This window comes from Chanos chanos, chromosome 6 (assembly GCF_902362185.1).
Source record: "Chanos chanos chromosome 6, fChaCha1.1, whole genome shotgun sequence".
Lineage (NCBI taxonomy): Eukaryota > Metazoa > Chordata > Actinopteri > Gonorynchiformes > Chanidae > Chanos > Chanos chanos.
The window spans coordinates 33,052,189-33,119,557 of NC_044500.1; the positions used below are offsets into that span (position 1 = coordinate 33,052,189).

The 67,369-nt window shown below is 38.8% G+C and overlaps 4 protein-coding genes across 5 annotated transcripts; all 4 read right to left on the reverse strand.

The window, feature by feature from the left end:
- Nucleotides 1-5,272: 5,272 nt before the first annotated feature.
- On the reverse strand, nt 5,273-12,429 carry elk4 (ETS transcription factor ELK4). 2 transcript variants are annotated; one of them, XM_030777184.1, is made up of 6 exons: nt 12,316-12,429; nt 10,016-10,230; nt 7,647-8,330; nt 7,053-7,259; nt 6,143-6,259; nt 5,273-5,873 (listed from the first exon to the last, which is right to left on the reverse strand). In XM_030777184.1, exons 2-6 carry the CDS (start codon nt 10,220-10,222, stop codon nt 5,778-5,780), a joined length of 1,311 nt encoding a protein of 436 aa, XP_030633044.1. In that variant the 5' UTR covers nt 10,223-10,230; nt 12,316-12,429; the 3' UTR covers nt 5,273-5,777. The 2 variants fall into 2 exon arrangements, with proteins under 2 accessions (XP_030633044.1, XP_030633045.1); XM_030777185.1 differs by lacking the exon at nt 12,316-12,429 and having other exon boundaries at nt 6,990-7,259; nt 10,016-10,231.
- A 6,475-nt stretch (nt 12,430-18,904) lies between these two features.
- On the reverse strand, nt 18,905-21,465 carry LOC115814621 (Krueppel-like factor 15). The gene is made up of 3 exons (XM_030777520.1): nt 21,369-21,465; nt 19,673-20,705; nt 18,905-19,343 (listed from the first exon to the last, which is right to left on the reverse strand). Exons 2-3 carry the CDS (start codon nt 20,644-20,646, stop codon nt 19,175-19,177), a joined length of 1,143 nt encoding a protein of 380 aa, XP_030633380.1. The 5' UTR covers nt 20,647-20,705; nt 21,369-21,465; the 3' UTR covers nt 18,905-19,174.
- A 2,952-nt stretch (nt 21,466-24,417) lies between these two features.
- Nucleotides 24,418-26,515, reverse strand: slc45a3 (solute carrier family 45 member 3). The gene is made up of 4 exons (XM_030778283.1): nt 26,374-26,515; nt 25,399-26,211; nt 25,008-25,273; nt 24,418-24,840 (listed from the first exon to the last, which is right to left on the reverse strand). Exons 1-4 carry the CDS (start codon nt 26,513-26,515, stop codon nt 24,418-24,420), a joined length of 1,644 nt encoding a protein of 547 aa, XP_030634143.1.
- Nucleotides 26,516-37,291: 10,776 nt separating this feature from the next.
- Nucleotides 37,292-44,991, reverse strand: nucks1a (nuclear casein kinase and cyclin-dependent kinase substrate 1a). The gene is made up of 8 exons (XM_030778508.1): nt 44,844-44,991; nt 40,158-40,207; nt 39,876-39,972; nt 39,608-39,654; nt 39,173-39,319; nt 38,397-38,549; nt 37,889-38,038; nt 37,292-37,566 (listed from the first exon to the last, which is right to left on the reverse strand). Exons 1-8 carry the CDS (start codon nt 44,858-44,860, stop codon nt 37,319-37,321), a joined length of 909 nt encoding a protein of 302 aa, XP_030634368.1. The 5' UTR covers nt 44,861-44,991; the 3' UTR covers nt 37,292-37,318.
- Between the last annotated feature and the right edge of the window lie 22,378 nt (nt 44,992-67,369).

A 67,369-nucleotide genomic window follows, 5' to 3' on the forward strand; every position in this document is an offset into this window, starting at 1 on the left:
GAAGACTTTTATTCAAAATGATTGTCCACTTCATATATCACATAATGCACAAAGGGCCTCAGATCCAAAACAGGGATTCAAACATTCTGTGAGAGGTTTGGACATGAAACCCAACCATGAATTACACCTAGCTGGCGTTGGACCGTGAATGGATTTGAGATTTGATATTTCATTTCGTTTTTATTTCTTGGAATTCCTAGCAGGAAATGGCACCAGTCTTGAGGAGGTGAACCTGACTTGGAAGTACAAAAGACCATTCAATTCAATGAAATTCCACAACCAAGAGTTATTTTATGTAATTATTTAACATATAGTATAAGTTACATTAAATAATAGGTCATCAGATGAATTATAAATATTTACTGCATACAGGAAACATGCTATTCAAAATAGCCAATGCATGTTCAAAGTATGGGCTACATGTTCATTCCCCACAATACGAAATGACACCACATTACAAAAGGAGCATTCCTAAGCCAGTCATGCTGTTTGCCTAAACTGTCAAGTTAATTTTAAATTGAGGCCAAGTAACCAAGTACTTCATGCTTTAGCATTCTTCCTCACTACAGTCTATTGGAGTTAATTATAAACAGTAATCAACTTTATGGTTTTGCTCATGTACTCCAGTCCACGCGGCCTCAATTCACAACAGTGTACAATGTAAAAGGAAAGAAAGGTGTAGTTTAGATTTAGAAGAGTATCTGTGTTATATGTAATTACTGTATTACCTGACAGTTGTTTAGTCCTTGTCAAAATCCTGCAAAAAAAAAAAGGGGCAAATATTCCATGTGAATCATTGACAGAATCTCGGATAGGCGCCTGGCACGGACAGCTGTCTAGATGAGCTTGATTCTGATTTCGATCCTGCAAAGACTTGTCTGAACAGGATCTTTTCAAGGATCTCATTTACTTGTCTATTTTACAGAGCTCTTGAATTTGAATAAGATTCTGAAACCAATATCCTGATTTCAGCTAGGATCTTGGTAATTATAGTGAAATTCTAATTAGCTTGCTAATTACGATGAAAGTTGTTTTTTTTTTAATCAGCGTTGCTCAAAAAGATAAGCCGTCAGCATTATGCGTTTGTTCACCAGTGAATTTCAAATGCAAACTTGGGACAGCTCTTCATGTGCCATTTTTGTGCGGTGCATTTGGTCATAAAATGGGCATTCTGCTGCCTTCCTGAAGAGGCTTCCTCATATTGTTCAGTGTCTCCAGGTGTACTCACCCTTCTAATGCCCATGACCATAAAACAAGGGTGAACAATCCTGATGATGGGAGGTTGCGATGTCAGCGGATTTTCCTTGGCCTCAGTTTTGTATTATTTGGGCTAGTGTCTGGTTTGAATACCATCTTGCCTAGTTATTCCAGATGTTAAACTTGCTAACGTCAACACAACTGTAATTCCTACTTTGTCAGCTTTTCACACACACACACACACACACACACACACACATACACACCTGATGAGATCACAGGAGCCAGAAACCGGTACAGAGATCATTTTTAATGAATCTTCCCTCTGTTCCAACTTCCCACATAAAGATATACCAATCAACATAGTTTTGTAAACATTTGAGTTGCTCGAAACACTACTTGAAATACACTTTAACAAGAAAAATGACAGAGAAAATCTGAAATAGCTGATGGATTTGTATGACAGAAATTTTGCATGGCTGTGTCAAAAAGGAATGGGAGTAAAATGATCCTCTTGGATCTTAAAATAACATGAAGCTGATTTGTCAAACATTTCTTTAGCCGATCGTGAAAAATTCAGTTAACAATCTCCTCTGAGCCTCAGGTGCAAGCAGTATTTACAATCTTGCCAATTTTATCAAAAGTGTAATAAAATACAGATCATTCTTTCAGACCATTTTGGTATGCATACAAACCTAACCTTCAGGAGAAAATAGATATTTGTTATTGGATTGACTTATTAAAGACAAAGGGGTGGGGGATTTCACTATAACTCTGAAAAATGTATCCCCTGGGAAATATAAAATTTCTCTAAAATTGTGCAGTAAAAAGTACACTGTGCATAGATTTCCACATCATTTTGATCTAGTGGGAAAATTATGGTATCCTTTGAGACAATGGTATCCATTATGACTATTTTGTCCTATAGTAAAAATCTTGTCCTGAAATATAGAAAGGGTTAATCTTTAAAATGCCACCTAATTACATGCGGAACCACCCTCTAAGTGCCAACATATTAAACATCACTAGAGTTAACACTGAAAATATAAACAGACTATACAAAGACACACTGTAAAAATTCATTAAGGCTGCAACGGTTCAATAGATCATGTCAGAAGGGATAGTTAAAAAAAAAAAAAAAAAATCAAACTCTGAGTCAAGGGTAAAAAAATAAAAATGAAAGTCATGTGATGAAACATTTCATACCTCTTACATGAGATACACACAAGAAAGTTCTCCCCTATTCCACAATTTACATAAACACACACACACAATGACAAAAAAAACAAGAAGAAACAATATAACATAGCTTTACTTTGTAGTAACAAAATAATAATGATAAAAATAATCTAAGCTACTTTAAGCGCAATCACTTTGATCATTCTGTGGTTAATTACAAAATAAACAAGTAGGGAAAAAACACAAAAGCATTATCACAAAGTATATGTTAAGTGCAATACAAAACAACATTCATAAGGCATTAACAAATTGCACATGTCAACAGTAAGAAGCATTTAGCGTATATCAGACTTTGTTTGGTGAAGTGGAATTACTGATATGCAACACTGAAACCATATTTACTAAAAAATATCAAGGATGTTTTATGAGATGCCATGAGGCCCACGGAGGCAAACATGACGACACGATGTGCCATGCTTCATACAGCTTGCATGTGCAATTTATGAATGCTTTAGGAATGCTTTCTGAAAAATCTCTCATAAATGTGTAAGGAATGCTTTAGGAAAATGCATTTAAGGTACAACAGCATCTCTACTACACAGGTTCAGTGCTTCTATGGGTAGAGAAAGAAATACACATTAGAGAACAAAACAGCTACTAAACTGAAACCACTAAACATCAAATTTTCCCCAAACATGCTACACAACCATTTAAGAAATTAACTATAGCCCACATGCTAATACAGAGACAGACCAGTGGAAAGCATTTACAAATCATACCTTGTTTTTCCTAAATAGAACTTAACCTTCCTATGCTTTTGAAATCATAACCTCTGGCTTTTGGTGTTAGGCCAAAAAAAAAAAAAAAAAAAGAAAAAGATTTTGAAACACAAATGTTATTTGATAAGTATTGACTAGAACTGCTAATTATAATGAACTACTCCTGCAAGCACAGAGACTGAAAACCTGATTGTGAATCGAGTCTTCAGTGAGCATTACAAATGTCTGTCAAGCTCATCCTGAAGGTCACCTGTCCCAGCTGCATGTTAGCTCACGACATCTGATTAGATAGCAGAGCTCAGGTGACCAAGCCTTCAGAGCAGCGAGACATGCCATTTTTACCTTCCTCTCTCTCATCTCGTTTGGCATCAGACACTTCAATTTTAAGGCACCAGCTTCGCATGGCCATGTATATAACATTGAACAAGCAGAGTTTAACTCACAAAGAATTGAACTAGGCTTTTAAAAAATAGAACAGGGAGGTTTTTTGGGTTTAATCCAGTCACCTCTAATTTAAAGAGATCTATCATGATTGTTATGGCTTTATACTGCGTTAGCCTAAACTGTTCTTTATGCTAAGAAAAATACAGATTTATAGGTAAATATTTTAAAAACCTGAGATTCACATTGAGATGCTGAGATTTTTTTTTTTATTATTATTTCTCATTTACCTTTCTAATACCTGGATTTTCAAATAGTTCAGTGTTGAGGGAAAATACAGAAATTTAGACCAGGCGCGTAGTGACACACTCAAAAGCTCTCAGTAAAAATGACTGGAGAGTGAGGAGCAAGAGAGATGAGCAGTGAACTGCTCTCTTCAGTACTGTGTGCCATACCGACATGTCTCTCCTGAGTGGCTATCAAAACTATCTGCCGCTCTGATCATTTAGGCTAACTGTATCTTATAAGTCAGCTTCCAGTTACGCATTCACCTCAAGAGTGCTATCAGCTCCTCAAATGGCTTGGCGGGTTTCTTCGACTTCTTCTTCTTTTTTTTTTTTTCCTTTTCATTTATTTATTTATGTATGTATTTATTTATTTATTTTTGTATGGATGTCAGAGGTAGGGTTCAGACTGTGCAATATTTGGACAAATGTTTTCTGGAGAGGTGATTCGGTTTGAAAGTACTGGAAGTGGCATCTACTGGTTAACTACCTAGACACACTATGGAAAGAAAAGGGAGACCAGAAGGTCATGACTGCAATCGAACTGGCCTAAGCTTCACAGAAAACATTGCTAGATGAGTGTATAAAGGCTGAAGCACTACACACATCAGAATACAGAGCTTTATATTTCACAACATGTAAGTGTAAGGCTTGTCACTTCTTATCGGGTGACACTGTACCTATAGCTTTTTTTTTTTTTTTTCTTTTTTTTTAGAATAAGGTCACAAGTAGGTGAGTTTATTTTCTTCACAACTGTCCCTTTCTGAGCTGCAATGACCAGTCTGTACAATTGACATCCACATTCATTTGATTTTTCTTTGAATGGAATAACCTCCGTGAGGTTCGATTATAGAAACAATACTATGGTCGCAATGAATCAATACGCACAAATCAATGTTAAGTGCTTTTCCAAATTTTCAGATAAAAAAAATATCTGAAAATCATTCAAATGTTAAGAGAAGTCTCTGCGCTATGAGATCCAGAGTAAACACGGGTAAAACTGGGATCTAAAAGCATTCCAAGGAGACCTCTTCAAATCTGTATCAAGACGTTAATGCAGCAAGTCTAAGAAGTACTGTGTGTGAATGGCAGCATGACCCTCAGGCTGGTCTGGGTAAATGTGCTGTGGCTGATATGGCAAAGTGCTTGGTTAAATATGCCGACGAGTGCATACGGAAAAACAGGGTCAGTATTACGATATGGGTCACGTTACTTCAAGTAAGACATTTAGGAGCGCAAGTCTGAAACGGCAGAGATGGACAAAGACTTACAAAGTTTCCTCGTGAAAAGTCGGGATTAAGGTCAAGTGGTTAGTTTTTATATAAGAGAAATCCTCTCCACTACCATGAAAGGTCACGAACCACAGAGAGAAACAAGAGAAAATTACCACAGTCTTTTCTGTTAAGTTCCACAAGATTAAAAAAAACAAAAACAACAACAACAAAAAAAAACCAGACACCATCAAGGTTCTACACTGGCCTTTTCAGTGGTCGTAAGCAATGAGGCTGAACTGCTGCTATTTGAAAAACCATGACACTCTTTTCACTGATACAGATCAACAAGTCAACTGCCATCAGTCACAATGGCAAGTCCCCGAAAGCCAACTGCCATACTTAAAAAAGGCCAGCGCATGTGGAGAGACACAATACTATAACAGGGGGGGAAAACAATAACAATGGTAATCCTCTGTGGAGAGTGACTGGTATCCCACATACCTACAACTAAACGATGGCTTCTTGTCCTTTTGAGAAAATTGCATCCATAGGGAACAGTTGTTTCCTCACTCCAGGTGTGAATGACAGAAGTTAACCATAATCTTATGAGAAATGTCTCCTTATCGATCATTTAGCAGAGGAAGGGTAGATTTGGTCAGGCTGAGGTTGGTTTTTTGTGTTTAAAAATGAAGAAAGGAGGTGAGGATGCAGTTAACCCACCCGGATGAGCAGTCTTTTCTGTTCTATGTCTTCTGAGGGTCTGGGGACAGAGGCCCTGGGGTGTTGGTGCCATCTAGGTTGTGCAGTGAGAACTGAGTGGGGTTCAGGACTGAGGGGAACTGAAACACAGCATGTGAGAGATGAATCACCCTAAGAGTATGAGCGCGGCATTAACACAACGGTAGGGACAACGAATGTTCAAGGGAACACAAGTGGGGATGTGATAAATGAGCAGATAAATGTGGTCTAGAGAGGGAAACAAAAGAGATAAAGGATAAGAGGACAGACGGAAGATGAAAAGTGAGACACAGAGAGGGCGAGCCTTTGGGTCGATGTTCAGAGATAGCAGAGGGTAAAAGAATGGAGAGGCAGGGGATGGAGAACTCACCTGGAACAGCGTGTGTGTTCCTTGTCTGCGGGCGGGGCTGAGGGGGGCGACGGGACTGAGCGTGCTCCAGAAGTGGATGTTGGACAAGAGTGGACTGGGCGTCAGCAGCAAAGGTGTCTAAGAGAAACACCGAATTACTTCAGTCTCAATTCAATGATCTGACACAGCATATGTAATAAGAGAAACGTCGAATTACTTCAGTCTCGATTCAATGGTCTGACAAAGCATATGTAATAAGAGAAACACTAAATTACTTCAGTCTCGATTCAATGATCTGACACAACGTATGTAATAAGCAACTTTTGTCTAAAAGAACAACCAAAGTAACAAAGCTTGAATAAAGACTAACGAGTGAGAGAGCTCTATTTAGATCTTTGAAGAAAACAAATAGGAAACTATGGCACTATGCTCCCAGTTAAAGACTTCCTGTCTCATGACAACATACAATTAAGAATGAGGCCATATTGCCTTAGTGGGAGCTAGGGAAACAGCATCCAAAGAAAAACCCTCTTCTCTGAAGCAAATCTGGAGACGTCTTGACAATGTGGACATTGAGGAGAATAAACATGATTATCCATCAAAGTGTTGTTTATCGTACAATCAGATTCATGTGAGTCATAACCAGTGGGCGCCTCAGGCTTCCCTTGCAGTGTTTCATGCTACAACACTGCCACCTAAAGTCCAATGGCATTTCAATAACAACCAAACCGTATCTCAAAAGCATCTCATTCTGAGCAGTTTGGCTGGGATTGGAAATCAAGACCTAACGACTGTCTTGGTATCTGAAGTAATTGTTTTTGTAATTATGTTTGAACGAAAGGGGGAGAAAAGAGCATGAGAATATGACTAGCGTGAGATTCTTTGATGTCCCGGTTAGGAGCTGATTAATGAGCTGTGAGCTGGCGCTGACCTGCAGAAAGGCTGGGGTGAGGGAGGGCGTGGGCAGAGACGGACTAGACAGACTCATGGGGCTCAGGTCAGAGTTGGTCACTAACAGAGTAGGCATCAACTCCAAGCCTTTGGGCTTCTTCGATTTCCCATTTTGGCTGCGAGCTGGAGAAAGAGAAACCTCGCTCTCAGGACCTGCTGTATTGTGGTCCAAAGAAGAGGTCTGCACCTAATGAGAGAAAGACATTTTAATGTAAGAATCCATTTAGCAAGTGTAGTCATTTTCAGATTTATCAAACAAACGTCAAAGCTGATTCCAGCACAATCTAGACACATCATAAATAAGACAATGAGCTCACTGTGAGTTCATTGTGTGTGTGTGTTGTGAATGAGTTCTCTGTGAGTTCATTGTGTACTGCAAGCATTTCAGTGTAGCCTAGCGGCCACATTTCAATGCCTGTATTATTTTTAAACATCGTGTTAATTATTAAGTGCCTCTACAAAGCCCTCAACTAAGCCTGCACACGAAAACAAGATCAAGCTAAAAAAAATCCACATCTGTATTGCGGATTTCATTGGCGCATTTTAGGCCGATGAAGTATTTCTTATCATTTACCTGCTGCTGCTGCTCAGCTGGATGTGAGGAGCTGGACTCTGTGTCCTGGGCGTTAGGCACTGCGCTGGGGGACGGGGTACGAGGCGGTAAAGGGGAGGAGAGCCCTGAGAAGGGAAGGCTTGGTACTGTATGTTCTGTGGTAGGAGATTCCTCAAACAGACACACGACCTGAGGGACGGCAGACTGTCTGGTAGCTGCCTCACCCGTCTGGAGTGGGGTTTGGATGGGCTGCGCCGAGGATTGAGGCTCTTCAACGGTAGCCTGTGTCAGCTGCCTGTTTGGAGGCGTGATCCCGAATTTAATAACCGATGACGGCTGGGGTACATCTTGCGGGGCTTTCTTCTCGGCCAGTTTCTCTCCAGGATTCTCGATCCTAATGGACTTGAAGAGCTGCGTTCCTGACTGCAGTGAGTTCAGAGTGAATGAAGTGTACAGGCCTGAGTGAATGTAGTCGTTTCGGCTAGAGGGCTTTGGCTGCCCTGAGGAACCACTGCTTCGGTCCGAGACCCCCTTACTCTCCTTGTCCCTTAGGCTGCTGGTCGTCTTATCAGGGTGGGGCAAGGACCCACCTGCGCCTCCTTCTACTGCACCCTCAGCTCTGGCCATGACATCTCCTTTGAGAATTTCAGGGTAGGACACAAAGCGATAAACAAACTTCTGCCCATTCACTTTCTTGATGATGTTCTGTGGATAAGGATGGAGATTACCAAGATCTATTAGAGTCTACTCCAGCATATTTGACATAAAAGAAACATGTAGTGTTTCAGGCCACTGCTTCAGTAGGTTCCAGAGCCATGACTCTGGCAGCGTCTCATTAAAGAGGCTACATCCTTTGAAGACTGCAATTGTCAGCTGTGTGTGCAACAGCTGCTATACCATTTCAAAGGACCTTTGAAATACAACCAAGAAGTATGTCCTTCTTCTGAGAGCATGCAGTGGATGAGCAGTATTCAGTCTGATTCTCCCTTAAAGAGAACATAACCATATTATTGTATGTAACACTAAGATACTGATAACAGTAGTCTTATTAGACTACTTATTACCAAGTAAAATTGGTTTTAAATCCACTTTTGAAGGTTGGTGGTGAAATCATTTTTGAAAGGTTCAACAAAAACTACCCATTTCAAAAAAATACATTTAGAACTACTATTATGTCCACTGAAAAACATTACTTTTTTCACCTCTACTCTCAGTTTGTCTCTCACGTAGACATCCTGTGAGATCAGAAGTGGGGATGTGCGGCAACCGTATGTCCTTTGTAGACTGTGCAATTTCATACTACCTGGTGACAAAACAGGATGCTTTGTAGGATATGACTACCAGGAAGGCACTGTATGTTGCAAAAGTCCGTTAAATGATACGTAGCTAAGACTAAGTTCCTTTTTGACAATGTACACAGTAGGGAAAAAGTGCCACCCAAAAGAGTAAACAAAATAAGTTGGCATTCATCATGCTGCTTTCCACTACGTGTTTATCCTTAGAACATCCAGTCAGGGGAGGCAACCTAGCCTTCCTCATCTCAGCTAAACAAAACGATATACAATTAAGTACTTTTGGGAATTTTAACAAACCACAAAGAATGTGGCACTAGACGCAGATGACATGCTTTGGAGCAAAAATAAAAACATAAGCTTTCCCACTCTTAAGCACACAGTGCCCACACGGATGTGAGCCCTTAAAGAGACACCACAGATCCCACAGTCTTAGCAATGCACAAGAATGAGAGGGACTATGGTTTTCTTAAAAACAATAAACAAGTAGAAAAGATGGATAACCTGTGATAATAACAGTGAAAAATACTAACCAAGACGAATGGTTCCGGCTTTTTAAGAGTTTGTGTCTTGTTTTATTAGTTGTTGCTGTAGGCCTATGTTTTGTACATAACCAGTATTTGTGCATATGTTTATGTTACAAATATAAACAGAAAATTAATTTTGCATTGTAAAATTTGCAAGCAATTAACACTGAGTATATAAAACAATAATGGCTAGACCCTGCTGTGCACAGATGGTTCATCTCACTGAATAATAATAATAATTGGTGCCTGACAGAGCAATTAACTGAGATGTCTTGGATCAAATGAAATGGCAAACTCAGCTACCTTATATAGGCTATTCTCCATCCCTGACAAGAAGAAAGCTGGGTAAAAGACTCTAGGGTAATTTTGTTGCAAAGCTTATAGTCATAGCTCATATGGCTTACATGTACAGGGCCAGGTAACCAGGGTGCAGAACATAGCTGATCAGAGAAATGGGAGAACTGGTTGAATTCCCCTGGCTTTATAGAAAGTAACAGACACACCTTAGTGTGACAGTGAAGGTTGTATGATTGGTGAGATGATTAAAAGCAAAAACAAAAGCATGGCTGACCTTTTCGTAGTAATAGCGCAGGGCTCGGCTGAGTTTGTCATAGTTCATGCTGGGCTTGTTCTTGCGGGCTCCCCATAGCTTGGCCACCTCTTCTGCCTGGAGCAGTTTGAACTCTCCATCATCATTGGTCCAGCATATCAGCTGGTCATTGCTGGGGTCGAGAAGAAGTTGTAGCAGGAACTGCCATAAGGTTACAGAGCTGTCCATATTTTCAACTACAAGAAAAAAAAAGCAAACACAACTGTTCAAATTTAAAAAAAAAAAAAAATCCACACTGAAACTACCATTGTTGGTTCACTACAGAACCGGATGGTACAATAATTATTTTTAGTAAAATGTGGGGGACGCATCTGATGCATTAGCTGATCACAATTATTTTGTTTTCAAATTCTGACAGGAAGCCATCTAAAAGCATGCTCTCGAAAGTCTCAAAATGAGGCCTGGCAGAAGCAATGACAAACAGCTTGAATGTCACGTACAATTACACATAATACGAGCTCAACAGTCAACAACATATCCACTCAAACAGAGATGGGTGCAACAGTAACCAAAATATTCCCCATCACCATCTGTGGCCAGGACACATAGAGATATCTAACTTCTAAATTACTTCCTGTCACCTCTCACAGGTTTTAGAAAAATTACTTTGGTTTATGTCTGGAGAGAGCTTCCAGTGTTATTTCCTGTGAACTTCTTCATGCCAAAAGACTCATTACATTTTTTTATCGCTCTGTGCTTGAGTTATGACTGAATTAAAGCCCTAAGGCATATGCTCTCTGCCAGTGTAGTCTGTTTGGCTGTTTTCACCCACCTCTCACCTGACTGATGATGTTCATCGTTCCCGGAGGCGTCACAATACCCAAACCATTCTAAAAATCTTGTCTTACAGCCTCAATGAGATTGACTTCTGCCAAATCCCTGTGCTATAATTGCAGCTTGTGGATCTACTCCCCCTGTGTTCTTTTTAAGCTGCTTACATAAAAATTAAGCCTAAATGTGCCCTAACTCATCCCATACACAGTTAAGGCAAGGACACAGAAAAAATCTCCTTTGCAAAATCTGATGGAATTTAAGAATATATGAATATGGAAATAAAGAGAGTATATTCGCTACATTTACATATATGTTGTCATATATATGTTCCTGTGCCAACTGTTCGTTTTGAAAACCTGGATAGCGCCGGGAAGTGCAGATATTGCGCACATCGCGGCTATTCCAACTGTCAAGTTGACAAAAATATTCAACTCTATTACATCGTTTTAATTATGAGGAAAAGAACGGAATTGTTGGTTCACCGTGCACGTACCATACAGGGTAAACCTATACCATACAGGCACAAATTGCACATGTAAGCGATGCAAAATTACAAAAATATCAAGCTGCTTGTGGCACCGCCAGTTCATAAAAGTCTGTTGCTGTTGGAACAATTAACCGACAGTTTAACATTCCAAATGCCACGATTGCAGATGTGAACATATACACGCAACTACACCTCTGTAAAACGTTACCTCAAAGATGCGAAGTTAGTTGAGCTAAAATGTTACTGAAATGCACAACATCATCGCTTGGTTATGTTACTTGTGATAAAAAAAAAGGCTACATTAACATTTGCTTAACATGATGTCAAAATGACCGGCAAATAGAAGAAAAAGTATCATTTAACTCTTCATGCATAGAAATGCATAAAATCGTCTGCTAACACAGTGTAGTTAACAGTCGAACCATTTCTGCATTGCCTTGACCTGACTACCTAGCTGGACCTCGAACATGGAACAGCTTTAGCTTTAGCTAGCTGTGCTATCTAGCTTGTTCATAAAAGCGAGTATGCTCGTTAGGTTAACATGAAGTAGATAAAACTCAGAGAGCTAACCTAACGACGGCCAGTTATCACTGAATTTTCCACGTTTAAAACTGAAACTGACATTTACCAAAGTCTCAGAACGTCGTGGATATGGTTTGCTCACCCAAGTGAGTGGTTATTACACCTAAGCTAGCTTGCTATTGCTGTCATTTGTTGCTAGCTAGCTGGTTAGCAAATGTTAAAAGCAACTGACATTTCATACCACAGCTATGCTAGTTTATTTTAGCAATCTAAACTAATTTAGCTACGTAGCATAACAAACTTCTGAAGTATCCTGTCTGGCTGTTCACTAGCCTATCACCAGATATGATAGTTTCATGACAAAACTGACAGACTAGCACTACAGGGAAGTAACGAATCCAGAGGTGCTTTCAACAATACTTAGACTATTTGTTTACTTTACTGGTCAGCTCTAGTAAATAGTCTCCTGTCAACTTACCTCAGGTGGAGACTGTCTTCTGTATAACAGAATCTTGAAAGGTTGGGACGAATTGATTAGGAGAGCTGATGAGATTGTTGGCTACATTTTATACGACTTGATTCCTGGATTGTGTGTAAAATATCTAAATCTATCTACCTTGTCTAACTATATACTTAGCTAGCTGTGTAAGCATCAAACGGCGTTCGCTAAGAAGTTAACATAACTATCCAGCATTAGCTGAGAGGTTTGAAACAGTGCTGAACCTGCATTTATTTTAACTAACCGACGTTACATTAGATGAAATTAGGTTATCCAACTAAAATAGCAGAAAGCTAAACAAAGTCAGGTGGCTACAGTGGCATAGGTAACTGCGCTAGCAAGCTAACTGAATAAAACGTCAGATCAAAGAACAGACAAGCATCTCCTGATCAAAGATTTGGGTGAAAGTTCAGAGCGAAAAGTGTAAGTTTATCAAACTAAAATATTCTCATACCTTAATCGCAGAGCTCACATTTTAATGATTTGCAGCAAAATTCATACATGTTATGAAAACCCAAGACGCAAAAAAGCTAACAGCTAGCTGCATAGTACGCAAGCAGAGGCTAAACCATTTTTAGGACGTCAGCAAGAGTCAACGGGACACGAAATTAGTTTGTGTGCTCGTAGACCTCGCCAAATGCTCGGCTTTCAGGGGAAGTTGGTAATCCTGGTAAAATAATAACGCATAATGAATTGCAGTGGTACACATGCAGGCAATGCATCGTCGAACAGTACTTTAAAATAATGCTCCGTTTCCTCCCAAGTAGTCTTTTCTTCAGTAAATACACTGAATTGAAACAATAGAATGGACAGAAGAATACGTTATGCGAGGTTACTGTATATTTGGGGATCTGGGATGCCCAGATGCCAAATCCTGCCTTGTCCTGGCCATACCTTTCCCCAGGTTAAAAATAAGTCTGAGACAGCAAAGAGAGCAGTGCAGTTTTGGATCCGGACCATATATATACACAATGCAGTTAGTAAAAATAAAAATGAGTAATTCTTAAAGGATACGGGCAAAAGCACCTACAGGCTTTGTTATCTCGGTGTCTTCTTGGTTTGGTTTTTTTTTTTTTTTTTTTGGTAATTTAGTGAATGGAATCCAGTATGTTATACATTCTTGACTCTCTGTGTTTTGAAAACACAATCATAAGTAGGCTTATGAAGAAACTGGACCACTAAACTCAAACTAAATGATACGGGAACTGAAATGAAATGTACAGTTTACAGCAAAAATATGATGCATGCTGATGTCCTCCCAAAAGGTGTTTTTTTTATTAATTGCTCACTTAAGTAAAGGTAGTTACAGAGGATCATTTACAGAAGAACAAATAGTCAAATCAGATTCAATGACAGTATAACTGATTTTCAGAACGAAGGGCACCACTGCTTTCTGAGCCCTCGTCAAAGGTAATCAAGTATAACATGTACAGGTTAAACCTATTGAATGATACACTGGAACAGTTACTCTCTCTGAAAAAGTGGCAGAGTGGCATAGCAAAGTAATTTTTGTTAATACCGTGTGTTTTTAGTCTAAGAGGGAAAAAGCGATGTTAATATATCGCCAGTGATGTCATATATCGCGGAAAGAGCAAACTTGTTTTATTCTCAGCTACCGTTTTCAATAACTGGTGTGGTGTGTCATGTTATTCATTGCATTTACCCAGTCAAGTGATTGCTAGGTAAGTTTCATCCCAGTTTCACTTTCCATTTTCTAAACCTTTCGACATATCCTAGGCCCATTTGGCATGCACCATCTGAACAGGTGTCTCATAAAAAAAAATAAAAAAATTATAGTCCAAACCATATAGCCACCATAAGTCAATCAATCTGTGTAGATCTGACCTTATGGGCATAAACATGCCTAGCCCTTGAATGCATTGTATCATTTTCACCAAAGTTAGTCAAGCTGTTCTCTACATCAGTACAAAGTAGCATGTCAGCTTGGTGCCATGGCATTAGGTGGTGCTATAACAAATATATGAAGAAGTTTAGAGCTGCAAAGACAACTGTCTGATGCCATTATAGAATGCAGAATATTCATGTTACAATGGTACTGAGGATATTAAATTAGGAAAATTGCCTAAGAGATCAAGCATGATTGAAAACTAACCAGTACATGAAAATGAAAGGCAAAAATTCTTAATGCCTTCCTCCTTGGACCCCATAATCACCGCTATATTTTATTTTGCTTTTGCCTTGTTTTCTTTGAGGATTATTTCCATATAATGCTCTGATTCATATGAAACATACTGTCACTGAAAAACATAATGTTTTGAACTCTGAGATGTCTTAAATATTGCATTTCATTTTCAGAATTGAGAAGTTTTTAAGTGCATGGTCTACCTTAATTGTTTAATCCTAGTGAATTCTGATTACCCCTTCCCTTGTCATAAACAGAGTGTATTTTGATTGCTAATTTAATCGGTAGTAGAGTCGGAGATGAGAGACTTCTGTTAAAGATCAGCAGCAAAGAGTATTTCCTCATCCAGCTCCTGCCACGACTTGTAACTCTCACTCATGGATTTTGCCTGCCACTGTTTGGGAGGCACCTTAACACAAAGTAACCTCAGAGCAGGGTAGCTGCAGACTTTGATGCCAGCTCACTCTTCAGTCAGCCACGCCTTACAGGCCTATACCAACCCAGCAAATTGAAACAGTTCCAGGCATTCCAGTCTTACAAGCAGTCTGAGTCAACACTGGCATTAAGATTCCTTCTCTCCTTGGGAGCATTGTACACCTACATTTATTCACTCTCCAAAGGTCATGCAAATTACAGAAATGGTTTAGCATTTGCAATTAGAGAGTCCCTTATTTTGTGTGCATTTCCAAATAAATATATAAACAAGCAAATACATACATAAATACATACAATAAATATCTTTGATAATAAAAACATTGTAAGAAACACAGGCTAGTCTCATGGTTTACAAGCAAACAAACAATGAAACCCTACAAGTTCTTTTTTCCCCTTATATGCCGTCATATAGTATTGAAATCCCTGGAAAAACATTGCTAAATAATCTCCCAGTCAGGAGGCCTAATGAAGGGGGCTGACATGGAGAATCAATAGAGGTTTTAATATCATGAATAAGGTTAGTCATAAGCAGTTAATTCATGAAACCTCTCAGTGTTCCAGGTATACTGTAAAAACTAGACATGCTTGAACCATTGGTATATACAATCTTTTTCAAAAACACACCATCAACAAGAATGAATCAAAAGGACATCAAAATACATAATGTAAATACTGTTACACATATTGAGAAGTGGACAAAATAATTAAAACCCAAACTCTATATGAATATTTAGTAACTAATAAGGAAGCTTCAGAACAGCTTCACTCTTCAAAATACTGCTGTGCAAATTTTAAACAGTGCCTCATGTTATATTGGAAATGTCCTCTGCACTCCAGAACTTCCCACTCCAGATCTGCTGACTTGAAAGGCACAGAGCATGCTATCATTATTATTATTATTATTATTATTATGATGATGTTTAACAGTGTGTATGAGAGTTGTATCATTTTGGAATATGGGAACGTCTTCAGGAAACATTACAACACATAGTGCATCTAGCTGCCTTGAATTGCTCTATATTTGTTTTTCATCATTATACCATGCAAAGCAGTTATCCAAACAAATGGCTCCCACAATATGGCCACACCCTGACAGAATCTACACTGTGTTTAACTGCTGGTGAACGGAAATTTGTATTTGAAGCATCCTTCCATTTTAACCAAACAAAATCCTCCAGTGGTCGCAAGAACACACAGCATCATAAAGATTAATCATTTTTAAAAGTATCGATATATGGGATTTTGGGGATATATGAGAGCTGTCCAGACAGGTGTTGCAGTTTCTTGTCTAATCCAGTTTTTCCTTGTCTAGCATAAGCTGTACTCATTTTTAACAGTACTTCCTTTGCCACATCAAAAATTTCACAATTTTTGAGAGCAATTGCAGGCACTGACTATTTAAAACCTCTCAAATTCTGTCTGATCTGTCAAAACGTTCATAGTAATAACTAGTGTTTGACTTAACGTGATTTATCTGTATAACTTACTTTGAAACAATGATTTAATGATCTCCAGTGATTTCCATTACCAAGCTCTGTATATCAGTAAACATCGCCTTAACTCTCATAGATGCAGAATGTACTCTACTTCAATGATGCAGTCAACACAATTCAATGTAATCAGCCAAAATCAACACTTGTTGATCAATTCAGGTGTTAAATTTATTTCCCTACAGAAAAGTCACAAAAATTCAGACCAGTGATGATAGTGTTTGTAAGATTGATTAATACATTAAGTCTGATCTTTAACCATCCAGCAACACTCAGAATCCTTTGAAATTCTCCTGTGACTTTCTTTCCTAAAATTGCATCAGAAGAGCTTTGCAAAAAAAAAAAAAAGAAAAAAAAAGAAAAAAGAAATTTCAGACTATGAATTACATGTATAAACTAAATATCAAAATATTTTCCATGTGAATAGTTGTATAAAAGAATATAATTGAACCATTTTGAATCATAAAATATAGCTCATCGCCTGTGCTGGGCCTATTTATTTTGTTGGGCCTGTTTTGCTCATTGCGATCATGGACAAGATAGATTTACAGGTATTGTACTGCACATATTTTTGTGTGGGACTGCTTTTTGAATTTAGCTAAGGCATTTCCCAAACAGTCATTCTTATTACGTATGTAGGCCAAGGTAATGTTTTACCAAAAAAAGTTAAAAATTATAGTTACACAAAGCATTGTTTCTTAATCTTTATTCTCATACATAAGAAAATAGCATTTTTCAGTTATTCAAAAATATACCCTACATTTCATCAACTATGCAGTTGAACGGCTATATTAGATGGCTTTGTGAATGAAAAATTGGTTAATTCATTTATAAATTAACATGATGTTTCTGATAAGACAAAAAGACGTTTTGGAAGAATCAGCCCTTGGAAATCGAAATTTCAGATACTTCTGTGCACTGTGATGACATCAGTACATTTCATCATTATCAACGAGAAGAAGAAATGACACACGAATAGCATCTTCATTGGTCTTAAGGGATTGGGGAAAGTGCTCATAAATACTTTGAGTTCTTCTTCCAATCTGTTACAAATGTGATTTCTCATTTCCTATATGATCTGGTTAAAGACTAAAATGTACAGTATATTTAGAATGGAGATGAATTTAAAGCTGTAACTGAAATATCACTGCTCAGAATAGGGTTAGACAGTCCTCCTCATGGCAGGCTACTGGGCATACAGGCTTTCATTTGAACTTGGTATAAACACACAAAATCTTGCAGGTGCACAACCTTCTAAGAAGGGACATAAAGGTCTTCCAGGCTCCACAAAGTCTATCCCTAGTTTAAGCATTTTATATTTCATAACCATTTAAAAAAATGTGATTTACTTTCTACATCAGAGAGAAAAGGTGATATTCAATCTACCTTCCTTTTAAGGTAATTGCACTTTTCAAAAATACACACATACAAAATACAAAACCAAATTAAGACAGACACATTCAAAACACGCACAAATCAATTTCCATGATGAATGGCCATGAATCTTCCCAAAAAGTACATTTTAGCATAGTCAGCTGGTTTACAAAGTAAAAGTCTATTTAACAAGATGATCAGATAGCTTCACATCGAAAAGACGTGATCAGCTGCCCTCTTGAAGGAACAGAGTGTTATGACTGTCCTCAGAAGCCTATTCTATAGTATTAACTATGTGAACACTATATGTAATAATGCACTGATCTAGTGGAATACTATAACAATGCAAACGAAAAAAATGATTAACAGGGGAGAGCCAGAAAAAAAAAGACACCAACAACAGCTTCATAGCTTATATGTCATACAGTACATGAACAGTTCATTCTCAAAAGTAACGAGGTCACCGAGATCCCCACAGACAGGAGGACCCCTGGTTTGGTGCAGCCTCTAAACAGAAACACTTGGAGGGATATGAGGCACAAGGCAAAATGGTAAGGTACTATACTGGACAATATCTTGAGGGGTGTGATTGAATCCATAAATTCCTGTTTGTTTGTTTTTTTGGTGAGCAAAATCTGATATTCCATGATATTCCAACAGAAAAGTAAGAGATTCCAGTCAGGCATTTCAGTAAACATGAAAAACGATGTTTAAAAAAAATTGCTCACACCATATCTTGCCATTCACTTCCTAGCTGTACTCCACAACAGTACACATGTAGCAGGGAAATGTATACTATTCCATGATAGTAAATATATCAGATAGTGCTGTTTATCAAAGCTTTCTTTATGATAGCTATTCTCTTAATCAAACTTAAGGATAAGGTTTTATAGCATATTGGTTTCTGTAATCACAACTAATGTCATGACAACCAAAACTCTCACTTGGTTAGATATACTACACTGAAACATATTCACAAAATATACACAAAACTACTACAAGAACCGTCCAAGCAGACCGCATTTTAATGACCTCTGAATCTCCGGTGTTAATTGACCTATGTTTAGAAGCTGTAACAAGATCTAACTTTTCCAACCCACAACATAATAGTGGGCTGTACTATAGCAAATGATTCCACTGGCGTGTGCCTTGACTTAGCCTGCCAAAGAACCGGAAATCTGCTTTGAGCTGAACAATCACATCCCTGAGGTTCAAATTAGCTGACTGTAGCACCAAGAAAAGCACACATCTGGATAAATTATACCAGCGGGGGGAGGGGAGGGAAGGAAACAAAGGCTGAAGACCGTAGACGGCATGTGAGTCTGATTAGATCCTTTAGCTTTGCCTCTATAAAGAAGAGAAACGGACTCTGTTTTTGGGTGAATATCCCGATGGATCAGAAGTTGGCTCGAACCAGTCTTCCAGCTCGTGGACTCCGATGCACCTTAGTATGTTTGGAGAGGTGGTCACTTCTGGCAAACTTCTTGTCACACATTGTACACTCATAAGGCTTGACTCCCGAGTGGGAACGGCGATGGCGAGATAATTCGTCTGACCGCGAGAACCTGCACAACATATTACACAGAAGAGATTTAACCTCACGGGTGGAAAGGATAATACTTTATGATGAACAAATGACAGGACCAATGAATAATTATTCTTTGATATACAACATATCTTCTCCATTTCTCTCTTTAGACAGGGCATTTACCATATTGCCCAACACACTATTTACATTTCAAAATTGAAAACAGACACATGCAAGTAAAAATATAAATATGCAGACACAAAATTATTCTGGTAAAAATCTACACTACCTAGGGGTAACTGTATTTTGGTAATCTTACAACATATTTTCAGAATATCATATTTTCAAACATTTTCAACATTTTACCTCCAGCCACAGTCCGGCCAGCTACACAGGTACGGCTTTTCACCAGTGTGCCTGCGGAAATGGGCCTTTAGGTGGCTGCTCTTTGTATACATCTTCTCACAGCCTGGATGGGAGCACTTGTGCACTCGTAATGTCTCTGGTGAAGATCTAGGCGGACGTGGGGGAATGGCTTTAACCAGGCCAGAGCCAGCTATACCAACTGTTCTCACAGCAATGGGGAGCGGAGCGATTTTCACATACTTTTGGTCTTGGCTGCCTGCCTCACCCATAACAGGAACAAGTGTTGCTGTGGGTACTTGAGGTGAAAGCAGAGTAATGTTCTGTCCACCCTGTGTGCCCAGCACCAGGTGAGCGACTCGTAACCCATTGGGCATGCCTGTTTGTGGGCCTGATTGAGTAAATGGCTGGGTAAGCTGCAGAGGCTGAAGTTGAAGCACCAAGGGAGCACCAATAAGCACTGGGGCAGAGGCTGCTGAGGTGCTCGTGCTCTGGATCTCAGGGGGTGATGATGTGGAACTGGTCCCTGGATCACTGAGCCCACTGGGAGAAGATGGCTGTGGAGTGACACTCACATCCTCTGCCTTGTCATCAGATTCGAGAAGTCCTTCCCTCACTAGCTCCATTTTTTCCCTCAAGAACTCCTCAATATCTTCAAGGGTAGGAGAGAAGTTACTGGTTAAACTGGATATGAAATCAGGCACTCTAGGAGGTTGGGCAGCATCCAAGAGCTCTTCATGCCCTGGGGTGGAATCAAGACAAAGGCGCGTTGACCCATCCTCCTCCTCTTCCTCCTCCCCGATGCTAAAGCCAAGCTGGACTCCAGCATCCCCCACCTCAGGACTGGAGCAGGAGGTTGAGCTAGCTCCCTCACTGCTCTCAATCTCCCCTATCTCTTCAAAGGGCAAGGAGACCAGAGCACAGTCTCCCAGGGAGTCATTGGCTGTGATCACTGTTTTGTTACTTACAGAGACCATTTGTTGTTGTCCAAAACAAAAGGGGAAAAAGTGCCACCAACAAGGGACACTTTCCACCACTGTAAAATAAAAAAGTAAAAAATGAAAATGAAATATTAACACAACATTACGTGAACATTACGAACGACTGAATTACAAATTAGTCAAGATATAATTTAAGGACACCCTCCATATAATGCAAATGTGCATTAAGCAATAGGTGTGAAATTGCAGCATTTTAATTTATTACCAAGCTAAAGTTACTATATTATAGATAACACACGGTCGAACACATTAACACGGAACGGCATTAACATACATAGCGTGGACGGTTAGAAAATGTTCGGAAGGAACAAGAATTTTACAAGTTAATGTCAACTAATATTAAATTAGCTTGCATCAGACACGCGGTAAGGGCAGCGATGGAACTGGAAATGCGTTTATAGCTAATAGTGCGTCAACATGCTTTGCAGGCCACATAACTGGACGAGGATTGCCTTCGACGTCTATTGAAAACAGAGCTGATTTTCATCACATTTCTAGACACAAACGTCGCTAACACCAAATACATGTGTCGCATGGCATGCCACATGACATGTATGTAACGTATGTGAGAGCTAAAACTACCAGACAAGTTCAGACGAGACTCAAGTTCGAAAAGTACGGTCATCGAAATACTGTCCCACGCTCAAATAGCTGGGTACGGGCTGCTTGTGCAATGAGTAAACATTTGCCCTATTTACCTTAAATTTATATCGATTGTGAAGTCCAACCACTGAAAATACGAGAATTTAACACTCCAGACTTTACTTGTTCGTGTTAGTGTTGCTGAAGACATCGTCCTTGCCACGGTTCCATGTTGGCATACTCTCAGAGGCCCATCACATGACAAGAATTGCAATGCACCCAAAGGCGAGGATCCGATTCCTTTGCTCTGATTGGTCCGTTGAGCGGAGGCTCGCCCTAAAACAAGGCATTTCATTGGTTTAAATGATATGTTATGCTCCGTATATTTTGGGAGAAGCATTCTGGCAGGGCTTCAATGAAATTGACAAAGGATTTAGCTTATGGTTTCCTGTCTGCACATGTACACTGATCCTAATTGTATATTTTCTTAAGAGATCGCCAATGGTAGTTTTAATAAAAATGGAAACTGACCAAAGTTATAAGCTGTACGATGTCCGAAATCTGGACATCAAAACAATATCAACGTGGCTTTGAAATTATGCCGAGCTCTACTGAAGCCCAGTATAGAAATGGGATTTAGTGAAGTCTGAATCTACACCTTCAAGTACATATTTTAAAGACACTTCACAAAACCATACAACTGTCAAACACACTCACTACAACCTAACTTGAAGGTTAGGTTGATGAATCTGCTATCGCTGTATTTTGAGACTGAAGAAAACACATGCAGTGAGATAACTAAAAACGATTCCTTTCGAACCTGGCTTGCACGCTTTGCTGCCCAAACATACTCAGCAGTTTAAGTCTAAACTCTATACTATATAAGTCTAAACGTCTATACTTGTTTCACGAAAATTGCAACAAACGTCAGCATGCATCTGTTCAACATTAATATGTACGGGCGGCCAAGAGTTTAGAACGTATGCATATTCTTTTTGAGAGTTGAAGAGGATGAATCAATAAATTGCCTCAAACGAATCTGAGGTTGAAGTTATTCAATAAAACGTTAAATGCAAGACAAATTCCCACTCTGATACGTAAGAGCACGCATTTACCCTAACGAGAGCGGGATACAAGATTATTTCATATCCACGAGATGGCAGTGACAGAGCGAAGAGAGAAGAACATTCTCACTCAGGTGCGTCTTGTAGGAGAACGGGACTCTTGAATCAGGATACGTGAGGGTTATATAACAAAAGGAGGGGAGAGGAGAAAGTACTGACAAGTCTCAGTGAAGCAGAAGTTCTGTACTGTGCAAATAAACAGACTAAAATATCAAATGTACGTGGATTTAACCATGCTCAGCATGAAAAACGTATTCAGAAAGAATGTGTGGTTATGCTGTGTTGTGACTGTGATTAAATTAGTTGGCAAGCCAGTTACAATGTCATTTGGGGGTTCTTTCTAGCGATGTTTAAGCAGTGTAGTTTTAAAGCGAACAGTCGAAACATTCTATCACAGTCGAGAGAGCAGAATAATAGCCTCGATAACATGATGGGGTGCAATATATGACTGTGTGGTTAATGACTCAAAATACCAGCACATTTAATTCACTGACAACTTGACACGTCTGTGTGCTACCCGTCGTTTCAGGTAAACAAATTTCCACTTTATTGTGCGAACGGTTCTTGACTGAGATCTCAGAGGTGTTAATGTAGAACTCATGATGTAAATTTAGCTTTCATTTCATCCACACAAAATATTCTTCTGTGTTACTAAGAGGTACAGTGAACATACGCCTTCATTCTTACACCGTTTGGTAACAACACAAACATCAACATATAAAAACGAAACAAAACCAAATAAAAGAAATGTCAGTGTAATTTAAGCTACACTGAACATTCATTGTGGCACAGTGAAAAAGGAGTACAAATCAAACAAAGTTTCCAACAAACGAAATAAATAACTCTTTGTATGTACATGCATTCATATTGTTTAACATTAATAAATAAACTTTAAGGTTTGAGGAATTAGTTTCACATCTGAAGCAACTTCTCATTGCAGCGTTATCTGCCTCAACAAGAGGTCAATTCAGTTCTACCCAAATTTTCAACATCATCTTGTTGCAATAATACTGGGAGATGGACTCACACCATTGTTTAGACCACTCAGAACCTGACTTAGAGAGATAAGCATATCTCCATAACAAGTCCCGGCAATGAGAAGAGTGCTGATGCAAACCAGGGCCTGGGGGAAAACATTAGCCATTTTGGTAAAGAAATCATATGAGGATTTTATAACAAAAGTCGAGCTCAAAGGCAACATATGAATACTTGTCAATTATAATCATGGCTCATACCAGTTTACTGATCATTGTAACCAAAAGGATGGGAAGTCTTGTCTTTGAAAGATAAGATGCAGGAAAATTTCACTCAAAGGGGAGGAACTTAACACTTAAGAGTTCTGCACATGCTTTAAATTAAATCCCAAGCCCATAGCATTTAAGCCTGGCCACTACTCAAACTTACACCACTCCTGAGTCTGTAACATTCACAGTAGCATTGAGCTCTACTCTCTAGAGCTTGAACCCTCAGACATCCTGTAGAAACTGATATTATACACCTCTCCACCCTAAACATTTAAATAACCAACTGAATAAATATACTGACAACAGTGTCTTCTTGTTTCAAGCTTATTTTAAATGGTCGACGGCAACACTATCCACAGAGACGTTCCTACACCAGTTAATGTAGTTTACCACAACAAAGCAGCAATATACAAGCCCCTCAAACTGATTAAATATCCCTCCTTGTATGTGTCCCCAGTACTTTAACACAACGGAATGAGGTTTTATTGCATTATTTCCTAGCTTACAGTCCTGCATCTGCTACATGCATGGTCAATCCTTCTCCAAAATCACAGGACACTTGTAAAGACTAAACCCCATCTAACCAGTTAAAATTTCAATTATCCTTTTGTTTATGCCAGTTTGGTTGCAGTTCTGAACACTTACCAAACCGTCATTCAGTTCCCACGGTACTCAAACAGTGACAACTTGCCACAATGTAAACACTTGGGTAATAATAAACTGTTTTGACTGTATTCAATGATCTTTTTTTCCCTCCTTTTGAAAGATAAATGCTGTTGTGCACAAAATGTTCAGTTTCAGCAGCTTCTTTCTATGTCCACTTTATCATAGATCACCTTGCTTGAGAAGTAGACAGCCAGCAGGCTCAGTCCAGTGGCACAGGCCATGTAGGCTGTGACACTGTGGAAAAAGTGTACAATGGAGCCCATGAGAAGAGAAGGAAGCACCTGAGAAAGCAAATAAGCACTATCCAGGATGGCTATGTCCAGGCCTATGCCTCGGGAATGCTGGGGGGATTTGGAATCCGTATCAATGGGATGGGGCACATTTATGCTTTGCAAAGGAGCACTGGAGACCACCGAGGATGGCACCTCACCAGGCATGCCACCAGGGTGCCCATTGCTTTCCGACTTGACGGAAGATGCTGTCGAACTTGATTTCTGCACCTTTAAGTCACCATTACAAGTCGGCAGTGTCAGTTTATTTCTGAACATGAAGACCTAAAGAGAAAAGAGAAGATTAATTATCTGGTTAATTCGGGATCTCCAAAGAAGCCATTTTTCTCCATTATTTATTTATTTTATTAATCTTTTGGTAGTTCCATTCAGTAAAGGGGTAAAGTGACCTCTCATCAAAAAGGATATCATTTTATAGGGTAAGCCTTTACCTGTTCATCAGAGTGATACAGGCAGGTGAGTATGTAGGGAACAGTCTGCAGGATGCAGAAGGTGTATCCTGTTGCTGCTGCCATGACAGTGACCAATACAATATTATAGGAGACAGTCATCACTCCTGTGCATATTACCAGCAGCACCATACTGCTGACGTATACAGTCCTGGCTCCTGCCCATGCTACCAGACGATTCATCAGCAGCGAGAAGGCCACTGAAGTGACACATTGCAGGAACAGGCCTAGACTAGCCATACGCACACCTAAATGCCAAGCAACAATGTCACAAATAAACCAATATTTTGCTTATTTTTAACTGAAATACTTTTGAAACTGTATCTGCACATAGTATTCCACCAAAGCAAACAAACCAGAACATAAACTATACCTTCATCATAGCGCAGCCTTTCCGGAGAATTGGGTTCAGCACTGGGAACACCACCATATAAGCCCTCACCTACAAAGTCTGTGTAAAAAAGCTCAAAGGTCATGAGAGCCATCCAACCACACAACTCAGCAACGAAGAGCTTCCAGATGGCATATGGCATTCGGTGGAAGAGTCTGTACAGCTGTGGCAACACAGAGAGACAGCTGTTCAGTACTCGCCGGAAGAACTGTGGTCGTAGTAACGAGTAGTGGCAGCACAAGCGACTCAACATGATTGGTGCCCTCTTGGAGCCTTCTTCTCCTGTTCCCACTCCCCTTGCATTTTCCTCATAAACGAAAGCTGTGCTTATCAGAGAGACAATAATGACGAATGCAAGTAGACTGTAGATAAAGGCCTCTTGTCCCCCCAGGTAGATGGCAGTGGGTTGGGTGCTCCAGTTTACTGTAGATAACAGGTAACCGATGCAGGCTCCCACGCTTAGCATGAGAGTGTAGACAGAGAAGGCCATACGGCTCTCTTCGGCCCCAGGGTAGAGGTCAGACACGAGGGCCTCTAGTAGCGTGAAGCAGGCCTGGCCACAGAACTGAAACAGACAGATGGCAGCGACCAGAAGTGGAACTTTAAGCCCGTAAGGGTAAAACTGAGTGAGCAGTGCAGCCAGACGGGGGGCTTGAGAGATAAGTAGAAGTCCAATCAGCACACCAGAACACAATGCCCAAATGAAAGGACGACGTCGACCAAATCGGCCATGCCAACCATCACTTGTTGAGCCAATCAGAGGTACAAATATCAACCCCAGGACAGGCCCAACACCTTTCATCAAGAAAAGACAGAGAAATGTTGCAGGTCATATAGTTGCAAGTTAAACTTTTAATAAGGATGACAGACATGCCTGCTCTAACTGTAATCCCTTTCTCCAGACCACATAGTCTTGATATTACATGTCATGTGTATAATGAGGGCCATCACACTCACCAAGCACCATGGTCATGAAGCGTTCCTCCAACCCATTCTGCAGAAGCATTGGAGGGACATAGATGGTGCCAGCTGCCATGCAGAGCTCTAACCCACAAGTCAAAGCACTGATCAGTAGCAGCTGAATGGTCCGGCCACGCATGATAAGCTCCTTTTGAAGTCTGTTCATTCACCTTTACTTCTGTGCAACTTTCTTATATTTTATGTGTATAAACACAGCAGGATGTAGTCCTTCTATTAATGAACGATTTGAGTAGTTGGAAAGTGAATTTGAAATTTGATTGAAATGCATAAAGGCAAAGGTTTTCCATGCTGCCTTCAAAAGTCCAGTTAAAACATATCTTGTCAATATTCAAACCAGATTAATTAATCAAGTTAGTTGCGCTGTTATTCCAAATGAGGATGTCATGGCTCGTGTCTTCACTTTATGTTCTCCTCTCCAGGATTTTTACCAACATATTCCAAAAATGCTTTCTGCTAGAGAACAAAAGCAAATAAAATGACAGTTTGTATTACAGTTAAAATGCATGAAGTGAGATTTCAGAAACCACTGCATGATAAATGACCAATTAGCAACATTAAGTCTAATTTAAAACACAAACACATTCATGCACGCACAACCACCAACAGTGCAAAACATGGTCTACGGCTGCAATCACTTTTTTGGCATATGTTCTTGCGATTGAGAACAACCTGATTAACTTCGTTACAGCAGGATACACAATATCCACCTGTAGCTTTGAGGGAATTTCAGGTATTCAGAAGACGAGTCACCATTCAAAAAAAAAAAGGTAAATGCAGGGCTGTGCCAAATCTTTTTAGAAGGCAGTGGCGTCAAACTCTTTGAAGCTGACGGGGCATGTCCCCTGAGTATCCCCCCCCAAAAAAAAAAAAAAAAAATACACTGGGCGAAAATGTAATTAATTTAAATAAAATAATATGTGCATTTCTACCCTGGTGATAAGAAACCTAAACAATGCATTCGTAACAAGAGCTCTCTTTTCTTTAGACAGATCACCCCGAGCCTATCAAAATGGATCATCCCAAATGTAGATTCAACTGTGCAGCGCGTTTGTATCGTTTAAGCATGTTGAACGCACATTGGCCAAGGCCAAATTACAGCACCAGGTGGTAGTTGTGGTTTTAGCACTGTTTGCAAAGCGCTATTATGACTTTACTGAATCAAGTATACTCATAGTCATGGTCACGCCTAGTGCCTTTAATTGAAAATGAATAAAAATGTTCTTAAAAGATTTGATAATTGGTAAGTTAGGCCTTCTCTCTTTGATATTTAGCCAGCCAATAAGTTTGATTTACGTGTAGTATTTGCGCACCTTTCGAGGGGTATCCAAGCGCTACCTACCAAATTGATATTTTTCACAGTGTTTGCTATGTCTTTCATAGAGTTTGTTATAGATTTGTACGTTCATGGAACGTCAGTAACTAAATTTAGCTGTGCAGTATATTTATTTCAATGCGCTTTATTACCCGTGCAGGTTGGAATAAAGTAGTACGTCACACTGCAAGTCAGCGCTCACATAAAAACAGTGTAGTTGCGTACGTAGATACGGACAGCACTGGTTCACACTTTATTGCCAAAATGTAACGTTATTGATGGGGCGTTTAAAGAGAAAAGAGGCTGTGGTTAAGCCAGATAATTGCAACACTATGCTAGATGACCGATAGTGAAATTTTGTTTGCCTTTTGCTGTGTTCTAGGCATATTTCAAGTCGGATATACTCATGTGACCATACTTCCTACTCTTTTGTAATGGGACTTGAAATCTACTGTGTTAGAGAAAATATATGCCACTTGGTATATATGAGAAAGTAAAACCTCATGGTCTCAAAATAGATGTCAATACCAAGCAATCTCCTTTAACTGGAATAGTAATCAGGAAGAGGAACGGACTGATTCTTGTGGAGGCTGGGAGAAAGTTTTGCTGTACTTGTAGTATGTAAACTTAGGTGTGACACTTTCCCATTTGGCTGTATACTCAACATGTTTAATTAACACCAAGTGCCTAGCAACACCTAGAGCTAATAAATTTACATTACTGTACTGGACATCCTGGATAGTGCTTACTTGCTCTGTAGTACTGATTTCAAACAAGTCCTGTCAAGCAATTTCAGTGTTGCCTTTTGGTATGAAAGACACATATGAACATAGAGAAATGTTAAGTAGATTTTTTTTAACAGGAAGAATGATGTTAATGCATATCTTCTGTGTATGTCTAATATTCTTTGTCTTGTTTGTTGTACAACACATGAAAAACATAAAATTCTGTATAAAAAATAGTGGGCTGTCTTATATTTGTTATTTAGCCTAAACAAACGCAATGACATTATCACTGGACAAGCATTGTCTCAATTGTCGCAAATACCAGATGTGTTTCATACTATTGTGTAATGAAACTAGATGCTTAAAATGCTTAAAATTCACACAGACAACTTAAATGAATAGAATCAATGGAACTGAAAACTGATAGTTTACAGTTATGCTTTCTCCCTCTGTTTTCTATTTACATATCATTATGTGGTACGTAGTTTTACAATATCACTTTAAATAGGCTCATTTCAATGAAACTAAGTGAGCAGCAGGTGGTAAATTCCAAGTTAAGATGTTGGATAAATGTGTGGTTTTCTAAGTAGGAATTTTATGGATTTATTACTATGAAAACACAGATAATGTGTCCGGTATCTCAGATGAATATGAGTTCACTTAAACTATAGTTTAGTCCCTTAACCCTTGCCTGGGTAACCGTCTAATGGAATTAAGAAAAAGTGCAAATACCTACATTTCATGTCCTGCTCATTCTCCAGTGGCCTGTCTTCTGTGTGTGCAACTTGGATGTTCTCTGGTTCCTGTATGACAAAGTTCAGACTGCTGCTCAGATAGCCGTAAAGACAAGGAGGAGTCAGGTCAGGAAATGGGAATGAGTCTACCTGCATAACTACCAGAAAGCCACAGCTCAGGTTTGGAACTTGTTTGTCAACATTTTTGTGCTCTACGTAGGACCACATGTGATTGCTAAGGCCCACAGCTGGATACAAATATTAAGGTACGTCAAACAGTTAAAGACGTGGCCTGTTCTCTGCCACATGGAAACACTATGACTCATATATCTGGTACGTCGAATATGTGGAGCCCTTTAACATGGGATCTCTTCTCCCCCCTTCATTTTTTTATGATAAATATAATATCATTAATTTTACTGTAATAGGTTAATGAATAAAAACACAGGTATGGTGAGATCTGATTGACAGTAAGAGTATTATAAGAGACAGGGTTAAGAGTGTTATGACAGTTACTTCTAATGTGCCAAGTAGCAAATATAGATATAAAAATATGGGCAATAAAAATAGAAAAGTTAAGAGCTGCATGAGTTAACCCTACTCGTTCATCATATGTCTGTGGAGAGAAAAGTTATCACTTTTGTTGACTCATAGCCACAAGAATAAAATAATAGATATAAAGTATTAGATTATTCTTTAAGCTGCTGTGACCAGTGACCACTTCCGCATCAACAGTTGTCTTCATGTTGCAAACATGGAAATCCTGTTCCAGCTGAACACCTGTTGTTTTAGTAACCATAGCAACACCTATGCTCTTAAGGCAATAGGACACCTTATACACAAAGGTTCCATATTCAGATTAAATAAACATTAAAAAGGTGTCCACCGTGAAAGGCAACTCATTATACTGAGAGTATAAGGTAATGAATTAAGAAACACATTAATTGAATTAAAATCAGGTCTACCATGATTCAACAGCTTTGTGAGAGGATTACAAAAAAGTTAGGCTTTGCTCTACTTGTTTTCCACAGTCTATGTTTTGCAGCTGGTCAAGTTTAACGACTCAAAAAGTGCTACACCGAACACAACTTGTTGAGATGTCAAAAGGGGATTGAAAGACAGAAAGAAAGTTTTTGAACTCACATTTGTACATGAGTTCTATTAATGATTCCATGAGACAAACTGCTAAATTAAGGAAGGACGGACACACACACACACATTTCCGTGATCTCTTCTGTCTACTCTTCCTCATAAGTTCCTCATAGCGCAGTTTGGTCAGCTGAAACGATGGTAATTCACTCGGGAACCTCGAACACCAGCAGTATGTTTATTTAAAACAACAAGGAGTCAAGACTGTATTCGAACCACCATAAAATGCTTATTACAGCTGTCCGACGTTCGGAAAAGAACAGCGGCACATCTGTCTGTCAAAGTGTTTCGCGCATTCGCGAGTTCTGCAATCGTAGTGTGGAGGAGTGTCTCTCACTTTGTGCCGTTTTAACGTATCATTCGACAGTGACCGTCCTGAAATTGAACATGCATACCAGGGTAAATTAATTTGATTGCTGCATTTTGAGAACTGAGCTGACACTAAAAGAAACTATAATCATGGAAACATGCTAAGACACTAGCTAATGAAGCTGTACTTTGCTGTGGTGCTCCTGGCATGAATACAGAAGATCAGAATGTCTGATATGCTTTATTCCACTCAGTGTGGGTCTCCAATTATGTCGTAGTCTAGCTCCAGAGGAATACAGAGGTGTCTGTGGGTCCTTGTATAGTGTGTGTGTGTGTGTATTTGCGTTTCTTCAAGAAACGGTTAAATTTCGGTGTTATGGTAAAACTGACCGTAAAAAATACAGTATGTTAGAAGCATACAACTAAGAATATTTTTTTCATGTTGCCTCCTAGGTTATTATCACAACAATTGCTTTCCCCAGAACTTTCCCTATTTATTACATTTTTAAACGTTTGAATATGTAAATGTTCCAACATACTAGCCATGACAGTTAGAAACCCGATACAAAGGGTCAGTTATAAAAGCTCAAATGTTACTGGTGTCACAAACTTGGAGTTTTCTCAAAAGATTTTACTTATTTACTTATTATCTGACATTTAATGAGGTGTTAGTTATAGAAGGCTAAATGTTGCTGATGTTACTTTGGTTCCCAAATTTTGGTTCCCCACGAACCCTTGTTTGGTTGACAGGATGGTCAAAGTATTTTGAAGATAAGATCAGTTCCATGGCAGTCCAACATCCTGAGTTCAAATTTTGTGAAGTGAAGTGAAGATGCCAGCGCTGCAAGATGATTACAATAAAACACCATTATCAACCAAGGAAAGCATTATGATTCTCTCTGTCAGGACCTAGATGCTTGTGAACAAACAGATCATCACCAGTCAGAGACAATAGACCATCTTATCCATTCTCATATAGTAGAATTCAATAAGAAGTGTTTTACAACACAGCTGAGATATAGCCTACAGTGTCAGTTCTTCCAAAAATTAAAATATGGCTTGGATGGTTTATGGGAACAACTTGTCCCAAAGGAACACAGCTCTTCAAACCATAGGCGGATATCATTTGCTGTACGTCTTTATTTCAGTTCAGCCAATTTAAAAATGAGCAAACAGGCAGATATCAGGACACGACATGTATATCTGACTAAAGGTGTTGTTCATCAGACTAATGACTGAGAGGAAAAAAAAGAAAAAGAGAGAGAGGCAGTGGCAAGGGCCAGTGGCGCAATGGATAACACGTCTGACTACGGATCAGAAGATTCTAGGTTTGACTCCTGGCTGGCTTGAATATTTGTTTTTCACTTTAAAGTCACTTTGGATAAAAGCATCTTAAAAAATGAATGAATGTAACTTTAGCGATCCAAAGCACTGACCAAATGCAACATCTTAGAAAAGATTCACAGCTGACAACTACATTAGAAGGGAGAACAGAGCAAAAGTAATTAAGGTGTCGCTAATATATACAGGATACTGAGAAACCCTGCTAAGGCAGGGTTACCAGCCAGAAATGTAATTCACAGTCTTCCATGAAACATACCCTCTGATGTCAAGGATGGTATATGCCTCCATGATGACATAACTAAAGAATTAAAACAGAGTGTCGGGAAGGGATGTGGAATCTGACTTCTCAGGAGTTCCTTTATGCAGAGATAAATATGGGGATGCTACCTGACCATCTGAGGAAGATGTAAAACTGTAGCTTGATAGAAAAGTGGGAGTCTTAAAAATTCAGAATAAAAAGTTAACAGCTTAATATTGCTTTCACTTCACCTGTAATCGTTGCGTATGTAATGCCATTTTAAGATGTCCAAAAAGACCACATGAAGGTTCAGACAGTTTAACACAGACATCATCTCAGCTTTGATGTAAAATGGCCTTCTTGCATTCAGAAAAGGTAATGCAAATTCACATATAGGGAGAGGGTCCATTTTGCCCTTCTTCTGATATGTGAATTTTATACTATAATAGGGGAAGGAAGATTACGTCATAATATGGGGAGAGGAAACTTACCGCTGACATGACAGCATTAAGCTTTGATAATATGCATTACATACCAATGATGTTGGTGCTCTGATATCTCCAAAAGATCAAATTCAAAAGAAGTATATGTCATCACAATGAATTTCTTCGATGAAGTGTTGTACAAGAACATGCTGGCAGGTCTTTCTGGACTGTGAAAGCAGCAGAGTGACACCAATACACCTCTAGATGCATAGATTAGAGCTTCAAGTCATTGTTTCCATTATTTCCGGCGTCTGTGTTTTAAAAACGTGTGAATTTTAAAGCTACTGTCTCCATGTTGTAAAACTCAATAGCATTGTGAAGAGATTTGTAAAAGCAAAAAATGAAAGCACCCTCAAACTTTGGCTGCCTGACAATGAATGGTATGGTGCACCAGGAAATGCAGTTAAATGAATATTTATTTTAAATATTCAAATAATTCTCAAACAAGTACACAGACTTCAGGGGAGAGTCGTTACTGTTGTTACATCATCCAGTGGTCTATAGTACAAAGCAGAATCTACAGCTTAGAAGCAAACTCTGGATTCTTTAAAGATACCGATCTGCTTTTCAAATGTATTTTGATGGCAACTTATTCCTCACGCCTAAACCTGTATTGGAACTGGTTGAACTGAACCTAGTTTTTTTGTGCATATGTAAATCCTGAAACTTAACCAATCAACGCTGTAGGAAATCTGACCTAACCTTTACTTGAAAATCTGAAATCTTAAAGAAGAAAATTATTATTCTGCATCACTGTAGGATTCTTGTTCACTGAAACACTGTATTTTAAGTCAGGAAAGGGGACCCCTTTGGGGTTTTCCCCTTGTTTGGTCATCTTACTTGCCTAGCCAGCAGTGACCACGTTATTTTAACACTAACAGCAGTTGTGAATTCCTCAAAACTCTGCAAAACAGTGGATTTCTCTTCATAGGCTTTTTAGGCTAACCTAATTATATCCTTATTTGCATATGTTTAGGCCCAAGCCCTTTACAAATTGAGAAAGCCTGCAATGATTTATGTTGTTGTGTAATCTCACTTTGTGAAGCCTCCAAACACAGAAAAGGTTTAGCTTGCTTCCTGACATAGTGTCCACGTAAGATCTTTCAGATCTCAAACTTTGTTTCTCATGTGACATTGATAAAAAGTTATGACAGTTTTGATATTAAAATGTTCTTCAAAAGCAATGAGAGGACTTTAGAGAGAAATCCAAGTCTGTGATACAGGCGACAACCAGATCTGTATGACTGACACTTTATTTTTTTTTACGAGGATCTATAGAAGGGCAAATAATCCATCTCAAGGGTTTGGATGTTCTGAGAATAGTAAAATTTAGCCCTGTATAACTGACCCTTTATTTCAAGTGTCAAAGTCATATGAGTAATGACATGTTACCTTTTGAGGGGAAATTTTTGAGGGCAAGTCCAAAATTAGGAAAGATGTATCATTAACCCTGAATATTCAGCACAGCCTGGTACCTATGTATCATGGTTAAAAAAATTATTTTCTCTAAAAAGGTATTCAATTTTGAAATTTATGCAGTGTCAGTTCTGAGATAGTACAAGAGCTCCAACTGACGTCATTCAGTCTGTGGTGGATATTAAAATGAATGAACATGAAATAACTGTAGCTATTTGAAAAGAAAAGAAATAAAAGAGGTTTGTCATACCTTATTTAATGCACACCACGGATAAATCAATAGATTTTGGTCACATAGTTTTAATACATATGTGAAAAGTATCATATGAATCACAAAAGTGACATCCAATAGTTGAAGCTATAAGAAAAGTGCTGTAAAGACTGAATTCTTTGCAGGTTATCTACACAATGTGAAAAAAGAAGATCGTAGACAATGAAACGTTTGAGTAGTGTAAAAATGAAGTTAGGTTTATTACACACAGAAAGTCATCAGCTTGATTGTTCTTGCTAATAATTCAGACCACATACTCAACTTTCTCGCTCCCTGTTCCCAGACAAGTACAACACTTCCTCTGATGAAAGAAACACTGGTAGGACAACTTTAGATGTTAAAAGCAAGTCAAACTAAAAGTATATTTACAGACAAAATACACTGACAAACAAATATGATAAAGAATGGTTCAGTTTTCTTTAAAAATATATGTACATACCCAAATGTGGGTACTAAAGTACACAAGTATCTTGACTTCTGGACTTCACTGCTATGCTTCTCTTCATGTTGATTCCATGTCATTTTGTGGTGTTGTATTCTTATGTGTAATATCTGAAATTATATAGGGCAATTTCTCCTTCTTTATCAGTATTAAAACTGCACAGACAGAGCAGACCTGTAAAGGTTTCAACACATTTCCACAAACAGAGGCAACTTTCTCCAGAAGCAAAAGATAGCACTCATGCAAAAGAGAGTATCTACTGCAGACAGAATGTCAACATCCTTCACTTCCTGTCAGACACAGAGATACTTGCAAAAGCATCATTTGAGCAGTCAGGGTAGAATTTTCTAAGCAATCATCCATTTTTGACAAATCACAACAGGTGGGGTGTTGTGTATTGTCAAGGTACAATCACTTTTGATTGTTTTTGACTGCTCAGTTTCACTTTCAACAAATTTCTGTTAAAAATATATTACAGTGTTTTATGGCTTTGGTTTTGGTTTCATCATCAGGTTTGAAGTATTACAGTGAGGTTTACAGCTTCATAATTAATTTAGTTTGGTTGACAGTTAACTGAAATTTCACACAAAAGAGGAGTAAAACCAACAAAAGAGTACAGTTCACTGTTTCAACTAACATTTTCTTAGACCAAGGCAACTGTGATTGGTAAGAAAAAACACCTTGGGGGTTTGTTGGGCTCAAGAGGCATCGTCAGGTCATCAAGTAACTCAGAGTGAAAGAGATCTGATCATTTTCTCTTTAAAATCAAGATACATTTTTATTTTTTTTCTTAAAAAACAAACATTACAAAAATCTGCAGAGGAAAAACAAACAAACACACAAAGGGAAAAAAAAGGAAAAAAAAGTGTGTGTATATATATGTATATATATATTTGGACTTGATTCAAAACCAATTCAGATAAGGGTGATAAAATTCAGACATGCCTGGCACAAGAGATTGAACTGTGATGCTAGTCACGTCCTATGTGCTGTCCATGCACATGAACTACAAAGTCCAGCATCCAGCTCACTAAGGAGAGAGCATATACCCTCAACATATACATGAATGCATCCTTGACTATTCAAGATGTCGATAACCATAAACAGGCCAATGTGAGAATGTTCTGGGAGTAAACCCACTGAAGGCATAAAAAGTTGTATAATCCCTTACAAGATCAGACTAGCTGTACCCAGATGTTATTGTTTTGGGTTTTGGATAATGGCTGTAATACAGGTATACTGATATTAATTTTATATGTTGTGGTCAACAAGAGTTTAATTTCCCAATATAAATAATTAGAAGCGCTAGTTTCAGCCAGTGTTTGGAACAGGGCCCTCTCTATCAACATTATGACCCCAAATTAGGCTTTGGAAGGCAAGCATGGTGCTCTACAACTCTCAGCTCCTGACAGTTCCCATACTATTAACCAAGTATGGGTCAATACACGCACATACCTACAATCAATACATAAAGAAATGCTATGTCATTAGTGTTTAATGAGAGGAAGGCCTCAATAGCACAGTCCCAATATGAGATGATTTCCTGGGCATAAAAAGAAAGGGGAAATTAAAAGAAAACAGCATTTATTTGAATATAACACTGGAAAAGTAACCGTAAGATATTACAGCACAAACTACATAAAATAGTTTCTGAAACAGTTCTTTTGTAAGAAAACAAACAAACAAACAAAACAAAACAAAAAACCCCCCCAAATCAAACAAAACAAAAAATTAGCAGACAATGGTTAAAGTGACAGAGTACCTTTGTGAAAGCAATCCCAACACAAGAATAAAACCTCCCAAAAGAGGTTCAAATGTCCGTCAAATCTCACATTTCCACTCTCCTTTCTCTCATCCTCTGCTGATGAATATAATGCCAACAGAAAACACATGGTGCTGTACACTGAGTGAATAAAATGATGTTGATAGACTCGAGCCAGTTAGGAAAAATCTTCCCAAGTCTGACATAAAAACGTTTTAATTTTAAGAACTACTGAAAGACCAATCTGAGTAAATTAAGTGATGAGTAGAGAAGGTGGTTTTCAGAAGAAAAGTCACTGTAAAAGCAGATACCTTTAAACGCGTATGCTGGAGAATGTGAGAATGGATACCGACAGCAGCTGAGCTCATATAATGTACAGAAATGGGAACACTGTCCCAGACCTCGGTAAAGGAGCCGAACCATGACACGGACTAAACTGGTAGATTTATACTGATAAATAAGCACGTTCAGTCACAGAATTTTCTCACACATACACAAATGTTGAATGCACTCACACATACCGGGACAATGCCGTTTGCGAAATGGAAATGATAGATTCTAGGAGGAAAAAAAAATAATAGTTCAAACCATTGAGCCAGGCCACCGCAGACACCAAAGTAATAATAATAATAATAAAATAAAAAAAAAAAAAAACCTTGGGAATACAAAACAATTAAAGCAAGGAAAAAAGAACCAGCAGAGTGAGAGAGGCAGGGCAACCCTTCGCCACCTGGCTAGTCTTCCCCAGATGGTGCCTCCTCTTCTGATCCATCTTCCTCTTCCTCTTCTTCTTCATCATCAGGGGCATCCTCCTTTCTCTTGTTGGGGGGAGGTGAGTCCTTCTTCTCCATCTCATCTTCGTCTTCATCCTCTAGGGGGCTCTCGGGGTCGGCCTCTTCCTCCTCTTTGGGCGAGGACTTTTCCAAGGCCTTCGCTGCGCTGGGACGACCTTTGCCCTTGCCTTTCATGGGGCTGGGGGTGACTGAGTGAAAAAGAACGGAATTTTCATTTCAGCAAAAATCACTGCAATCATTGTGTTTATAGCTTTATAGCAGCAGTATACACAATAATGCCACAGCAGACCCAGACTACGTAGTGCAGAACAAGTTTACCTTAATTTGTATTTCAAATGAAAAAATACATAGAAAACATCATTTATGGGTTGGAAGTTATCAATAGACTGAAAATGCAAAGGCCACCTTGGGATGTTTGGTGCACTACCACTTTCCCCGGAGTTTGTTCTGCCGTCATAATGCCAAAACATTTGAGAACAGCTATTTTGGAGTATAGAGGGCAAGAGCTACCTGTAGCCTTTAGCCTGGGTTTAGGAGATTTCTTCTCCTTCCTCTCTGTCCGGCTTCGTCGGATCACCCTCTTGCCTCTCTTTTTGGAGTGCCCATAATCACTGTCATCATCATCATCCACCATGAAGTCCTCATCACTTCCAGACTCCTCTGCAACAAAACAAAAACAAACAAACAAACAAACAAAAAAAGCACACAATGAAACTTTGTTTAACACAGATTCTTGTAAAACACAGGCTTTTAGCCCTGCACTTAGGTCTCCCTGAGATATACTACCAGGTTAAACAAAACTGAGAAAACTCTTATTCACTTAGAGTCATGACATGACTTTAATGTAACTGATGAGCCAGACTAAAACCGCTAATTTCCAGGAAGGGGCGTCAGATCTCCCAGCATGTGAGCCAAAGATCCCAGCCTGACAGCCAGTGCATCTTAGTAAGTAAGGAAGAGAGATTTATTCATGGGACTGCCCTTAACTAGCTCATCTAGGTTACGCTGGCAGACTTACGGTCTACGTAGGCCTGCTTTTCTTCATCTTTGTCTTCGTCCTCGCTCCCTCCGTCACCCAGCAGAATTTCTCGCTGTTTCGAAGCGGCCTTGGACGCAGCTTGGCGCACCTGCCGCACCTTTCGGCTTGCCTCCCTGTCATCATCACTGTCATCTACACACCCAGTCACAGAGATTCCAAACAAGTACACTTTCAGCATAAAACTCAACCATCGTGTGCTGCAAATGCCCTTCTGTAAAAACGCAGCGCCGATTTTGGTCAATATGTTGTGTGTGGTTTTTTCGTTTATAACTTGGGCTACTGCATTAAATGAGAGACAAAGGCCTGAACTGTAATGAGCCGGAAAGTTCATTATTAATGGAAAAATTCAATTACAAACAAACATGGTGTTAATAAAGTGCAGCAAAAAAACCCAAAAAAACAAATGACACATTTTAAACTTGTTAGATCAATAGTTACTTTGAACTTCATTATAATAGGTTTTGTACCACATATTTTACATATGAGTATGTAACTTGTGTAACTTGTTTAACTGATCTGTAAAATGACTGTCCTTAGCAGAAGAGAACTATTGGCTGCATACCAGATCCTACGTCAATAAGCTTTAGTCATATGATCATCAAATCATACAAATGACTCTCTGAAGTCACACTGCGTGGGCATCAGAATGTGAGACAGGCTTGAGATTTCTAATATTACCAGTACAGAAGCCTACAACTACAGGGTGTGAATATTTTGAGTGGAATGCTTTTGATCATGGCTGTCCGGGAGCTTACCTGCATCTCGTTTCCTCTTTGTGGATCTTTTATTCGACTTCTCCACCTTGCCCCTCTTCCCTTTTTTGGTGCGCTTAGTTTCATAGTCACTGCCTCCATCCTCATCATCTTCCTCCCCAAAGTCATTGTCATCACTACCAAAATCATCTGATACAGAGGAGGTGAACATAGTTTTCATTCTACATCAGACTTACTGTTATTTGATAAGCACAAGTACAGAGAAATCTAGCTGAATACATTGACTGATGGTTTCCACTGAGTGTAAACAACAAATTTGCTGATTTTGGGAGAACTGCTCACGAATTCTTGAGTAATCATAACCCTCTTTGTAAAAACAAAGTGAAAAAATGTTTTATTACAGGCTCAGGCAGTGATGTGCTAACTTTTTATTCACTTTGTCAGATGAAAACAGAGAAATCAATCCAGCAGACTCACCTGCTGAATCATTTTTGGATTTGGAAAGTTTGTCATCAGAGTCCTCACTGGAAAGAAAGCAAGATTTGGTGACAAATGATTACTAAAAGAATGCACAGTTGAATACTGTTTCTAGGACTGCCTTCACCCTTCATATATATATTAAAAATAACCAGCCATTATGTGGGTCATTTGGAGAAATTGAAATTAAAAACTATCATTGTCTCCAGAGACACTTATGCATAACCTATTTAAGGTGTTGGCCTCAGGGAGAGGGTGAGATCCTTGCCTGTCATCCTGTGAGCTTTTAGACCTCTTGTGCTTGATTTCACGTGGCGCTGCACGCATTTTTGTGGGCCTCTCCGAATCTCTCTCATAGTCCTCATCTGCACAAAAGGGATTTATAGTAGTAGGTTACTCTCCTCAACTGACAAAACAGTGTTATCAAACTGTTACTGTTCCATTGATATCAATACATGAAATTCCTGCATCTTAAAATCTTTCATTTTCATTTCCTTTTATTCCACTGCATTTTACTTAAGGTTTATGGTCTTTATGTGAGAGACAATACCTGCATCATCAGATTCATTGAACTGTGAGTAATTCACCACCTTCCTGTTCCTGTGGGCCAAATAAGAGCAATGATTAAAAGGTGGGTATACTGTTAACAGCTGGAGACTGTGGGTTCAGTAGGAAACTAAGTATCAAAAGCAATTCAGTATCATCCTTTACAGAATGTTTCATTTGTGGAAATGAAATAAACCAATATTTGTTGAATGGGTTTTGATGTTTTTAAATATGGATTAGGGATGTACACTGTAAAATAAAAATAAAAGAAATCACACAGTATTATTCAATTCTGAAAACTTTCTGCGAATTCAACAGCAAATTAAAACAGCACCGATGTGTCCAAAGCAGAGATTCTTTATTTGTGTAATAATACACTGAAGACATTTTGTCGCATTTACAAAACTGTATTGTAACTTAATTGCTTCTCACCTACGGCATAGGCGTGGCAAATCGAATATAACGTTAAAGGTCAATGCCCCAGTTTTACTACCATATGCACAAAAACAGACTTTTTTTTTTTTAATGTAAATGCCGATCTCTGGCTTAACTGCCATGAAAAAAAAGACAGCACACAAGGTCATTGAAACGTCTGCGAGATGCTTGGAAATCCACCGAGTCTTTTATATCATGCCGTTTCATCATTGGCACAACGTCGTCGGGATATTGTTGGGATATCATGCTTGGTAGCTCTTTTAAAGTAATAAAGCGAGTTTTATACAATTTATCAACGTATCACGAAGCGACAGAATAGAAGAGATTTCCTGATTCTTCACAATAATTTACGCTATATTGTGTAACCTCTGGGGGGACAGTTCTATATCGTCATGATTTTTTTTTAAATAGATTTTTATGAAACTTGCTCGATCACTTTAAAATAGCTGAGGGGAATCAGCGACGATGCATTGGCGTCATTGTACCAATGAGCGAGCGTCATGATATAGACGCTTTCGCGATAGATTTGGCAGCAGCATACAGACGCTCGTAAAGATGTACGTGTGCTAACAGGGTGGAATTTCTCCAATGTGTGCCCGGAAAGTGGGAAAAATGTCCAAACGATAGCTTATTTTCTTCCAAATAGGGCTGTAACGTGTCAAATTAATAATTTAATTCATTAAACTTGACTGAACTAAATGTGTAGCTATTAATAATCGACCATCGATTAATCACGTACATGGACTGAAAGTGACAAGACCAGATTCTATCAACTCAACATGGACTTTAAACTTCAATGATCCACTAGAAACATATGCCACTGAAAGATCTATGTATTGCACAGCATGTGGGTCATTCCAACTAAAATAAGAATACTTCCAGAGTGGGTTTCAAACTGTCCTTATACTTCTTTCTCATACTCCTAACCTCCTCCAAAGGATAATTCAGTGCTGTTATGTACAGTTTTTCCAAAGGCAGTCCAAAATGACCACCATCTTGTGTTAATTGACATATGAATTGTAGACATCTTAATGTAATGAGTCTGACATAATAGGCACAATAATTAATTTATCTCGCCCTGTTTTTGGATTCAGTGAGGAACTTTTCAGGAGACAGAATTCAATTTTGTAGGTATACGGTTGGGTATTAAATGTCAATCTAAAACGATGACCAGTTTCAAGAAATAACAAGGTGAACACTGTCTGACTTGGCATTTGAGACCTAGTTTCTCAGAATTATATCTAGCCCCATACTTAGATTAAAGGCCTGTATATCTAGAACACTTCAGAGGAACACTTTTGTTTAATGCAGAAATGTTCTGTTGTTGTCAGACGATGACTCGCTTATCTTATGATGTCCTTGTTTTGAAATGCTGCGAACATTGACCAACATTTACCAAAAAACTATTCATTTTGATGGATAAGTAGAAAGGCTAATCCACTGAAATAGGATCACTTGTTTTCATGGAGTAATTTTGTTCAAAAGATTCAACTGCGTCTTGAATCTTTTTTTAAGTCACCAATTTAAGTTTCAAGAAACAGTCTGAAACAAGGACAGCCATTTTCCTTATCAACACTAATTGTTACTTTTGATACCCAGAACCCAAACAGCCTGTGATGGACCCCCAGTGTTCAAGAACATGAGCAGGGAAGTAAAAATCACAAACGCACAAACGTTCAAATTTGCCCAATGGCTGATGAGAGTAGTTGTTGACTTCAAAAGATTTTTGACCTTTTGACTTAAACACAACTGCTAACCAAGAGTTTAGCTAATCAAGATGAACAGCTTGCCGAGTTGAATCAGAGCTGTTTGAGAAGGGAAAGGTTTAAAATGTACAGAGTTGTGGACCTCCAGGAAGAGGAACAGGAAATCATACATTAGAGTGTGGATCACTCTCTCTAAGCTCATTTGATCCCGTCTGAAATTTTATTTTAAAATTATGTTCATGGAGACCAAATGTTGAAGGTAAATACATTTTATTATGTTAAAAATCAATTTAGCATCTCAGTTACTCTGTTTACAAACAATGTTGCAAAATATCTTACTGACTCACTACAGAACTGCTTGAGAGGCTTTTAAAAGAAAGACCACCTCTTCAAATTACAAGAGAACATACGGAATCTTGGCACATTATTACTGTAATAATTAATGACTGCCAAATTTGCCCTAAATGCAAAATTACTTCCATTAAAACATTAGTTCTGTTCCACTTTGCCCTCTTGTCTAACACCACATCAACCTGTTTGACATTCTCAACTGTCAAATAATAATGTAGAGAGAAAAAAGCAACTCGGTGTCACCACTGACTTCAAACAAAAAGGAAATAGCTTAATTTCTGTTTCATGCACTGGCTACCGGGATTACAAAGTAGCCAAAGGTTTAACTTTTATTGTTAACAATGTTAATAATAAAAAAGCAAACCTGTAAGGAAACATCCATCAAAATAACATGAACTCTATGCAGAGTGTCTACTTCAACAAGGTCTTTGCCTGGTATTCCTGCTCTTTGGAATCTGACAGAAACAAAGTGTGTGGACCAGTACCACACCCAGTTTCTAAGTCTCATCAGTTATTGTGTTAATGCAGAATGAAAAATGAATCGATCTTGCTTAAACTAAAGACATGAAATCCAAATTGGTGCTGAACTGCGTATACAACTCAAAACATGGATAAGTATAACAACAAAGTTGGAATCCAAAGTACCTTTGTTGAAGGACATGTATGTAATTTCATAAGTGAAAATGGCAAAACACAAGTTAAAATCCTCTGACTGGACTGCATCTATGTCTGCAATAGTAATTATGCCACACGTGGTAGCAAGCAGTATTGAGTACCTGAGACCATGGCCATAAAACCTTTTAGGAGGGGTTAAATTACAGGAAAAAGGATAGCCTAACGTTTTACCATGCCAGTTCCTGTATAACCCTCCAGCCACCTACTGTGTATAACATGCTTTCATTTATGCTAAAGTTATCAAAAGTAATGTGAGACACTCTTAAATTAAAGGAAAAAAAAAAAGAGATTCTTGGAGGGCCGATCAAATCTATCCGCAGTATTACGCTTAAAAAATAAACAAACAAACGAAGAAGCAAAAACGTTGGAACTTTACTGTTTTAAAACAAAACAAAAAAACAATTAGCTGAACAGCAATTAGCTGACTATAAGCATGCCGGCATGCTTAGGTTTTTAACAGGTTCTCAGGTTTTTAACAGTGGTGTGATATGATGAGAGTATCGGTGAACAGACAATCCCAGACAATCGGTAAACATGACATAATACTCGCAAAACAACTTGCAGATAACATAAGACCGTAAAACACGAAAGGGAGAATTCAAAATGTATAAAAATGTGACCGAAGCTTTAAGGTGTGAGACACGTTTCATCAAGCCTGTCAGCGTTTATCCTCGTCATTGCCGGATGGGTGCTTGGTTCAAACGTTAGACTACAAATGTTACAAATGTCGTGATGTCCTCTATGTTGCTAAACATTTAATGTGCGACACGAAAATGCATCTTGTATAAATGCACATAAAGAGATTCCTTCTCGATCATAATGCAAAATTGGGGGTGTGGTAGTTTTCAGGCCTACTCCGCCCCCTCTGACATCATTCCAAGCATTAATTTACCGCTATCGGTGCGAGAAATATCTGCGCTCTTCCAACTACAAAACGGTGTTTTCATCGGGACTCAAAACGCTGATAAAGACCACAGGTCACATAGTAACAATATCATGAAACAGATTTGAAGTGGCGTTTGCCATCAGAGTCTATCTGCGAAGTTACGACGAAGCTGGTCTAAACCAAGATCACATCAATGACCCAATGGCCACATCCAGTTCCAGCCTGGGATTTTATTACCGCTTCTCAGCCTTCTCAGGATGAATGGGTAGCCATATTCTCACTTTACTTTGCCACAGCAGTTAAGGCGAAGCTGTATTAGTTATTAGACATGCGTTAAATACAACTGAAACACAAGAAGAATCCAGATTTGCACTGCCTTTTTGAGCCCGCTGGCCATGATACTGAAAAGACGCACATTCGAATCGCGCGCAAAATACATTTACTATTAGTAATCGACAACCATCCGCAATGTTCAGACTACAGCGAGCAAATGCATGCACGAGGACTCTAAATACCTAATTTTCAGTAAAATTGACCGCATTGCCAAGTTGTTCAACAAGGCTGGCACATGCGTGAAGCCACAGACTGGATGTGTGTGCAATGCAGTTCTAAGGGAGGACATATTAAACACACATACCTCACGGGTCTTGACATTTTGCAGGAATACTGTAGAGGTTAAAAATGTAAAAAGAGCAAAGAAATGCAGGAAAATAAAAACAAAATCGTCCTGTTCAGCAGCTTGAAATGCTAAATGTAGTGTTACAAAATCAGCGCCCGATCCAAATGGTAAAATTAAACAGTGCGCGGAATAAATGTGTTCTGAAAGGGCATTTAGTTTAATTTTTACCTTCAGCTACTCAAAATGGTGAATAAAACAAACTGAAACTGCAGCCCTTGCGCAACCTAACCGTTTGGCATTGGGCGGGCATTCGCCCTGAAACACCGCCCATTCTAGAGAATGAGTTCTAGGTCTGTTAATACAAGGACTACAATTGGTCAGTTCGAATAATCATTTGGTTTTGAATTGGACACTTCATTTGCTCGTCAAACCAAATATCTCAAACCATTTACCCTCCCCCTCTAGCCAGATAGGTTGAAGTAGCACTGCTTAGAAAACAAAAAGAGGCCCGTAGTGGATGCAAGAGGCTTTAGTGTGGGTACTCAGTAAATTGAATAGTCATCTGGTTACTTTGTCAAACTCTAACATATTTATGCATGCATAAATTGAAGTCAAATACTTAGCAGTTATACAAGAAAATTTATTCATTTGAATAATCCATTTTATTCTAATAATAATGATAAAGCTGTTTCAGTTTTATGCAAAAATATTTATTTTTTTCCCTCAGAAATGTTTTTGGAATGATTTCATAAGAGATCCTGATATTTTGTATTATTGTGATGAGTTAATCTTGCATTGTTCTTGCACAGCCCACGCAGATTGGCCCTGCGACGTAAGTGTGTATAAAATCTGCGGCCAAAATTAATTGGAAAAATAAATACATCTGGGGAAAATTAAAAACTGGCATCAGAGAAGTACATCCAAAAATAGTTTCTTACTTAATCCTGTTACCTTACCAAAGGTGTCTTTGAGGAACATGAAGTGTTTCTTTTGTTAGGATGCTATAGCTGAACAAGGAGCACTGGATTGATGAGCAGTAGAAAATGATAAAGAGCAAAAATGACATTTGTACAATATTTTGTAGTTTTTCAGCTGATTCCAGCTGTATGCTCATGGCCTACATTAAAATGTGGGTGAGATGATGTGGTTAGGACAATATATATGAGAAATATAACAAATCATGCATCTTGCCCACATATTTATCTTATTCATCAGCAATAATCTATACTGTTTATCTATACAGAAAAATGATGGCAACTGTTTATTAAACTCTTGGGAACATCCAAATTATACAGAAATGCAGATAAGTAATGAAAGATTCATTGAGATATTAGAGTGATGTAGTAGTGATGTTCATTTAAAATGCTTTTGGGATGAAGTTGTTTAGTTACAAAACATAAAAGTATACAAACAATTCATGAAGAATTTTCTGACTAAATTTTTCAAACTGTGCTGGTTTTGCACAACAATCACATTACAGTGGTATTGTGGAACCTCCGAACTGAAGCGATGTAAAAGGCAAATAAAAAGAAGGATTCATCTAAATCATCAGATAACACATGGGGACTGTTAGTCTTTGCCACTGAATTTTGGAGAATTTAATTGCACTTCACTGTGAAAATGTATACTGTAATGTACTGGCTGGTAAAGATGCAGTCACTGTGTGAACTATGGTTGGGTTACTATGGATCTGCAAACATTGTAATACTCGAAACAAATTATAAAGGGAAAGGGTGATTTAAAAAAAAAAAAGAAGCTATCTTACTTTTAGAGGAAATCAGCGATGAAATTGTCGGTAGGTATTGTTTTTTTACCTTTAAAATTAAATGAAACCTTTCCAGATTTATTTTGGTGCTCAAGATGTGACTACTAGTGAAAACATCAGATTTATTCCCTTTGTAGTCATAACAACAGTCTATCTTTCCATAAGTATGTGGAGTCTAAAAAATGGCTATATTTTCTCTAGTAATTCTGATAGTATTGGAAAAGCAGCAATGGAAAAAAAGCTGCTTTACCTGGTTGCCATAGAAACAGTCTTGCTCTACTCTTCTCAGACTGTACTTAGCAAAGAAGATATGTCTGAGTGCCACCAAAAAAGTCTGAATATGATCTAATTTGGAAACAGCACATTCATTTTTAATTCTGCAGTCTGCGAAAACATAGTCGTTCATGACACGAGACCAGTCTTAACAGAAATGTAGAAAGAAAAGGAAAATATTCCTACAAAACTCTATAGTGAAATTATGTTCAGTATTCACCTTTGACTGTGCAATACAATTCTGATTTTTAAATGTAAAATGTATTAACTTGGCAGTTCTACTGGTAGACATCTAATTAAATCTTGGCGATTTTCTTTCATGTTTTGGTCAGAAAATTAATTTTTATTAATTTATGAAGTGTTCATTGCAACTACAGTTTCACTGACCAAGAAATTTGAGAACATCTCTTTTTATGTCGCGTATGCCTGTATTCTAACTAATGACCACAAGGGGACAGCACAACATCGCTTCAAAAAATGAATCATTACATTTGACCAGCCACTATACAGCTGATCTGGAAGTGGTTGTAGGGGTAATTTGATTGAAATAGATTACAGAACAAGTATAGTTATGAAATGATAACAGGTTAGATGATATACTACAGTCAGTGAATCAGTAATAAACATACAGTGGTTCTTATATTACTGAATATACTGTGCCAGACTGACTTTACCATGTTGAGGACTCACACACAATGTAGATTAGATTAAGATTAAATCTCTGTGATCACACACACACACACACACACACACACACACACACACACACACACATCCTTACACACCAGTTGTGAGCATACACAGCCACTAGGAGCAGGAGCAGTGGGCAGCACACCTGTGCCTGGGGGGCAGTTGGGGGCTATGTGCCTTGTCCAAGGGGCACTTCAGCCATGGATGCTTTTCTGCCAGTCCTGTGAATCGAACCAGGCCCGCTTCTCTAAGCCACAGTTTTGTTTAAACTGACTGTGAGTATTTCTGAAAAGCGGGGGAATTATAATGACACAAAATGATTTTTGTTGCGGAAAAGAAAAATCTGATTTAAACAGTAGGGAACAATTTTAGAGGTGCCAAGGTAAAAAGTGCTTTTTTTTTATTGCCCAAAATTCTATGTCTTTCCCCAGGAAAATAATGCATTTATTTAAATCTAGCTGAGGATTAAAAGCCTTGAGGTTGAAAATTGTTTCATCCCTCTGTGTCTTTGTTCTAACTAAATGAATTGCCTTTGGGGATGTGGAAGCTTATATTTTCCCACCTTTTTGTGTTCCAAGTCCTACTGCCAGCCATCTGTGTTTTTTTTCCTTTTTGCAGTTTATTAAGCAATGTTTGAATTTAGGAAATGTTTTCAGAGGAGTCATGGAGCTTCATCTGTTTGTATTGATGGGATTCGCATCTCAGACGGAGTCTGAGTCTTAACAAAATTTTGGGATATTCAGTGTATTTTGCAATATTCAGCATTAAAGTGTTGACTGAGGTCAAATGTTCGTTAGGTTTTTGACATTGTGATTAGAATCATGCCATTATCACAGTGTCCAAGTAAACCAGTACATGACTGCAAATGTTATTTATTTATGTTTTGTTGAAGAAAAGAATCAGCTCTTGAATAATAGAAAAAAAGCATTGATCGTCATCAAGTTAAAGATTCTTGAAACCACATGCCAAGCAGTTCTGATAAAGAATATGAAATTAATTATGTATAACTGCATACACATAACCAAGTCTTGCTAAAGTGCTATAAAGAAGAAAGTTTGGCGTATTTCACTTTTTTTTTTAGAATATTACTGTTTGTGTTCTTAGCACCCAAAGTCCAACACCAAGCTCTCTGGTGTGCTACTCATTATATGCATATGAGTATAGCCTAATGTTCTAAGTACACTTGGAGCTCTAGTTATTTTGTCCTGACAAATCATACCTTCTTACTTATTCCTGAGCAAAACTGAATGCTGAATTGATGGTGCCCTTCTTTTATTGTAATGTGTCAGATGACAAAAAGCTAATTATTCTAAAGAAGTGTCAAATTAAACAGAGCATTGATTTACGAGCCCAATCAGTACTGTGTAATATGATTGAGCTACCTGATATGGTGTCTCAGTGGGACATGCTCAGGCAAAAAGTTGTTAAAGTATATATGTAGTCAGACACACTCACACTCACTTACTCTCTCTCTCTCTCTCTCTCTCTCTCTCTCTCTCTCTCACACACACACACACACACGCTTTATATACTGTGTGTGTGTCCTCAAAGGGGCTATGAGTAACTAGAGTGTGTTTGAACAAACTCCCTGTAGTGCTGTGTGAATTGCAGTATCATGAGTTCAGCTATAGGACAGTCTCTGGAGTTAAGTGGTTTATCGTGGCATCCCTTTTATGTTTCTCTGGAATCATGCTGGGCTGAGTAGATTTCATAGCACAATCTCTTTTAGATTCAACTGCCACCAGTCTGCCCAGCAGCTGACACAGAACCAACAGTATTAGCAAGCAACCTCAGTCAGTGTCCGAAACAAAATTGGACGCTGTTTTTCTGTATTTATTGACATTACTTATTAAATGGTGTCATCTTGTGTATATAAAGCATATATTCATTTTTTATAAGACCCAATTAAACGATTAACCGAAGCACTACATTTTCATTTAATTACAAGAAACATACGTTTTTTAAGCTGACCACACCATGAATCATCATATTAGTGTTGACAATATATACACACACACATCTGACCAAATATCAGGAAAGTGTCTCATATTTTACTGTTATTTACTAGGTAGTTTATATTCGTAGAAATGCACTTTCTTGGTTTACGTGAAGAAGGCTGGTGTGGGTTTGCTCCTCAGTTTCAACTCATTCAGCATAGTAACAGAAGTAGGTTCCTGGTAGACTTCTCTAACTGAAAGACCCTCTGACAACATCAGTCAGTGATGGAATGAAGCATGATTAGAATGATTAGAGAAAGGTGTAAAACTTTCTGTAGACATTTAAATCTCTGTTTTGCAAAGGTCAGTGCATCATACCTGTGCCCGAACTTGAGAAGCTTGTGCTTATTAGACAAGGAGGATCTTCCCACATGACTTCAGTGCTTGAGACATTGTCCAGTCAGGTTCAAAACTTTTCTGGGGTGATATGCTCACCCATGAGAATCAAGTTGAACAGCACATTCTCACAACTCATGTCTTGCTTTAAAGATGAAGAGTTTCAGCAGGAGGATTCTGACATGCCTGGTTTTACCAAAGAGGAGGAAATGAATCTCAGATGAACAGACAAATACACATCCATTCCCATCCTTTATCTGGCAATTTACTGAAGACTGTTCTATTTAGAGGCGGCAGAAAAATAGATGGTTACAGATCAACGATCACCATACTGTGGGTATGGGTTAAAGAATGTGTTTTAGAATATTTTGCATGCTTTATTTGATTTTGGCTTCAGCTATGTAACTAAAAAAAAATCAAAGCTTGATTTATACACTCTGTAGAGGGTTGAGAACCATCTTTCCATGATATCAGACTGTACCACTTGTTGACATTATCCAATTTCTATTTGGTTTTCTATTGTTCTTTGTGTGTTGGCTGAGCCAGCTCATTTAGATCCATAGCTGTGTTCACGTGAGTGGGAGTGCATCACATGTTGTCTTAATGTGAACACTGTCTCCCAGTCTAAAGCTTTAAAATGCCTCTCATTGTCTACATCTTCACTTATGCTTTGCTTTTACAAATCTGGAGACAGAAGACAAAGAAATTCTACATCTCAGTGTTTAATTGCACTGGGGGAAAGTCTTAAGAGTATAGTTGTGAGCAAGACTTAATTATCACTGAGAAATGCTTTGGTGTGGAATGCAGAATCTGTGACTTGGCCTTCAAAAGAAAATATTCATGTCAAAATACAGGTAACTACCAAAATAAACACTAGAACAATGGGCACCGGGTCACCCCAAGCCCCCAGTACAATCTCAGTGTGCTTTGGCAGACACTCCAAGTTTCTGGAACTCTACTGGTGTGATGTGACATCATTCATCCAAAAATTCCATCGGCTGATGTTTTGTTCATGGTGGAAAACCCTGTCTCAGGTGTTGCTTCAGAATCCTTTGTAAGCGTTTAGATAGGATGAAATCAGCTGAGGTGACCATGGCATATGGTTGCAGCATTTGCATGCTTCAGCCTTCAGTTAGCAATTGTCCTCTCAGGGGTTGCTGTCCTAGAAGACGCCTCCACCACCTGGAGATTACGAGAACCAAATTCAGACACATTCTTATGTACAAACCTTATTAAAACAACGGTAATCCATCTATTTCAACATACATTATAACCCTTGCATTGATGATTGCTGTTATGTTGGGCCGTGTTTTGATTACACAGTTGCATTTATGGTTTTTAAAAATGTATTTCATTAAATACCATTCATTTTCCATAACAACCTGAAACAGACTGAAAACTACACTGATTCGCTGTGCTAGTAATGGTTCCAAATAAAGACTTTGTCAAATGGGTTAAAAGCATTAAATGTGTTAAAACAGAGACCTGTTTCCAAATAATGGATGATTGCTCCTACCTCATGTTTTTATACATGACCTAAAGTGTGGAGGGATTGCTTAATTGCATAATTAGCTCAGGAACCACACCTGTGTGGCAGCACCTGCTTTCAGTATGCTTTATGTCCCTCAAGAGTTTACTCAAGTGTTTCCTTTATTTTGTCAGAAAAAAATTTTTTTTACTCAGAGCAATATGGGCCATCACAGCCTTGGCTAAGTTACCGTTGTCCTTTATAAAATTTTACGAGCCTTTGTTGGATAAACTGTTCTCCAATAAGTAAATCTGGACAATACTGTATATACTGTGGTGATTCCGACAAAAACATGTTGAAGAATTTTTATGTATACAAACCTCTTTAAGGGCTACGATTATTGACTGTGGTGGGTCACTGAATAACTATGATTATAACAGTACATCTTTTAAATGACTCTATTTCAGCCAGCTCACACAGAAATGTTTACTTACTGATCTTGTGATTTTTCAGTAATATTAATACACATATGTCTTGTGCACTCAGTTTGCTGGCTTAAAATCAAATCCTGAGCTGTTTGTTTGGCACAGCCAGCAGCAATCTGAGGCAAAGGAGAATTAGTGCTGCATATGTTCGTGGCAGTAAAAGGAATTGTGGATTTTGTTTTCTTTCTTTCTTTTCTTTCTATTTCTTTTTTTTTAGTCTGTCGGCATAGAAATCACCCACCTGCTTGGAGGATATTCAAGACTGCTTTAAAAATGACAAATCAAGTTCTGCCACAATTTTCTCTGTGTGTGTGTGTGTGTGTGTGTGTGTGTATGTGTGTGCGTGCGCGCATTTGTGTGTGTGTGTGTTTGTGTGTGTACGTATTTGTATTTGTGTGTGTGTGTGTGTGTGTGTGTGTGTACAAATGCAAAGCGTGATGAGGCTGACACAAAAGAATGTGTTCTTCTGGAGGTGGGATTCTTAACCTATCTCTGTGACTGTTTGATGCTGTACATGTCACCCGTTGATAAAAATTTCAAAAAGTCTCCCTTCTCTTCTCCCAGAGCTGCATGCTTGTTGAGAAGCTGTCATCTTTTCCCGGCGTCTGCAGTGTGGGATCAAAGAGGGGAGGGGGCGGCTGGAGAGAGCTTTTCGGGGTGAACGAGAGGACGCACAGACTCCGACAGGCAAACTAACCCAGTTGCTATTAGATTCAAGGGAGCTACTTTCCTATAAACATATTCAATTAAGATATCATACTTCAAACTGTGCACCACCAGTAAAAAGAAGGTTTGGAACAAACTGTGATTTTTGGCAACTCTTCTCAGATTCAAAAACAGACTTCTTTTGATGAAATAATTATTGCATAATAGAAAGACCAGCGCTAACCCAGATACACTGCCCAGAAACATAATGATCTTAGTCCCAGATGTAGAGTTCATGTTCAGTTAACAAGCAGAGAAAAATATCTATGATATTTTAGGTTTTAATGATTCCAATGAGGTATTGCAATTTTGGACAGAATTTCATCATTATGATAAAGGAGATAAGGCACTAAAACACACAGTAGTTGCCATTTTATTTTATTTCTTTTTTAGGTTATCATGAAAATTGCTCATGAGTTCAACTGGTTGGAAATACATACGGGTCAGGTAAGCTTGGCTTCTCAACATCTCAATGATCTAGAGCTTTAATAGTAATTCCCCGGGACCGATCTGACAGACAGCGGCGTAAACTAACAACCTCGCTGAAGCTCGCCTGCTGGAGGAGATCCCTGTGATCTAGCACCCTGTGGTCCTGCAGGTGAAACGCATGTCAACCTCCTTCCACTCCCGGCTTTAGCCCTTACATTGTTTACATAATGTTTTACATCACCATAGCTCCCTCCCTCTGTGCCAGCCTGTGATGATATGGGTGTTACAGAGTTTTGCAGCGAATGAAAGAAATGTAGAACTACTAGCATGAAAACATTCGTTGTGTGTCTCCATTTGTAATTGCGTTGTTATGTATTTGGGGTCAGGTAAGGCTTCAGAATGTGTTTAATTTGCAATGTCTGAAAGTGATGAGATGATCTTATGTAATAGTCCGTCCTTTTTCGAAAAGGGGGTCACTGTAGCCACTAGATGTCACCCTATACTTCATGTCCAGTGAATTACTGCATGAATTATATGGCAAGAGAAAAGGAGCCATTTGTGCTATTTTTTCATAGACCCCCCCCCCCCCCCCCCCCCCCCCCCAAACATGTATACAAACATGTTCTTCAAAATGATCTTTTTAGGACTTTTAGTATCTTTGTTGAAATGCTCTGACCTTGAAGCATTTTTTTTTCCCTCTCTTGAATTGTATGGATTGTGGACCAGCTTGCCGTCAGGACGGCTGTGAGAGCTTCAGCCTCTCGCTGTCTCTATTGATCTCTGATTTTGCAGCGCTGTGGATCTATAGCACACTTCAATCAAAGCTATAGCACATCTCCTCTCACCCAGCAGGCAGTGTGCCATCAACGCAACCCACAATAAAGAAAGGTTCGGTCAATAGAAGACGCTTTAAAAATCACCAACATATAAAAAAGTTTACTCACTTACACGATATTTTCTTTTTAAACGTAAGTTTCATGAAAGTAATGCCGTTGGGTTCTATCGTTTCTCTGCTGTTTAATTTTGTCTCTCACCTTCACACGATTTCTGATCGCAACAAGACCGTTTACCTTATTGACTGTCTTCAAGAAAATGAACCTCAGTTTCAGGTTAAAGGAAATACAGTATTTCTAAATGACTAAGTGAGACAGAGTCCGAATCTTTAGTGCATCCCTGAAGAATCAGTGTTGATGATCTTTCAGCAAAATCGGACAGATTAAGCTCAGCACACTTCCAGAAGTGACCTGCAGTGTCTCTAATTATAAACAGTTTCCATCACCAAATCTAATCATTCCTGCACCACTGGCCTCGGCAGGAAGAGACAGGCCAGCTAGGTCAAGGTTAAACGCTATGGAGTACAGGAAGAGAGAGGGAGAGAGAGAGAGAGAGAGAGAGGGGGAGATGAAGACTTGAAGTCTTTCACATGCAGGACCACTGAGTGCATCTCCAAATAAATAAACAATTTCAGCCCAGGTAGAGTCACCCTTCTCCACACTTAATTGCTTTTTTTTCCCAAGTCAAACAAGATGGCAATGCAATCAGTCAGTCAGGTTTTTAAGAAAAAAATAAAAAAAGAAAGAAAGGCTTAGGCGTTCGTAGTGCTCTGCGTGCCACAGTGTGTAGAACCTCTCTAGCTGTTTACCCAGGCAATTAAAGTGTCTTTATGTCTCCTGAAAGATAAAACAGAGCCATTAAGTTTCTCAAAGCAGACAGTGCATTCTTAACCCCCATTCACAACAACTGAAATGAGTTTATCTCCTGGAATACACTGTCAGCATATACATTAGTATTGCATTAAGACATTTCCTTTCCTGTGCATTTGAGGAAAAAACAACAACAACAACGCATTTTCTGTGGCTAAGATGCTTTAACACAAACTAAATTCAGCTCTTCTTCGGACAAACACGGCACCATGGGAGAGTCTATAGTCTCATCGTAGTTATTACTACAAAAGCTCAGCGCACAGCCTGCCAAAACAGACAGGAAGATGGACGGCTCAGTCGGGGGCTGAGACGGGTAACAAAAAGGAGGGAGAAGGGGGACAGGAAGGGGAGTGATTAGAGGTCGAGTGATGTCACTGTCAGTGAGCGCTCTGACCTCTATCACACTGGCTGCCATTTAAATGTCAAAATGTGCAACCATGTTGGAGAGCCATCATCTCGCCGCCGCGCATTTGCATTTCAGAGACTCCCTCGCTGTCACTTAAAAAACCATCCCATCAGAATCCATGTGACACCAGACTGGACACCTCTCAGAGGCTCCCGTCTCACATTTTCTTGAGCCACATGGTAATACACAGCAATTAGGGCGGATAGCCAAGACAGTTAATCAATCTGAGTAAACTGATGGAAGCTAATGAATGTGTAAAAAGGAAAAAAAAACTATTTGAGGATTGTCAATTATGGATTTCAGTGATATTTGGCCTTTCAAGTCCATACTAATGTCTAATAGGTTGCGAAGTTACTCACATAAAATGATAGTGTATCTACCTATTGTATTGGTGGTGAAAGGAGGCTGCCATGCAGTTCACCATTTGAATGGTCATTATGGACTAAGCATTGAAATAGTGAATCAACAAAAGTTTTACACCTACTTGTCAATTGAACTGGTTTATTCTATGAACAGTATAGCCTTAATTTGGAATAACAACAGGAGAAATAGATATAATATCCATCAGCTGATTTTATCAGGAAATAATGCATGGGTTACAATACCATATTGGTTTTAACACATACTACAGTGAATTACTGGTTAAAATAAGGAATCTGTCTTTAAATTGGTAAAATATCAAAATATTTGTAACACACTCGTGCATGATAATTCCACAGTGCACAATAGTAACTGATTGTCACACTGGAGTACACAGCAAATTAAATTCACATTCTACTTCTGCTGTTATTACACAAATACAATTTTATTAGGGTCCTTCATATAAAGGAGAGGGGCTAAGTTTAAAATAGGAACGTTGTTTTATCATTGTAGTGGTAAGATGTAAGACTCTGGAAATGACCATGAACACAAGAGATAATCATCAGCCAAAGACAACTAATAATACCTGTATCAGCCAATGGGTGTTTGCTTAACTAAGTAAACATGCTTGTTTTAATTAAACTTCTGCTCTGGAGCAACATGGTGTAAGTTATAAAACATTTTTGATGGATACATGTCGAGTAATAAAACTAGATAATCTCTTTTTATATGTGAGAGCAAGCAAGCCTTATTTCAGTCACAAGTCTATTAAGGCGATATGTGAATCTTCCATGTAGTTCATTAAAAGAGAGCTCTGAGGAGCACAGCTTGAAAGTGATGTATCGCACTGCCCGCAGATTGACGTCTCATACATCATTTTTATTGCAGCTTTTGCTCCATTCTTACTCCCCTCTCCTCTGATGCTCACAGCCTAAAATGATAAACTTTTCTATGAGACTTATAATTCTCTGAGATAAATCTGATGCCTCCAGTTTGTAAGAAAGATTCCTCTCCCTGTAATGTAGCCTAAGTAGAACAATATGGTCTATCATACCTGTGAATTGTCTGGCATGTCGCTTTTGTATGATGAAAGCAAGTGAGGCCGTCCTACAGTTGAGGGATAGAAAGACAGGGCAGGAGTTAGGCTGTCAGTTTCTAGAAAGAAAACTTTGGATTGGTCTGCTTTTTTGGGGTTATGTACAAAGTTGTGCACTTACGAAGGCTAATCCAAATTCAGATCAATCAGCTCTACTCATTGAACGTGTAGCCAGCCCGCTAGCACTTCTACATCACTGTGCAGACCACCCGTGGGACTTTGGGTGCATCCCGTTCAATTAGCCAGTCAATCAAACCTGTTTCCTTGCATTTCCCTCTGGCATGCAACGCAGGCAACTTGGACAGCGTGTTTTCTGCAGCCATAGATGCTGTCAGCATTTGCACTCCTATCATGAGAGAATCTATAAATATCATCTGGAATGGATAATTGTAGCCTTAGGAGGGTATGAAAAGGCAGGAGCAAAGCAATGTTGCAGAGGGAATATATGGCTATTTGGTTGTCCCGGAAATAAGCAGGGTTCCCTTACAATAAATGCTTGAGCCGACTGTCTGCTAGACCTGTGTCACGTCACATTTTGAAGATATGTACCAATTAGACTGTCTCCTTTAGCCTGAGGACCCAAAATTAAAAGGAATGAACTATCAAAGTGCTATGTGGAACTTGGTAGGAGCCAGATGTCACAGAATGCAACATAAGAGGTCGTCTTTGTTTGCAGTAGTTTCTCCGCTGTTGTTGTTGCCGAGGTTATTGACGTATTCTTGTCTCTCCCATCCCCCACGGCAAGGAGCAAAGAGATAAAAGTCTCGTCAGATGCTCCGAAGAGGAGGGCTGTTATTTTCGCTCAAACTGTGACACAACCATAACAATAAAATCAATACCTCTTTTTCATCTCCCTCCTGAAATTAAAACAAGGGAAATGTCTATGTAGTACAGTATAAATGGATTGCAGTACAGTATAAATGGATTTAGACCTTGGTTATACCAATCAGTAAGGCTGAGCTTCAGTTTACAGTTTAACGTCAATGAAGAGCATGACATATTAACCTCACACAGGAAACATCTGTGAGGAGGAGTTATTGGCTCATTACAAAAAAAAAAGTGATACACACGTTTGGAAGAAAACAGTAATTTAGCATTTTCAGGATTGCACAGAAACCCAGCTAAGGACAAGGCTAATTTGATTAGTAGATTCAGATCAATAATTTAGCTTCTTTAACCACATGCAGAAAGATACACTGCAAGGCACCAGCAGATCTGTGGAAAAGTTCTGAGTGGAATTTCAAGTGCTTAAAGCAATTAGTGAACCTGACAAAGCCAGCAAGGACATTGATTGGAGTTATTTATAACAATGACAGAGGCCTGGTGAGGAAATACTGAGCTCTCCCTCAATCTCTAATGGGGGGTCAGGACAGCTTCCTTATCAAAATTAATTGAGGAGCCACAGGACAAAAAAGTGCTGTTCAAGTTGCTCTGATGGAACTTGTTACAAAGACCCGTTTGTGTCTCTTTCTGTGAGAGATCCTTTTAATTCCACAGGCATCTTAAAAGATTTCTTCAACACCTCTGCCTTCACCTCAGGTGAAGGTGACTAAAACATATAAATACAGTAACTTGAACAACAAAGAAGGCACATTGGACAGAAGCTAAAAAGATGAAATTTCAGTCATGTCCTGAAAGGAAAAAGTAAAGTCATAAACCACAGTTTGAGATCCTTGAAGAGCCTATGTGCTCCTTCACAACTCTAAACAAGTAGTAACAATGAAAATGTGCTGTAGAAATGTTTATTTCTTTTCAGGATGCCATTATCAAAAAACATGAGAGGCATTGTGTAAGGGTAAGGGAGGAGAGAAGTGCTACACAGCCAGTAGAAATACAGTAAACAAAAGCATATAAAGCGGGCTCAAACTTTCTCAACCAAAGGATACCGCAACATATGGTTTGACTGTATGTGGGTAATAATTAGGTAATGATTTTATTTTGATTTATCGGAGATGGTTGCAGAGTAAACTAAAATATTGAAGTTGTTGAAGTTAAGTTTAGAAAAAATGGACTCCTCTATAAAAAAGTGGATAAAGCGTCTTGAGGCCAAACCTTTGACCTCTCTCCTCTCTTTTAGTAAACACAGCTGTTGTCAAGAAATGTAACAAAGACATATCTGAACCTGAGACAACGGCCACTGTGGGAACGCCATGCTCTACTGTGGTTTAGCTTTCTCCCATAGATCAAACAAAATGCTATGACAATGAACAACTCTGTTTGTGAGTTTTGTGAGAATTCCTACCACAAAAATATGTATTTCTCATTCCTACAGCACTGAAAAGTCAATACTCCCATTGCATAGCACTAACATCCCTTAGCAGAGACTAAAGTACAGCATTAAATAAGTTAAAACAATAGACCCTTCTGACTTCCCTGCAAATTCTTGAAGGATTAACTTGCATGATGTGGAGCCAGGGCCACTAGTGTGTGTTCTGGGGTGGGGGTGGGGGGCAAAGGCTTTTAATCGATTCCCAAGCTTCGGGCCCCACCAGCTTGACACAAGGGAGCCATTATGGACGTTACCTGCCTCCTGATACCTGGAGGCTCAGTTCAAAGGGTTTCTAGATGGACTTTCAAGCCTCTTCAAGGAGTGTCACCCTACACCGCTGTGAACAGAGAGCAGGGTTTGATAGTCAGGGGAAAAATATCAATGGGTACTCACCAGCTGCAAATGCACATTTTCTGCCCATAGCACAGCACACTGGTATCAAAGGTCAAGCAAGGACAGACACATTTATGGTAGAATACAAATGGAGAAAACAACAAGTAAAAGATATCTGCACAATATTAAATCAATTTTAAAACAGTGGACTCAAACAAGGAACATCAGAACTGTGTTTAACAGTGGATAAAATTACACTAATTATCAGTGTTAAATGTATTGTGTAAAAGATATTTCAACATCTGGTCTAAAACTGGACTAAAACAGTGGTGGTTATGTAACAGGCAGCCCCTAATGGTTATATGTTTGGTTGCCTGTCTTGTATCTGCTAAATGAATAAATGTAAATGTAAATTTATAGGAATAAGTTTAAATGAATGGTAAATGTAATATAATTCCAAGCTGAACATGTTGAACACTGAACATCTTGAACACTGAACATATTCAAGTTCTTATATCACATGCTGTGGTGCTTCAAATATTAACATTTAAAAACTTTTAATGACTAATGATGACTGGTTTCTGTTGCATATATTATATATTGTCCTTAAAGTAAAAACTAAAACTATACTGTTTCTAAATGCACCTAATTTCTTATCCCTCATTTTTCCCCCCAGAATTCTCTTAACAGTAGGACTAAGCACTGAGACATTATTCCATAAATGCACGAACTCCATAAATAAAGTTTGTTGTCCTTATTCTCCAAATAACAAAATGGATAAAAATTGGCAGCGTCCTCATTATGATGTTTGTGTCAAAATTCTTAAAGGACTTTTCCTCTTGTGTTATCTTCAGATGAAAGAAACATGATCAAAGTCTCCCACTTGCAAACGAAATCCTACAAGAGATCTAAAATAAGGACAATGTGAAAGAAAGTAGCTGAGATGCCAACAATACATCAAGAATAAAAAGTTTAAAAAGAAATATCCACAAAATAGAAAGGTCATAGAGATGGTTCATGTGTTTGGTCTTTAAAGAGGGGTTCTCTCTTTTTATTCTCATGGTTTGTTCTACCTTTCTTGTTAAAGGATGCCTGTTTCCCCAGCCCTGCAAATAATATATATATTAAAAAAAAAAATCAAACAGTCTTGTGATGTAGACGAAGATCCAAGATGGGAGCCTCACTAGGAGCTGTCATATCTGCATTGCACTCTGGGTTCATCCCAGGGTTAGAGCTTTCTCAGGGGCATCGCTGCACCTGTCTGGGGAAACAACAGTGAAGGGGAAAAAAAAAAAAAAAAAAACCTCTGGGATTAACACTGTCCACAAACTGGTCTTTCACCAGGTTTTTGTCAAGAAAGCTCTCTTCTGAGCCATGTTAGGCTTTGTTCACAGATTTATTCTCCAGTATCATATGCTCTGCTGTGGTTGAATTTTACTGTGTGATATGCCATTTGAGGATAAAAGGTGACAGAAGATAAATGATGAAGGAGAGGAATTAGGTGGCTTCACCCTGAGACAGAGGATGCGGTGGGAAAGCTGGGTAGCCATGAGGAAACAGTCAGACAGCTCATGTAGAAAATAGTATGCTGACACAGTTCCTCTCTTTGAGGTGAGAAAAGCTTATATTCATCCCATCCTATGGTTACCATAGCAACCCTACGTAACCCCATAGCACATAAATAATACAATTAAAGGTGAAGGTGTCCCAACGGTTTCTTCTCCCAGAGCCTAAATAGCTAATGCTCCATTAACTGCATTAATGTGGGGTAACCATATCTTTATGTCACACCACGATTTTGTTTTACATGTCCTCCGCCATTATGCAGCATTTAAAAAAAAAAAATGTAACTGGCAATGGACTCAGGCTGCCTGTGTGAAGCATGAACATGCTGTGGACAACAGCTGTGTGTGGCATGTGCTTATGGATGGTTCAGAGTTACAGTGTTTTTTTTTTTCAGGGAAAGGCCCGGCAGGATCGCTGACTACTGCATCGTCCACACCTCTGGCTGCGTGCGAGCGAGCATCCTGCCATGATTGTACCTGCTCTGGACAACTTAGCATCTGGCTTCTCTCTCTGCGCCCTTCACCTATCAGTGTCCTTCAGTGTAGCATAACTGTAGTCTCCAGGTATTGCATATAGTAAATGATAGTGTTATTCTCTGGATATAAACATTTGTTTAAAATCTGTGGAAATGTTTCCTCTTTGGACTGTTATTTTACTATAACTGTTTGACAGTTGTGATCAGATTCACAGATGTGAAATGTCACAAATTTGGGATAATAGCTCCTTAAAGCTAATGCTATTAGCGTTAACAGTTGAAAACAATGCTTCTTAATTTGAAAAACAGAACTAGTATCTCCTTAACATCTTGTTTCAGTCTCACCAGTATGCATGTAAAGACTTTATAAATAAAAGTTGTTGTCTCTATATGTGATCCAAACATATGTTAGCACCAGTTTTCAGTTCAGAAAACAGTAGAACAAAACACTGAAAAATAGCAGTCTTTATCTCCAGTAAGTCTAAATAAGACGCTCATCAATATTACTATTAAATGTATATAGAGGTCACATTCACAATGAGCACAAAATGACAGTGTTGCTTAGATCAAGAGGATTGGGAGAATATTGTCCATAACATGGGTTGGCCAGTAAGGGATATTAAGAGCAAATGTATGCATTATAAAATAATTCATAGATATTATTGGACTCCAGTCAGGCTGAAAAAGCTTGGTCTAATTCAAAGCAATTAGTTCTGGAAATCTAAGAGTTCTATTGGTGCTTTTCTACACCTCATGTGGGAATGTCCGCTGGTTTCCCCATTTTGGAGCTGAGTAGTAGGGGCAATTGAGGAGTGCTTGGATCAGCCCTTGGCAAGCTCGCCAAGTTTTTGCCTTCTTGGAGACAAATCTGCTCTGCCAGCTGGACTTACAAAGGCACAGTTTGGGTTAGCCCTTGAAGGCTTCATTAGCACAGCCAGGATTATACTAAGGAACTGGAAAAATACAAGCATACCTGGTTCTAAGGACTGGATCGAACTCATGTCGAGCACAGCCTCATACAAGTTAATGCTAGCTAAACTGAAAGATTCTGTGTAGAAATTTACTGAAATGTGGGGTAGCTTTCTGCGATTTCTTAATGGTGGGGATCATTACATAGCGGTATGTAATAGAAAGCCTCAGTGTGTGTCGTGTGGGGTGTTGTGTGTCGTGGGGAGGGGGAGATGCTGTGACCCATCATGCCGTGCTGTTGTGTTAGCTTTTGTTTTTCGTTTTTGTTTTCTGTCTGTGTTTGTGTACTTTGTTACCTGTAGACTACCATGTGAATAGTATGTTTGGTATTATAATGTTGTGATGCGCTTGAAAAAAAAAAAAAAAAAATGAATGAATGAACGAACGAACGAATGAATGGATAAAAAAGGCATGCCAAAGTTATGTGTAAAAAAAAGCCACAGACTGTTGCATAAAATTCTTAAACCACATCACTGATGGGTGCGTGAGTCTATAAGTCTTTCAGAGAGAGTTGTGATGACAGAGGGTTCTGAATACAGAATGGCAGCTTCTCATGCTCAGCAGAATTGCTTAATTGAGTGCCATGGCAATCAGACACATGAGTCTCAAACAGCACTTATTGGGATCACAGACATCCCCTAGTGTCTTTGAAAAGTTTCTGTTGTTTTTTTTACTTTGCTCTAACTGTTCGGGGCAGAAATGACAGAGCATTCTTATAAAAACTCTACCTCCTGATATTGGCCTGCTAATTTAGCTACCACCGTGTACTGATGAGTCTCACTGAATGCACGCACACACACACACACACACACACGCACATGCACACGCACACACACACACACACAAACATGGAAAAGCAAACGTGATTTTGCAGAACATTATACCTGGCTGAGGAGAAGATGAGCATATGGAACAGCAACCTTGAGTTATGGTAGAATTAAACTCTGTCATCATCAAAATAGTGTAAGACCAACAATATGACACTGAAACGATAGAAACCTTTTTGGTTTGTATTTGTGTATATCATAGATCAACATATGGACACAGATATTCTGGCATGTTACTCTGCATATATGCATATTCAGAGTATGTGCTACCAATCATGAATCCTTCAGATGTTTATTCACTCATCTATTCATCTTAGCAAATCATATACCTTCTTTCTTTTGGAATGACATCTATGATTTTTTGTTGTTGTTGCAGCTGTTCTGTTCTTTGAGTGATCTTATGTTGTTGTTATGTTTTTTGTGTTTTATACTCTAATGTATGAGAGCATTGGTTGTGTGTATTAATTTCCAAAACTTGTGTCTCTCTATTTTGTTTTTCACTGTGCTTCAATGGTAACTTAATAAGAGTAAAATGATTAGCTGTCAGGGCCTTTCAATCAGGACATTAACTGGGATGAGGTACTGCCTACATATGAATCACAACAATGGGCTGCTTGTGTTTAGTGGAGGGATTCTTTCTGCATTCAATTTACAGCCGGCAGAACCTGTCATTGAGGATTAATGCAATCTCCAAACGATTGGCTATTAGTGTTTTCCTCCTGGTCAATTTACATTTTTATTGCCCAATCAAAACCCTCCTGGCCTATCTCTATCTCATATGGGTTTACCCACAATTTCCATGACTGGTTAATTGATAGGACTTTGGAGGATTATAAGGAGGTTAAAAATAAAGATTGTTTTTTTTAAAAACATCGCCATTGCTTTACTCTCAGCCTGTATGTAATTTTCTAAGCAATTTTATTTTCTAAAATAATTATTCTGGATATTTATACATAGTAAATTGTTCACTGGCAATATCAATTTTTTTTTCATTTTAAATACTAGCTAAATAATCTGGAAAGTGGGGTGAAATTGGTGAATGTTAAAAATGTTTCTCAAATGAAGCAGCTCAAGTTGTGTCACAGAAATCAATTAAGTTAAAATCTGTGAACACAGATGGGTCAGGTCCATTAAACCACTTGCATGGTACATACTTCAGCCTGTTCAACATTTTACAATGTCTTTAAAACTGAGCAAGACATATTTGTGCAATCTAATAACAATAGCAATATCTGAGAATAAAATACTCAACTCAAAGAGCAGATATCCAAAACCAGATATCTCAAAATATAATATAAGGTCACACTAAAACAATTAAAACATATATATAATGATATGGCTCAAACTCTGCTGTGAATGTGTAGTCACTTAGCACATCTCTCCTTGTTTGTAGCTTGGCTGAGATAGCATGTGTGTTTGGTTGGACGGACAGAGTAGGAGACAGGTTCCGTGGCACCTGCTAACCCATTCGTGACTGCGACTACTTTTCTCTCAAGGGTAAATGAACAAGCTACACGCTAGTGATGTAGGAGCGAGAGAGGAACAGACAAGAGGGGAATTACCGAGGGAAGGAGACAGTGGACGTGTGTGAGAATATTACACGTCTAAGGGAGTGTCTGACGAAAGCCAAGAAACAAACATATCCTCATCCATCCTTTAAGTCTTCCTCTGTTCCTCACACAAGAACTTTTTGTGTGTCTGTGTTCTTCTTTTTATTGTACAGTCTAATAACCAGACACTTTTCCACCTGAGGTATACAATAGCAAGGTTTCCAGAACTAAAAGCAAGGTTAAACTAATGGGTTTCATAACAGTGCTTTTTGAGTGTTTGGTCTTGACTGAAAAGTTTTACAGCTAACGTAAATCCATTTTAGATTTTTTTTGCTGATCTGCATGATATAGCCTACAGTGCTTATGGGGAGGTGGCTTGTCAGAAATGATGAATATTCAGTAAGAATACACACCACCTCTAGGGGAGTTAAAAACAAAGAAGAACATTTTTTAGCAGCTTTCGTACATGAGGCATGTCTGTGTTGCATGTTAAATCACTTATATTGCTAATAGAGTGATAGAAGATATGGATAACAATACAAAGACAACAATACAAAGGTTATTTTCAAATATTTGTGAACAAATGACTGGAAGCAAATACACAAATTGAAGTCGACAGGGCTTTAAGATTTGAAGTTAATTAAAGTTGACATTTTTTGACTATGGTAAAGGAAGTAAACAGTTTTGGTGTTTTTTTGGACATGTGACATAAATTTCATTTGACAGCATGCAGCACCAAAAACTAGCACCTTTGAGTGATCTCGCAGCACCGTGCTGCGTCTCACTGACAACAGTAGTTGTGTTTGAAATAACATCATCAATTTCAAAACCAAAACATGAGGTGAACACTGTAAGCAACTTTTTTGAAGATTATTTGTTTCTACATAAGACATAATAAACAGTCATCATTGTCATTCAACACTATTTTTCAAGATTTAACTTCCAGCCCTATTGCAGTTTGCTAAAAGGAAGGAAGTGACTTAAAGGTGATTAACAGACAGATTGGTTGTTCGTTGTTGTTTCGTTGTTTGTTGTCTCCAATCCACTGCTGATTCCCTAATAATTTATTTTATGTCAGTTCTGCGATGATGTCACGTTCTACAGTCAGCATATAACATAGATTAAGGCACTGCAAAAATTAGAATAAATAATGTTTTACAAGTCATGAAGGCAAAGGGAAACATGGGTGGATACAGAGAGCAGCATGTTTTTTTAATATGATATATTATAATACTATGTATGATAATTATACATTGCTTGTACTTCACTCAAGTAATTAATTTTCTCAATGCTTGCATTCAAGTTCCATTTTTAAATATGTGTTTTTGACCTGACATATTGCAGAGTCTAAGACTGTTGTTGGGTCAGAGGTCTTATGATGTATACTCTCTCTTGACCCTTGATGGGAGCTGGGTAATGTTACTGACTAGGTCGCTGAGTGTAGCCACAATGGTTCTGTCAGGATTCCTCAGTAGAGCCTATGCTGTAATAAAGCCATCAGTTATATACAAAGCTGACAGTACATTTTGATTGGTGACTAGTAAATCAGTTATTGACAAAATCATCACTTCTGAGACCACACTGGATTCAAAGGGCTGAATTTCTGTCTGTCTCTTTCTTATTATCTCCCTTTTCGGTTCAGCCTGACACACACATCCTCCGCAGAGTACATTTATACGGGAGAGGAATTCCAGAATACACGTGTTTGGTTCAAAATGAAAGGGAAAAGAACCCTTTGTCCGACAACGCTTTCATTAGACATGTCATTTCACTCTCTGGTCAGCACTCTGTGTTATCAGTAATTCCTCCATGCCGTTGTCACACTCAGCGCAGCCCCATCGCAGTCCAGCGGACTCTGGAAGCTGGAGTGATGTGTTGAGGTTTACTCTTGTTTTTACAGTCAGACGAATGGATGAGTGATCAAAGTTTGCAGCAGCCATGAGATAGGAGTAGGGGCACTTGAGTAAAAGCGCGTGCAGCACTTAAGATGCAATTATCCGCCGATGTACACTGGTTCCCACTCAGGCTCGGCGCTCATCTTATTTTAATGCTTGTGAAGGGGAAAGCACAGGCTCAGGCACAGCAGGGGGCTCCCAGACAAGTCACGGAAGCCCCAGCACTGCCAGCCAAGGACCAGCATTTGCTCACGCTACCACCAAACACACACACACGCGCACACACACACACACACGCACATACACACACACATGCACACGTGCGCACACACACGCGCGCACACATGCGCACGCACACACGCACACATAGGCAGACAGACTCATCTGAACATGCACACTTACACTCTCTGCACTCACATAAGTTTAAAAGGCAAATTTGATGCCACACTTTACAAGAGCAATTAAAACTATGTGTAACGTGTAATGTGCGGCTTAGTCCTCCAACTAGAGATACAAGTGAAAATTTTTGTGCGTGTGTTTGCACACAATCATGCATACACACACGGTCAAGTTCACTTGGGTTCCTAGGCTTCCTACTGAAGCACACACACACACACACACACACACACACACACACAGAGAGCACACAGAGCCACTGCACCACATGCAGACACACAGCAGGCTCTGGAGGGATGTGTCCCCAGCAGAGAGGCACAGGCAGTGGAAGCAGCCCTCATGTTTATCCATAAGTTGCTTTAATCCTTTTATCTGTCCGTGTACAGTGCATTGTTCGAGAGGAGAATTAGAGTACATTTGACAATGCATCGTCTCAGACTTATATTTGCATTATGAATCCAGAAATGTGTCCTTCTGATTACTTTGGAAGTGTGCCGTCTACTCTGTAGTAATTATAATGAGCCAGTCAGAGTCTCTGCTTGCCTTCCTCC

Coding starts and splice junctions, on each gene's coding strand:
- elk4 (XM_030777185.1), bottom strand. CDS start 10,222: ATGGACAGCTCTGTAACCTTATGGCAGTTCCTGCTACAACTTCTTCTC. Junction 7,260..7,646: donor CAGCTGAGCAGCAGCAGCAG/GTAAATGATAAG, acceptor TTCTCTCATTAG/GTGCAGACCTCTTCTTTGGA. Junction 6,260..6,989: donor CATCAAAGAATCTCACGCTA/GTCATATTCTCA, acceptor TGTTTCTCTTAG/ACACCTTTGCTGCTGACGCC.
- LOC115814621 (XM_030777520.1), bottom strand. CDS start 20,646: ATGGTCTCTGTAAGTAACAAAACAGTGATCACAGCCAATGACTCCCTG. Junction 19,344..19,672: donor TGGCCGGACTGTGGCTGGAG/GTAAAATGTTGA, acceptor TATGTTGTGCAG/GTTCTCGCGGTCAGACGAAT.
- slc45a3 (XM_030778283.1), bottom strand. CDS start 26,515: ATGCGTGGCCGGACCATTCAGCTGCTACTGATCAGTGCTTTGACTTGT. Junction 26,212..26,373: donor CTTCATGACCATGGTGCTTG/GTGAGTGTGATG, acceptor TCTTGATGAAAG/GTGTTGGGCCTGTCCTGGGG. Junction 25,274..25,398: donor AAGGCTGCGCTATGATGAAG/GTATAGTTTATG, acceptor CTTGGCATTTAG/GTGTGCGTATGGCTAGTCTA.
- nucks1a (XM_030778508.1), bottom strand. Junction 38,550..39,172: donor AAAGAGGAAACGAGATGCAG/GTAAGCTCCCGG, acceptor CTGGGTGTGTAG/ATGACAGTGATGATGACAGG. Junction 37,567..37,888: donor ACCCAGGCTAAAGGCTACAG/GTAGCTCTTGCC, acceptor TTTTTCACTCAG/TCACCCCCAGCCCCATGAAA.